Source organism: Aythya marila, assembly GCF_965140915.1.
Source record: "Aythya marila genome assembly, chromosome: 11".
NCBI lineage: Eukaryota > Metazoa > Chordata > Aves > Anseriformes > Anatidae > Aythya > Aythya marila.
The window spans coordinates 15163838-15235926 of NC_139052.1; the positions used below are offsets into that span (position 1 = coordinate 15163838).

Consider the following 72089-nt stretch of genomic DNA (forward strand, 5'->3'; position numbering starts at 1 on the left):
GGAGCAAATCTATTCATCACAGCCCTGTATTAATGAATTAGTTAATTAAGTAGCTCGTTATTTAATAACACAGATTGTAAGTGTGATGAAATAAAAGTCCCCTTTGTAGCTAGAGGCACATCTTTGCCAATGAGCTAAGCAGTTTGTAGTTAATCAGGCATGCTTGCTGTCTGACACGGTCAGAATTTGCTGAATCACAGGCAGTTTATTTCCAAGGTTATTGCTTACAGTCATTTCTTAGAGCTTGTCAGGGCCTCCAAGCCCAGGAAAGTTCGAAGCTGTCCAAGGGCATGTACACATGGAAATGCTCAAACTCATCGGAGGTCACCAGGACACGATTATTTCTGAATCAGCACTAAATTACCTGTTGGTTTATACTGCCAGGTACAATGCTGATGGAGGGGTTGGTTCATTAATAAGCAATAAAGCCCCAGAGACTCTAGCTCTAAGATACTGAAAAAGACAAGGACATAATGGAAACGTGGGTTCAATGTTTGACACTGGTGTGGCTTCCCTGAGTGACCCTAAGAAAGCTCCCTGATTTACATCTGCTTTGGGATATCTGGGAGTGTTGCTAGGTATCCAGGTCAGGGTTTGTGCTTCAGCTCCACATTAGGAAGAGATTTGTGGGGCAGCAATGCTCACCTTTATCTTGGTCGTGTCAAAGATGGCTGGGTGTGAAGGCTGAAGGAAGCCTCAGCTTGCTGGTCTATAGGGGCCCTGGGACTCAGGGACAGTGCAGAGCACTTTGGTGCTCAGGTGAAGCTTTAGTCTCTCTTTGCCTCAGGTTGTGATATGCTAAACAAGCCTGAGAACTTTCCCTTGCCTTACAGAGGATGTGCAAGCACTGTAAGATGCTTAGGTACTGCAATAATAGGAGAGGAGGAATAGGCATCTAGGAGAGGCTTATAGGGCATGAGTGTTTCTCCAGCAAAAAGAAGTTAATCTCAACAAGATGGCCAAATTCCAGTTCACGCATATGCATTTCTAAGATGTCTTTGCGTAAATTACCATCTCCACGAGTTCTGGCACTCGAAATCAGACACTTCTCCCACTAGTCCTCCTGCTGTGATCCTCTCCCATCATCCACAGTTTTGTTCTTTTCCCCTTCACCTCCTCCCTTCTGACTAAGCTCTCAGCTGCGATTTCTCCCTCCTTTTGCTCCTTGAAGCAAGTCTGTTCATTATTTATTAGCTGCCATACTCTTATACCATCTGTCTCAACTCATTATCCATATTCAGCTTGTCAAATTGACCTTTTAGGGCCTTTCTGTTGAATCCTAATGTGTAGTCTGGCCCTCCTTATATAGCTCTGTGCTGCTAAGCCATTGCTTTCCAACTCCTACTGTTAGACGTTCCTCTGTATCTCACGGACACCCAATTTACTAGTCTGTGTCCTTAACTTCAGAAAAGCTGTTTATTCTGCTTGACTGATGCTTGTTCCTTCTTTCATCTGCTACATACTCACTGTGCCAGCTTGCTGCAGCACATACTGTCTTAGATATGACCTTTAAAGCATCTGTACCAAAAGAATATCAGGCTTTAAAATATAATCTCCCTTAACAATCACGGGGACTTTCTGTCCCTCAGTTCATAATGTAACATGGCAGATTACAAGTTCAGCCCACTGTGAAAGTCACCACATCAGACAGTTGGATTTTAGTGCCTGATGTGCTGGAAACCAGAAACCTCCCTCAGCACACTCGGGATGGAATAGCACAAAAAAGTGTAACAGCATTAGAGCAGCAGAGCCAGGTTCTTACTTAATGTAAATCAGGATGGCTCAATGAAAAAGAACTGGACTCTTGGCATTCATACCACATCCAGCTGTGCCCCCAAATTCACAAGCTATTGTGAATGCATGATCTTCAAACATAACTTCACAGAAATTATGTTGCTGTAGCAAAGTAATGCAGGATGCTAGGGACATATAAAATAAGGTGTTTTGCCACGGTGAAATAAAATATACATGGTATGGACCTGCACAGGAATATGTATAAACCACCACAGATCAATAGAGATTATCCAGAAACCGTAAGACAACTTAAGTTCAATAAACTCTGTAGCAGATAATTTTGAACTGCTTTCTCTGTTAAATAATTAATCTGATCTGCTGGTAGCACACCACATTGCTTGAGCTCTCTTTTCCCTTCATTCTCAATACACTGGGGCTGCATCAACACTGATCATCCTCCCATTTACAGCATAAGCAAACTGAATAAATGAGTCCTGTCCCAGAGATCCCAGCAGCACGTTAGAGAAAGTCATTGATTTTTACACTAAACAGAGGACTTTTACCCTATGTGTCCTACCTGCGCTGCAGGGGAGCAATCATTAGGTGCCATCTGTACTGCTGAAAGCCAGTTCTTTGAACCAGGTGATTTCAAGTCAATGACTTTCAAAACTCTTGCTCTTCTTTTAACTCACAGCTACTCATGCAGGATCTGTGGCACAGATAGCTTGCTTAATAAGCTCCACAGAGAGTTTTTGAACCTGTGTTACATATCTATCAAATAACTTCTTAATAAAAAAATTAGGAGAAAATTGTTTTTGTTCTTAGCTTTTACTTAATGTAGAGCTCAGCTCTGAAGCCACAACAAAAGAAACCTCTTTATCCAGAGCTGACTCTTTAAGATAGGTACCCATTACAGACATGCACAAAGCAGCTTTGATTTTTTTTTTAAATCTCTGTTGTCCAGACCCAGTTAGCCTCTTGTGAGTATTTGCAGCCACAGCTGATTGTTATAGCAGTAAACACATAGCTTTGCACCTGAAAACCATTAATTAACATGCCTACACAGATATACAGTGTCTTTAGTGGCAAAGTAGCTCCCTTTTGCTCCCAGCTACCATGTGGCTGATAAAAAAAGTAAATAGAAGACTCACTCACCTGCCTTGATTTCTTGAAGTGAAACAGCTCTGTTTTCTGCTAGATTTTCTAAAAAATTCAGGCTGGAGTTGACATTCCTCCAAATCCAAGGGTCTCAGACCTGGGATTGCGATGTGGTCCTCTCTCAAGAAGGCCTGGTGGCCATGGTTTCTTTTGGATTTTATTTGCAAGGACAAACATTTCTTCCATTCTTGAGAGACTGGAGAGGAGATGGGAGGAATCAGGAGGATTTTTAAGTGGTATATACGCTGCCCGTTTATCTGACAACGATCATATATGAACTATATAACTCCTATGTGAAGAGCTGACCTGTATTTCTAAAGAGACCAGATCTTCAGTGAATTAAATCATTTTAATGTACTGACCGGTGCTCAGATCTGAGACCATCCTATTCAAAACTCCTCGGGGACTCTTTTCTCATTACCACCTTAGGATTACTATATTTGATGGAAAGAGAAAGCAAGGAAAGAGACTGATGAAAACATGCAATACATGGCCTATTTTGATACAGTCACCTCCTCAAGTGGTCAATAGGTCTTTAGCCTGAGTGATATTCCCCACAGCCAACTGTGTCCAAAAGTATTTCATAATCATATACTCCAAGACTTTTCTTCCTGTCTGGTTATTATTTTGGCAGTGAAATAGAGTTGCAAAAAGTCAAGCAAGAATTAGTGAGGATTACAGCTGAGCTCTGACAGAGATGGCCTGAGATGGGTTTATAATCCTTAGGTATGAAGCAAGAGCTGCTGTTATTACTATGGAATAGATTTTATTTTTCTTTTTTCCCTGTTAGTGGATCAATAACCTGTCAGAGCTTCCATCCTTCCCTGGCCATCTCCCACCCTCTTCTGAGCACAATTTGGACCATTATCCCCACTCCCTGACTTCTGATTTCACTTGCTTTCAACCTCTCTGCCACTGAAGCCCCCTCACTCCTTTTTTCTAACTGCACTCACAAATGTATTCTCTCCAGATCTTGCCACTTTTCCCTCTGCAGGATCCTTGCCAAGAGCCCAGCCTTGCCATCTGTCCAGGAAAATGATGATACTGCAAAGCTCTCTTCTGGATGTTGAATTGTGTAGCTGGAGCAGCAATGTTAATGTCAGCAAAGATAAAATAAAATATATACATATAAAACAAATCAAAACAAATAATCAAAGCCTTGTGATGAAAAAAAACCCCTTTTTCTGCCCTGCAACAGAGGTCAAATACTTTCAGTCACATGCATATAAAGAATAGGATTACTTTCCCTATATTTTATTTTTCTATATTCCCTTCTTAACAACATTCATTAGAGAATATTATATAAATGAAAGTAAATTGAAGAGCTTGATACAATTTTCATTGACAAAAAAGTGTCAGTTTTTCAAAACGTGAATTTTCCAGGTAAAAAACTGTTTCAACAAACATTTCTAATAAAAAACGGATCAAGTAGCTTACAATCTGGAACTTCTTAAATTAAATGTTTTTCCTCTTGAAACAATTCTCCATGCTTTATTTGGTGTTTATGAGAAGGGCAGGCTTCTGCCATAGGTAAGGTGAAACATTTTAATGGACCTGATCTGAAAGTGTTGTTTGTGTGGACTGTGGGGTTGCAGATTGATTTAAGGCTTTTTTCTTTCCAAAATGAAGGAAAAATTTTAGAACTCTTCTGGGGGAAAATAATTTTTCTTAGTTAAAAACTATGGAGCTGGACTGCAGAGGTCAGTGGACACCTGACAAAGACATTGAGCTTCATTTATAGAAAAGGGAACACAGGGAGCTCATAGCTCATCTCCCATCTTCAATTTATTTAGGCTTTTGGGGCACAAGTTGCCACCTAGTCATGCAGACACAGCTGCAAAGGGTTTGAGCAATCAAGTGACAATGCTGTGCCCTTCCCGTTTAGAGCTGGGGACCCAAAACCCCCAAGCAGCTAAGTGACAGTCCCCCAATACTGCTCAGGGGGTCTGCAGCACAGCGCTGCAACACCTCCATCTAGCAGCGTGGCGACCAGACCTTGCTACAGCCCTCGGTCTAGTAACACTCGTGTAAATGTTGGCTGTCTGAAATCCAGGCTAGTGCTCCCCTGGGAGCTGCGAGTTGTTAAGCATTGCAAAAACCTGCTCCTTCATGTGTACAAATGGAGCCATTAATTGCATCCTCATTAAGAGGATAAAATTGGAACTTTACAAAAGCCAATAACACCGATCTGCGCTATTCCCTTTCCGAAAGGAGGATTTCCTCTCCAACTCTTTCACAGCCAGCTTTGTGACTGCAGTGTCCTTATGGCTGCAGCAGGATCTTGGGCATCTTCCCACTGCTGCCAACAGAAAGCAGCTCTGGGGGCAGGGATGTTTGGCCAGGAGTTGTCCTTCAGGCAGAATATTAAACCTCTCTGCCGTCTGTTTTACAGGGATTCTTCTGATGAATGCTAAAAATCCCTTGAAAGCAATCCTGCAGTGTTCCTGCACTGCTCCCCACCTGTAATTCCTTTGCATTAGGATTTACAGAGCCTCCCCCTTCAGCTCTGTGAGACCTTCCCCTTTCTGAATGGGGAAAGGCAGAGAGGAGGACCCAGATTTCAGTTCCTAGCTTGACTCTGACCCCACCACAGCTGAGGTTAGTGGAGACAGAAGCACTCTGGGGAGACCCAGAATAAAGTTTCCTTACCTCTGTCCCTCTCCCCTGTAGAGTTTCATGTGTTGCATGTTTAAGCCTTGCCTGCATGCCTTGGTTTTGTAGCAATCATTTAAAAAGGGCCCAAGCTTGAAATAGGCTCGATGTTGTGTGTACATTTGTCTCAAGCTTTCGTGCATCACTGCAAAGTATAATTACAGCAATCCAAGCCTGCAATCTTTACAAGAAGTCATGATTTCTCATCTCAACGCTAAATGGGGCTGCTAATATGAGTAAGTGCAGCTTAGCTCAAGTGAAAGGGTGTTAAAGAATCAGGTCTAGAGTGAATCAGCCCCTGCATGCATGGCAATGGAAGGAAGCAAGTAGTGTGAAATATCTAAGTGAAATATTGAAGAGTACTAAATAACAGCCTGCCTCTAAGCACTGCCCCTTCTCCTGGGGGAATCCCCCAAAATATCCATCCTACAAGCTCAGTAGGAAGCCAGAGACTTATTTACTGAGTCTTGTCTTCTGAATTGCACATTATTCCTCACACGGGCGGCAGTCACTGGTCTATGGACTCAGCAGCTCGTGTCAATATTTCCTATGCTGCCCATGATGTGAGGGAACTCATAGAGTAAAAAACAATCTTTGTGTGTCATCAAAAGAGCACAGATGCTTAAACAGGGCTTTTCTGAGTTCGTGGTCTTTTGTGTTCCTGCAGTTGTAGGAGGCAGAGTGCCCAGCTTCCAGCCATGGCTTTTTAATAGAGAAGGAAAAGGTTTACGGTGCTTGGTCTTCAAGACCATCTTTCACTTTTTGAAAAAAGAGTTGTAAGGCTAGAGGTAAGGCCTGTGGAGATCTGGAATCTGATGAATCCTGTTCTTAATCATTAATAATATTAATACTTCACTTCCTAAGACCAGTTTTCAACCCACTTCTGTATCAACCAGAGGACAAGAACAGTGAGGTCACTGCAATTCCTGCTCTGATATTTGAGGTCACTTTGAAATATAACCTGCCAACAAATGATGCTTAAAGACTTCCAAAGCAAGGTCTAATGATCCTTAGCATATTTTTTTTTTTTTTTTAAGGCTCTTTCCTCTACTTTTCAAAAGGAAATATGTCTCTATGGAACTACGTTTTCACTGCCTTGGAGAACATGCTGTTCAGTCATGACACAAATCTGTGTAATCATGAAAGTTACTTCAAGACTGGGAGGTTCTGAGGCTCAAAAGTACCCTTGGATTTTTTTTTTTTTTAACCATTAGTGGTGACACTCCACATTGAAAAAAGAGCTGTAAAGCCAATTTAAGTGCTTCTAATGATTGTCAAATGTATTCATTCCCCTCCATATTAACATTTCCACTGTGGATGCAAGTGTTTCTCTTCACTGCTACATGCACTGTAGCCTCCTGATCTTTCTGACTTGAACAGAAAGCTTAACAGATTTATTTATTTTTTTACTTTATTGATTGCTTTTTCTGCCCTGGAATAATGCCCTACTGCCTTTTTAACTTCATACAAAATATATTGTGTGATTCAGCACAAAGAAAGGAGCAGGAAACACATTGAAAGCAGTGAAAAATGGCAGATGGTTCAGAGCAAAGGAGGATGCTCTGGAAGGGCCTGCAGAGACCGTGTTGTAATTATATGCCATGAATACAGAGATAGCTAGACAGAAATGAATAGGAAACTTTTAAAAAGTTTCTCAGAGCAACTCCCATGAACAGCATAGGTGAGACTCTTCCTTTTATCCTGAACATTTGGGCTGCAAAAAATACAAAGAACTTGCAGGAGTGATGCCCTTCTGAGCATTTTGTGAGAGTGTTTCTACTGAATTTCTCCTCTGGAGTCATTTTAGCTGCATTTACTTTAAACCCATACATGTCTGCTAAGTTACATCACAGCTCTATAGATTACCTGTGTGGGTAACAGCCACATACGTGGCACTAAGGGACACATGGTAGGACTTAGAAGGCCAGATTCATGGCTGAACTAGATGATGTTGAAGGTCATTTGCAACTGAAATGATTCCATGATATATACAGGCATGTACATATGCCCATGTCATTTCTTAGCTCACTTTATTTAGGCAAGTAGCTCAAAGCTTAAACAGAAGTCCACATTTCTGTGCATGCCTACACTGTGCTGGCTCCTCTAGCGTGACTCTGCTCAGTTTCCCATGTGAGACTCCTTTCAAAATCCTTGTCTACAGCTGTGTGCAGCAACAAACCCGAAATGCTGGAGAGCCAGCTGGCTAAAAACAGCTTGAAAAATAATGGAAATCAGGTGTCTAAAATGAGAATGTGTTTAGATGTGACTTGGCTTCCCTCGGTTTTCCCTGCAGAGAGCAGTGATTCCATACTAACTTTGTTTTTTGCTTTCTGTGAAAATCAGCCTCCATCAATGGTTAGGGATGGGAGAGCAGAACTTGGTGGGACTTTGGGTGACTGTATCTTGGCAGACACTGCCTGTTAGTTGTACATCTGTCACACAGATGGGTAGACACCAGGGGAAAAAAAAAGAAACCATCAAATAAAATTAATTTGGGGATCTGGATGAAAAGGAAAACCAAGCTCATATTTTGTGTCATTATAATGTTAGACACTGTAGATACTCAGGATAAGCATGCTCTGGGTAGGTGGCTAAGCACAGATTTAACAACCAGAGAGCACTTTTCAGGCAGCCCAGCTCGGTAATATTCTGCTCTCTGCAGAAACCAGCACCACCCGTGGGAGACAAGACTTCTGGGAACGGCAGAATTCGAGACCACACATTACCTTACAACCTCCTTTAGGTTCCTTTATGGTCTATACTAAGTTCTCACTTAGCTTGGTAATTTTTAATGCCTGTTTTTGTTGTTGTTTTCCCTGAGGCTCTGGGGTTTGCAGATGCAAAACCACTCCCCAAACATTCTGTTGCCGTTTTTTGCAATGGAAAAAAATGTGTGTTCAAAATGTTGGATGTTAAACTCAATGCATGCGTGCTTGCGAGCTTACCTTTGTCTCATTGCTATTGTTTCCTCAGGACGTGACCTTCACCCCCACGATGAATAGAGAAAAAGCTGTCAAATCCTCCTAGCTCCCTGGCTGTGCAGTTTGCTGCTCTCTTGCTGTTCACCAGCCAGCAGCCCCAGCTCTTCCCACCCAAAGCAAGGAAGAAGCCAGCAAGTCACAAATGACAGCTGAAAAGTGAAGCATTATCAACAACTGCATGAGACTGTCAGAGAGAAACTTTATATAGAAATTCTGCCTCTGAGCCTGGGCAGCCGTGTATCACATCACTTCCAAAGAACAGAGAGAAGATATGCTCAAGTAACTCGGGGCAAAAATCGCACAGATCAATACATATATTTGAGTATCTGCACACAGTGACCTGCAGCACTGAGAAATCTGCATTCACAATGGATGATGGCTACAGAAACACAAACCTCTATCAGGGGGGCAGGGACACAAACCAAGTCTCCGATGACTATAGGTACCAGGATGGCAACTACGAAGGTTACACACCCAACGATGGCTACTACCGTGGTGGGGACGAGCCCACTCATGAAGAAGATGCCCAGAGCGATGTTACAGAAGGGCACGATGAAGATGATGAGGTCTATGAGGGGGAGTACCAAGGGATCCCACACCCAGATGACATTAAAGCCAAGCAGAAGCAGCGAGCTCCTGCTGGGGATGATGACTACAGAGACCGTGCTGACCTTATGGCAGAGAGGATGGAGGATGAGGAGCAACTGGCCCACCAGTACGAAAACATCATTGAGGAGTGTGGCCATGGACGCTTCCAGTGGACGCTCTTCTTTGTTCTAGGGTTGGCACTGATGGCAGATGGAGTGGAGCTGTTTGTGGTTGGATTTGTTCTGCCCAGTGCTGAGAAGGATATGTGCTTATCCAGTTCAAACAAAGGCATGCTAGGTAAGTGCCACTTGCAAACTGCTCTTCTAATGCAACAGACAGTACTTAGGACATCCATTTCTAGTGAGATCAGCTTTAGGAACATTTGGTGGCCCCTTTCTTATGTTGTATGTCATGCATAGTCATGGCTGGGTGGGTCTGATTTGAGAGGGGATTGCAATCTGCTGAGAAGGCAGCTACTGTAAAACAGCAGCTGCAGCATCACGCCACATCTCAGCCCACCTGATGAATATGATATGGCCCTGGTACTGGCCACCACAGGCTGGATCTGAACCAGGCAGCTCACAGTCAGCAGATCCACGAGGAAAAACTTCCTGGGATGTTCAGGGTCAAATACAAAAAAAGGTTAAGGTCGACTTTTCCTAATTAAGCATCTAATGACTCAGCTTTCAATGCTTTTAGAAATTAAACGGTAATGAGAAGTCCACAAGGCAGTACCATCCAAGTATGATGGATATAACAGGCAGGGGTCAGCTCGATCTGGATTACTTTGCCATCACGTTGTGGCTCCTGGTGTTGCTCTGTTCTCCAAAGTTTTTCACTACACCCAGCTTCCCCTATTCTTTAGCTGGAAGTCTCAGCTGGCAGATCAGCTGTGCAGCCAGCTCCTTCTACATGCTAACTTTTCAGCCAGAGCAGATTGCTAATACGTACTGGGTCAGAATTAGCCTACGGAGGTTTCTCCTTAGGTCTGCAGAATGAGATTAATGTGCTGCATGGAGATTACAGGGCCAGGCTACTGACAACATCCCCTCTGCATCACCATTAACACCTCCCTGCGGTCAAAATACAAAGACTTAGTTATTGTGAGTAAGACTGGGTAGAAAGGCTTGGATGAACACTTTTTTTCCCCTTGCACATCATAAGCCAAAGAAGGCAAAGTCTCCCAGATCTCTAAGAACCAGGAAAGCATCCAGCATGTCCTGTAGTCAGAGCCAGCTGTGCAAGAGTACAGCACATCTGGAAGGAAAATAAAGTAGCTCTTGGAAGAGCTGCTTTAGGAGGGGATGGTGTGTCTGGGTGGAAGTGTACCAGGGTCACAGGGAAATCATCATGGCCTGCAGTGTATTTTTTTATCCCAGAAGACCTGTCTGATGCAAGGTGAATGCAGATTTGGGATTAGACCCCAGGCCTTGACTCCATTTTATTTGTATTTATGTGACAAAGATGTTATGTAATTACCCTTATATAGACCTCTCACCTTGGTGTATTAAGGTCCTAAATATACCCTGCCCCACCCCCTTTTTTTTTTTTTTTTTTTTTTTTTTTCTGTTTCTGTTTCTTCTTTTTTCATCTCTGAACTTGAGATTCAGGATGCTTATTCCCATAGTCAGCTAGCTTTGTTCCTGGTTTTGTGCCTGAAAAGGTATGGTAATATTTTTCTGCTTCACAAACCACTTAAAACTACTAGCTCAAAATAGCTCCAGTCAAATATCTAAAATCATCTAAAATCACATTGCTCACAATTGGATCTTGATTTCAAAGGAACTTCCGAATTGAGCAGCTCCCTATGGAACACCAGGCTGGGTGCCTTTTCAGTGGTAAGACCTTTTTTGAAAAGCAGGTCATTTATTCTGGTGACTATATGAGATCTGAGATCTTTTGAATCTCTGACCCCTTAAATATCCATCTCTGCAGTCCCTGGCAGGCACCAGAGTCAGAAAACTTCAAATGTCACAAGAAAAATCTATCTTTGAAGTATTTCTGGCCCAACTACAGGTAAAAAAGAACAAGAAACCTCCCAAGAGAGGTTTTTTTCTTCTGCTTTTTCCAGCTCACTATTTGCAAGGCTGAAAGTTCAGGGTGTTCTGATAAGCCCTGGACAAACAAGAAGACATTTGGATCCGTATCCAACTTGATCTCCAGCTCACTGCACATTAACTGAGCTAAACTGGAATTCCCAATTAGGGGAAGAGCACTCCTCCTGCTGTCTTCTCTCCCTGCTTAGAAAGGCAGCTTCTGAGAACCTGGTTCTGCAGAACAGTTTTCTCTGTCCTAAGCTTGTTCGTATTGAGGGATCTGCAGTCAGAGCTTGCATTCATACTATTTGTTGTTTAAGCATTAAGAAAAAGAAAGAATTTTCCTCACAACAAAGTTCATTCACCTTGACTTGAGACAGACTAAAGAGAGGGGGAAGTAGCTACTGAGGGTAACACCCGTTTGTTACTGACTGGTGCTGTACATGAGGAAGGCCTGTGATTAAGTGTTTTTCTTGTTAACCCACTTCCTCAGCAGCTGGGTGTTTCTCTGCTGCAGGTTCCCTCTTGGAGCTGAGGTTTGGCAGATGATCCTTTCTAAAAAAAAGGAATTAAGCGTGGCTTAAAAAGCAGAGCACTGCACTGGTACAAGCAATGAGTACTCAAGGGCAGCAAGGAGTGAGGATGTGAGGAGGCCAGAGCACATTTGGGGCTGCTGGTGGGCACGGGGCAGTGAGTTTTGGGGCAGAGCTGGCTCCAGCACAGCCTGGTGTCCCAGGCTTTCTCCCTGCTCCAAGCAGCTGTGGGTGCACACCAAGGACAGACAGACATAGACACCTAATAGGCAAGGCTGGGGGAGTGATATTGATGGAAATGAGAATATAATCTTCTTCAAAACCTTTCCTGGATTAGCTTCAGCACCCATCCACCGGTGACAAGAAGAAGCTAACTGCTAACGAAGCTCAGGGCCTCCAACAGATGCTCATTTCTCTCAGGGTTTCCATTCCCTCAAAGGTCTTTGGGTTGTGCTATTACAAATTGACCTTGCTAATTCCCAGGGTTTGGTGGCACTTACAGGCTGACTTGTCACAGAAATGGGTGCCAATCACAGAGATCTTTGCCTCCATTTCTGTCTAATGTGCAGTGATGAAAAGCAAGAGTGTATCTGCACTGAACAGAGAGACAGTTCAGCAGAGAGGCTGCAGATTTCCCCTATTTTATCATGAGGTTTTAGAGATATGGGGTCACTGCCCACACAAACATTGCTGTCCCTTACCTTATCACCAGGTAGCAATAGGTCCCTGCAGAGATTTTATGTTTATTCCTAGGTAACCATTCATCTCAACACATATTTGCAAAGGAAACACAATTATGCTATCCCATGTTTATATCAGTTTATCCAGGTGGAGTTAGGGTTGCTTCCAGGCAGCTGCAAATGGTTAAACACCTGAAAGGTCTCAGCCATAACAAATGAGGCCAAGAGGAGAAAAAAAAAAAAAAAAAAAAAAAAAAGAGAGAGAGAGAGAGAAAATAAATCAGGTAAGTAATTGAATTCACACAGAAATCGGAAGGGACAAATGAGAACTAAAGTAGCTGCCCCCTAAAGACCAATTTAGCGAAGTTCAGCTTTTGCTTAAAGGACATTTCACATTAAATTATCTGTGTATTGCTTATTTTTCCTCCCTCAGAAAGGAAGAGTGGAAAAATATCAAGCAAATTATGGCCAAATTATGCAAAAATTACAAATAAACAGATGCCCACAGTGTTTTATGAAATGTGTGAAATGAATTTAACACTTCTTAGATAACGTTTACATTTTGTTCTGAAAATAAACACATCTACATCAGATGCAAATTAACAGCTATTTTAGCCCTTACTATCCCTCGTGGGACAAAGCACACATTTAGAATTTTTCTGTGATGTGAATTGTTATCTCGAAGATGACTGCAGGGGTATATAAAAAGAAAAGAAAAGAAAAAAGCATCAACAACTGTAGGTATTTTAGCTCTTTGATTTCGTAATTTTTAAAACTAGTCATTAGTATAAGCTTGCTAACTTGTAACATTATTTTAATGTATTCATTTCATATCATTGCTTTTGCTGAGCTTTCCCCAACAATAGTCATAATAACAATGCATTTGTTAAATTTATTGCACCAGTATATTCTTTTTCAGAATATTCCTTTTCAACATAACATATTCTGACAGAAACAGACTGTATTTTCATTTGATAAGGGCAATCATACGGAGAGTTATAAATTTTCTATTTGCTGATGTGCTGAAAGGCACACACCATAATTCTTTGGAGAAATATCGTGTAAGTGTGCATCTTCAAGTGCTATTAATCACCTCCCAGAGGACTAAATCTTACATTGGCAAGGATGGAGTAGTAAGTACACAACAAGCAAAAGAGATGGTGTCATAGTAATGTTTTAAACTTTCTCACATCCTGTGTATAAAAAACTGAAGGCACAGTTAGAGCATCAGACTTCCCAGACACCAGGGCTGCAGTTGTTATCATCGTTTCACAGTTCAGTAAACTGAGACAAGAAAAATGTAAAGCCCTTTGCCCATGACTGCAAAACATCCACACCAAAGCTGAGAGCGAAATCTGTCTTTCAGGCACGTGGCTCCCTTTCCTTTTTATGGTATAGTAATAATATTTTAAGGATAATATCATTTTACAGACTCTCAGACTCGTAATGTTAGATCAAAAAACATAAAAAAGATCCCATTTGTAATTATGCAGTTATGCAGAAATTCAAGCTTGGCTGCGTGAGTCAGGTTAAACCAGATGTGTAACACCATCCTTTCTTTTAGTTGTGTGAAGAGGATGCTTTCACATCAACTGCGATAAAACCTGGCCTCATCATCTCATTGACCTGAATTCACCTGATACAACAGTAAATCCTAATCCCCTCAGCTCAGTGGTATTTCTCCACTTCTTCTTCTTCTTCTTCTTTTTTTTTTTTTTTTTTAATTAATTAATTAATTATATTTTTCTGGATAAATGCAGACCAGGAGCCCAGCCGTGGCTCCCCTGATGTTTCCCACCTCCATGCCAAACCCCACCTTGACCTCTGCACGGGCACCCCGAGCATCCCACATGAATTCCTGGTTTCACACTTGTTCTTGGGCAGGAAAACTTCCATAGCCCAACAAGCAGCATCATCCTGAGCAGGAGGGATGTGCTGGTCAGAAAAAAGGTGCTTTTGTGATTCAGGAACACCCTGCACCTTGTGTGGGGCTGGTATGGGATGGCTGAGCCCCCCTTTGTAAATGCTGTGGGAATTTCATCTGCAGAAAGCCAGCACAAACAAAACTTTGATTTAGCAGAGAAGCTAGACAGGGGGACCAGATGGTCCTGTGAATGTTGTAGTGATGGACAAGTCCTGTGGGGGGCTGTGAAGCTGGATAAGTGTAAGCAGCCACCCACGCCATGCTGGCAGCTCTTGCTGAGGCGTTTGGCGTGCGTTGCCTCTCCGGGGCCGTGCCAAAGCGCTCGTGGATTCACATATCCACCTTTGGCTTTCCTGTGCAGAATCCCCTCAAACTCCACAGCCAGATTCATTCTGTATCCACCCCCAGAGCCCTGAAAATGGAAAGCCGCCTTTCACAATCGCAACCCTTTCTCAGCAGTAGAGCCATTAGCGTAGACGAGGTCTCTCTGCTGATATTTAATCAACAAGGCGAGTTCAATGAGACTCCCCTTTCACTTGATTCCCATTTAAAAGATCAGCAAGATTCAAGGGCAAAGCACTAATAAGCCTGCAAGCAAGGCCAGATAAAAAATTTCCCTGAACTAACCCTCTGCTGAGACCGTTCTCTGTCTGGGAAATGCCGGCCACCGTTAGAGCACCAGCCAGGCAGCACTGCTGGGTTTTATTCCTCTTCAAATCACTCACACACAAATGGGTCCTGGGCTTTGCCTCATCCATCTCCCAAATAGGCCAGACCTGACTCACAGCATTTCGGTCGTGTCCATTAAATGCATCCTTATATAATAGATGCTAAGCTCATAAGAGTATTCATAAGAGAGTTTCAATTTTGTTTTTATTACAGTTTGAATCACAAGATGAATAAGGTCCTAATCCTTTTGGGTTATCAGAATGCTTTCCCCATTCAAAAACACTCTTATTACTGTGCTGCCAGCAGCCTCTGTATTAAATGCAGGTAAGAAATCCCATGTTCCTGTGGCTCCTGGCTCTGTGTGGACCTGTTGGCAGAGGTGAGCTGCTGCTGCACCCCTACCCATCAGCTTCCTCGCTGTTCTGACAGCCCGAAGGGATCTGGGACTAATGCTTCCCATTTGCTGCCTGAATTTGCCATTTATTCCCTAAGTCCTTTGCATGACTTGAAAAGGATTCTTTTAAGATGTGCCTAATTTTTAAGAACTTTAATCCCATTAATGGTCAGTGAAAGTAATTCAGGCTTGTGATGGAGATTTAGGTAAATATTGAATTTTTCCTTTTCTTTCTGAAGTCTTTATGAGTTTGTTTCTAATGATGCCAAAATAGGAAAAAGACAGTTTGCACATACATAGCCACGTCTGCCTTTCTTTACTCCTAGAACTTTAGCCTTTATGTCCATGATTCCTGTCTAACATGGAGCACGTAGCTTCAGTAAAGGCTAATAAATTTCTTAATGTGAAAATTCTGTATATGTTACCTCTTTTCCAGTGGGAATAAGCCCAGTCAGTGGTCACATATTTTCCTTATAACTTCAGCATTGGATGACTCATAACCCCAAATTTATTCTTAGAATTTCAGCTCTTCGGTTTTCCACAGATTTTATGGGAGGCTATAGCAGACTTTCCCGCAGGCATTCATTATACTCCATTACCCATGGAACAGTCTGCAAATAATGGCTTATTCAGAGTTGCCCTTAACATTTCACCCATCCACTGCGTGTGTTAACTTGGAAGCTGAGCTCTCCTAACACAGCCTAAGCTGCATGGTGTTGTTCTCTAGAACAATTGGTAGACAGAAGGAACACAGGAGAAGAAATACCATTTAGTGATCACTTTTCTTGGCCCAATTCTCCTTAAAATTTGTGTTTCCTTGTTATGACATGGATCTATTCCAAAGGAAACAACCATTGCCGCATTCTCCTAGCAGTACTCCAGAAGACTGTCGCTCTTACATGGACAAGTAACTAGTATGAGTAGCAACTAGTATGAGTAACTACTCCACTCAGTCCTGGGTCCCCACCACCTTATTGAACAATTTAGCATCTTACTGGCAACACTGCTGTGTGAGTCAGTGATTTGGGGATCCTGCTAGCATGGGCAGTGCTCAGGTCAGATCTGACCGAGCAATCTTTCCATCAGCTTGTGTTTTTTTTCCCCAAAAATTAATGAAGTGACATCATGCAGTCCGTAGTGTAGGGCAGCCAGACTTTCTGGCCCAGTGGTTGTACAGCTGTGGCCACACACTGGTCTCCTGAAACAGCTGAGAAGTGCAGGATAAAGGCAGCAGGGAGCCAACAGGAAGGGGAGCTCTGTAAGAAACTTGCTGTCTGCTGGAAACGCTGCTGGGAAGTGATGCACACAACTTTTCAGAACTGAATCGCTACAGAGGAATGACAGCCAAGGTGGGGTGCTAGTCCAGGAAACAGGAATCTGCAAGTCCTGAGGTTGTTCTGTACCTCGGGCCCCAAGATCTGTTAGCGAATGGAGCATTTTATTGCAGCTGCCCCAAAAGAAGGTTTAGTAATATCAGCTGGAACACGCAGTCTTCCCAGAAGGGACCTTTCCATCACAATAAAGTGTCCTGCTGATTTTGTTTCGGCCCTGGAGAAAACATTTATCTAACCAGCATCCTTCCCCTCAGAAACTGGCTGAGCTAACAGTCCCTGGTCATCCCTCAGGCTCCCTTTACTGAAGATTTTCATTGCTTTAAGTTTCTAAGGGACAATGCATCCGTTGGCTCATCACGAATGATAACCAATTAAGGCCACGTGCTCTTAGTGAGTTATTGATGTTAACAGCTCTGCTGTGTTTTATGCTGCTAGCTGTTTGATGGACGCTGTGTGGCAGAGGTTTAATCTTCCCTCCCATCACAAGTTTAGGCTCCTGGAGGAAGGGGAGTCTGAGCTAGCTGAGTGTTTGGGAATACTGAATACAACTTGAGAAAACCTGAGAAATCTCCACATGATCAGTCTCCTCTTTGTGCTCCTGATTAGGGGGAACTTTTTGCTGCATCTGCTCTGTTCTGGGCACTGTGAATTAAATGTGAAGCATTTTAACTGCCCTGTCTCCAAACTGTCTTTCCGCAGATTTTTACACTTCTCAGGGCTTGGTGGATGTGTTAAGCTCTGGGGAGCACAGGCTGTTGATCTGATGAGTGGATTTAACACAAGTTACTGCAAGATGGCAGACACAGGAAGGTTTATATTCACCACATCGTTGTGGTCACCATTAATGAGGCAAATTACACTAAAGATGAAGTCAAACCCAACTCCTGAACTCCAATCCCATCTCCATGGAGCATCCTCTCTTCCCTCCAAGCTGGGAGGCTGTTGAGCTCTGGACAGAGCTGGCTGCCTTGCACCAGCTAGAGCACTTGGCTGTAAAAAATCTCAGACTAGAAGACAGCAACAACATCCTCCACCTCCTCCTAATGCGGAACCTTTTCTGTTGTTAAGAGGCTTTGGATCAACATCTGCCATTCAGGGATTTTCTCAGAAAAAAGAAAAAAAAGAAGAGCAGCAACAACAGCAACGATAAAAACACCCTTATATGTGTAAATATAGGCAGATCTTTTTTCTTTTTCTTTTTTTTTTTAATTCTTTGGGGTCTGGTGATGTGGGCTGAACTGTGTGCTCCATGCTGGCAGGGCTCGCTGCCAGGTGGTGGCTGTGATGCACAGGGCGTATCTTCACTTCTGGCTGCTGGCTGCCCTCAGCACTGCTCCATCAGATGTAGCTCAGGAGCCAGGGCAAAGCATTAAGCCTCATGGCACTGCATTAAGGTTCTTCCTTCAGAAAGATTTTGGATTGAAAGCTTTTTTTTTTTTTTTTTTTTTTTTTTTTTTTTTTTTTTCCCTCAGCTCTCCCTTGTAATTTGCACTTGAGTGAACAAGCAGGAGCCCAAATCTAATAGAGAAAGAGATCCCAGGCCTCCAGCTGTGTGTGTGTTGTCTCTGAGGGCTGCAGGTGACTTTCTGGACTTGCACACCCTCAGCTCCCCTCAGAAGGGCAGCTGGGCTGAGCAGGGCAGGCACTGAGCAGGGTATGGACCACACAGAGCTGAGTGCTCACTGTGGAGGTACAACCACACTGGCAAAATCCCACACCCCTGCTCTGGTATAAAGTCTGTTAAGGGGCTAGAATATACCAGTCCTTTGCCTTTGACACACAAAATCCTGATTTCCCATAGACATTGTGTGGATAGAAAAGAAAGCAGAACTGTTCACTGAGAGGTGATCCCACCATCCTGCTACGTATTTCAAGGTGTTTCAGAGTCTGAACTTTCCCACCTGTGATCAGTGTGAGACAAGCAACCTTCAGAATGCCGCAGTGGCTCTCTGCTGCATAGCTTTTAATTTGGTAATGTATTTTACATCTAGTGCAGGCATTTGCAAGCAAAAGAAAGACAGAATCAGCTGCCAAGTACCTCTTTGCATTGGTCCTTAGCTAGCTTTGCTGGATGGTACAAAGCAGGCTTTGGCCATCAGACTGATTGCCTTGCTATAACATTAATGAATCACAAAAATATTCATCATCACGCTTATTTCCCAAGTGATGACTTTGACAAAACAGGTCCTGGGAGAGATGTTGGCTCTCAAGAGAAGTCAGCACTTGGATCAAGGTGTGGACTGACTCTCCAAAGAGCTTTGGAGACACATGCTCCTGCCTGACCCCTTCCATCCTTACACAGTGTTCAAACACCTGATCCATTTGCTGCTAACTGCTGGGCTAACCAATTCCCAGATGCTATCCCTATCAGCAGTATAAAACTTTTCACTGTAGCTGATCAGTTTTTCTAACCCCTGCAGCATTGATTGCTATTAGATTTTAAATATTTAATATCTGATCCTGCCGTCCTTTCACTTTGTAACTCCTGCAGGCTTCAACAGGAATGTTGCCAGCAAAAGAACCATAGCAATGTTCTTGCTCAGTGACATCTCTAAATCTTGAAATTAGATAAAATAAATGAAAATGAAAACAGTCCTGGACCTGTGCGCATTATTAATTAGTGTTAATTTGTGCTGGTACCCACATAAAGGAAAAGGTAAAATAATAAATGTCCATTCCAGTGTTGTTCTTGGTAGAAGAGCCATGGAAGCTGCCTGTTTCTTTAGGCCGGAGTTGCAGGAACATAGTGAGGTAGATACAAGGAGCCTATTTGGAGAAGAAAACCATTCTCTCCTATTCAGTCTGCACTCAATGTGTTCACGAAAACTATCTTTTGAAGACCCCATGGTAGAAGATCTAATGAAGTTGAGTCAAAAAGAAGAACCCGTTTTTCTTAGCAGTGTCGGAGTGGTTACTCCATAGGGCAAACTATCAAGACAAGCAATAGGTTCTTCCTTCTCCTGAAATGTTCAGATGAAGACTCTGCTCTCTTAGACATCAGATCTTGGCGCAGTAGTGAATGAAGTATCTGTGCTACTCAGGTCAGATCAGTAACAGACTGATCCTTTCATGTAGTGCTAGGAGAAGCAGCGAGTGAAAGAGATTTTTTTTTATTATTTTATTTTTCCAAAGGAAGCACGGGCAGGGTAGACAACCTGCAAAGGGATTTATCCCTGCTTTGGCAGTCTCTTCCCTCATGGCTTCTGTGTATAAACAGCAGCCAGAGAGCCTCCTCCTTGCACATCCTCAGTCCTGTTGCACTCAGGGGGGTTAGCAGAGATAAGACATCAGACTTCTGTTGTGCTGGTGGTGGCACACAGCTGGGACACGTGCATCCTAAGCTGCTTACGCCTGGCCATTGCTTACGTGCGGGGATATGTGAGCAGAGAGGCTGGGAAAGAAAGATGTGGGTCTGGTCAGATGGTCAGATGAGGGTATATCCGTATTGTAAGATGTGATGCTGTAGGGAGCAGTGAAAGGTCATGGGCAAATAGATGGGGAAATTAGGTTCTGCCAAAGGATAGAGGTTATTTCATCTGAGATGGCTAATTTGGGGAGAATGGGGATATCGTTCTTCACTGCAGTGTGCAGTGTAGGGGCAGCTTTTAAGCTTCATGTAGAAATTCCCAGCATCAGCCCTGGGTTCAGAACAGGTAATGCTGACTCCCCAGGTGCAAAGCCTAAAAGGGATGAACACAGTTACATGTGACAGTTACAGGAGAGTGTTAGCTTTTGGAACAGCCCTTATTTTATTCATTTGGAAATATTAATGATTATTACTTGGAGCAGTAACAGTGTCTCCTAATGACACCTGCAAAATGCAAAGGGCTTTTTTAATAAGCCTGAATGTATTTCTGTTTAAATTCATGCACTGCTTTTGAAAAGCCTTGTCTTTGTAATATATTTGGAAAACAAGAAGTCATAAGAGTATGCAGAGCCCGGCTGGGGCAGGTCTCACTCTGCATTATGTATGCTGGTTCCTGACAAGATTGGCCTGCCATTGAAATGGCCAGAATATCTGTGAGGCGCACAGACCCTCGGTGGTATTTCCATCCTCATTTCCCTCTCAGGTGGTAGCTGGCTGTGACTTGGGGGAACAGCAGCTGATGTTGGCCACGTATGGAGCAGCAAAGGATTTTCACATGGCAAATAGGCGAATGGATGTTACCAAACTCACTGTTTCTCTCCCTTTCTTCTAGGCTTGATAGTCTACCTAGGGATGATGGTGGGGGCCGTCATGCTGGGTGGCCTGGCCGACAAACTGGGAAGAAAGAAATGCCTCATCATATCACTTTCAATCAATGCTGCCTTCGCGTTCCTCTCCTCCTTTGTCCAGGGATACGGATTCTTCCTCTTCTGCCGCCTTATCTCAGGCCTCGGGTGGGTAGGAGGTAGATCTGTCCCACGTCCTGGAGGGGTCCTGTCACAGCTTGGCTGCTCCTGAGCAGCACCCAGGGGTGCAGGATGGGCGAGGAAGGTGGATGGGGTGATGTATCTCTGGTACCGAGCCGGGGGTACACTGTGGTTTAGCACATGAGCTTGTGTTTCCTCGTTCTTGACCCTGAAAGCTTTATCAGCAAGAAGGTTTGGTCATTAACATTTTTTCTGATACTGCCAAATTGTGCATAAAGGCCAGGGAGGCTGATCAATGCCCACCTCAGTTGGCAGTCACGGTTGCCAGGGCTTTATACAAACTGGGCATTAAATGCAGCTTTCAGAGATAACAAGGAGATTGTTTATTGTAGATATCTAAGACCAGTCCAGCCAAAAAGAGATTAGCATTTTTCCTGCACAGCATTTTGTGCAGCACATCTGTAGGTGTGACCTTCCCTTTTAACACAAACAATCCCAACTATGTGACATTGAAGACTCTTATTTGTCTCATGTGCTGTTTTTTCTCCTCAGTATCGGGGGATCCCTCCCCATTGTGTTTGCCTATTTCTCTGAATTCCTGTCTCGTGAGAAGAGGGGGGAGCACCTGAGCTGGCTTTGCATGTTCTGGATGATCGGTGGCATTTTTGCTTCAGCAATGGCTTGGAGCATCATCCCCCATTACGGTAACTGTTTTGTGCTTTTGACTTCTGGCAACAACACCTTCCTGCAACACTACGCTACTCCAAAATCCTGCACAGATGACATTAGTCAGTCCTTACACAGCCCAGGATGAACAAAACTGAAAATAATAGATACCTGAAATGCACACAAAGGGGCTGATAAATGTTTTGATTGATTGCTTGGCTGATGCTAAGGTTGTAAGAGAGATTGCTTCATGTGAAGGCTGTTTTGCCTCAAAAGCCTCAAATACACTGCAGAAATTATATCTCCAGAGCCTGAGCAGTAATCAAAAGGATGGTGTGGTAAGTGATAACTGGACTGAGATTATATTGCAAAAAAATCGATCCGGTTGTCAAAAGTAAGTAACTTTAATGGGGGAGTTACTGGGTGCTGTGAATGTTAGCGGTGAGGACAGCACATGTTCTTTTCCTCAGCCAAGTGTCAGCAGTCTCAGGGCTGTGTATCTGGTGACACATCTCTCCGGCGTGCCACGGGCTGAAGTCATGTCTGGCTTCACCTAGTGGAGCCCAGGGGTGGGTGGGTTCCCTGCATGGAGCTGCAAGTGGGAGAGAAAAAGTCGATGGGTGAGCTGTGAACTGCAACAGTGCTCTGAGGAGCAAAGCTTGCTTGTGATGGGGCAACTCCTCCCAACTCGTGTGCATGCCCCAGGAAAACATCAGAAGCAAATATCTCCTGGAAAAGATTAATTCCCTCGGTATTCAGTGACAGCAGCTGTCTGCAAAATCCTGCTTGAGGAAAGTAGGGCAGGCCACAAAGACCATGAAGAAAATAACTACCATTTATGCATCTATCAATCTGGTTTTATTATGCTTAAAACACAATCAGTATAAAGTTCATGTTTGTAATCAATATGACAGAGGCTGTTGGAACAAAAATGCAAAGTTACTGCATAGCAATGTCAGGCTGTAGTATGTATTTTTTATTATTTGTAAACACATTGCTTTTTTTTTAAAAAAAAAAAGTATGTATTTACAGTTATTTTTCAGATTTTCATTTGGTGCTGTGTTTTTGTATTTTCTGTTTTTGATTTCCCAAGGTTCCCTGCTATTTTGGAACCTGAGGAAAGGATTAGAGCACCATGACTGGTTCATGTGAGAACTCTGCAAAAGCTATTGCCTGATTATTTCATTACTACATGAATTAAAATGTCTATAGAAAAAAAAAAAAATAAAGTAAATGTTCTTTATGAAATTTGTATCTAGGGAAAGTAAACTAAGGAAAAAAAAAAAGCTTATATTCATTTTTTTTCCTTTTTTATTTTTTTTTTCTTTAATTGCCTTTTGTTTTATTTTAAGAAAGTATCTACATCAGTGCAGGTTGTTAATGCAGCAACATAAGAATGATCCTGTACTTTCTGCTCCTTGTCAGGGGAATACTGACCTGGTCAGACATCAGGAAAAAGGGGGGAGAGGAGGAATCCCAAATGCTGGATTAGGATCTTGATCTTCTGAGTATGAATCTCAGCCCAGTTTTTGTAGTTCTGGAAAAAAAATCACCTTGCTTTCCTAGCTTGCTTCCATAAAAAGTGAAGTACGTGTATGAGGTATGAGAAGGAAAGGAGATGCTTCTAACATGCCTGTCAGATCAGAGAAGATTTAGCCTTTGTAAATTTTCTGTAACAGTACTCAGAAGCAATAAATTATGGCCTGATTCCTCTACCCTTTCCCAGTCTTACTTGCTTACATCTGCATAGAGCTATTTGTATTGTTAGATGATTTCTAAACACAAAGATAAGATATTTTTAAATGGCAGAGCCTGAGCAAGGATGTTTCATTTTCTGTAATGAACATGAACTCTCTTGCTATTATCTGCTGAACATGCTATCGAGCCTCTAAAAGCCATCATTACTAAGAATAGCAAACTTTCAACCTGTCCCCATGTCACGCAGAGCTGTAGGGTTCAGAGCTGCTTTAGGAGAGAAAAATCAGGCTCCCCATTTAGTGTCTTCACCTGTTGGCTGTTGCTGTTTCCAGGCTGGGGGTTCAGTATGGGAACCAAGTACCACTTCCACAGCTGGAGAGTCTTTGTTCTTGTCTGCTCTCTGCCCTGCATCGCCTCCCTGGTGGCACTGAAATTCATGCCTGAAAGCCCGCGGTTTTTGCTGGAGGTAAGATGATTCATGTGAACATTGCAGCCTGGTATGAACAGAGGATAGCTGGTGATAGCGTGTCACCATCTCTCTCTCTTTGCCCCTTCAAACACACACAGCACAAGCACAGAGGCAAAAGTGGCCCTACACATCTAAACTAGCTCCACAAATTGCTTCAACCCCAAAGACTGCAGATTATGGGGTTAATCAATGATGGCCAGTGGTGAATGTGGCATAGGAAGAAGGTGCTGGGTGCCAGGAATTTTATAAGCCCAACCAAGGCATTTTGAAAACATCTCACAAAGTCTGGGCACGTAACTAGTGAATGCTGGTGGAAACGCAAAGGACAGCCCCTGCAAGTCAGAGGTGGGAGTAGAGCCCAGGTCTCCTCACACATCTCCTCTTTTCTGATACAGACACAATGCTCCATTCCTGACTCCTCTCCTGCCCCAGACAGTTTTGGGTAACTCCTTTTCCCAGCACAGAAATGCTGCACTGTGCATACAAACCACACTTCTAGCTCTTTGCCCTTAACTCAGCCAAGCCATACGGGTGTTCTCCAGTGTATTTGACCTTTTGATTTCTCTCTACACTCTGCTGAATTACACAGCTGGGAATTGCAACATTTATTTTCCTTTTCCTTGATGTTTCCAGATGGGCAAGCATGACGAAGCCTGGATGATCCTCAAGCATGTTCATGACACCAATATGCGGGCCAAGGGCGAGCCAGAGAGGGTGTTTACGGTGAGTGTTACAAAGCCACTGCCATTTAAAAAGAAAAGCAGGACATAATTTCCTTGGTGCAGCACAGCACCAGCTTATTCCTCCCTGGGAGCCTCCCTTTCAGTGTGACCACCCCCAGCCATCAGGGCTCTGAGACACACTTCATGCATTTAAGGTTAGGTGCCAGCCTGTTTTTTCAAGAATCAATCAGTCCTTTGAATTGCTGTGAATACTCTTCATTCCTGATGTTCCCCTACATTGTATAGAACAGTGATTTTCCAATTACATATGCACTTAATTGGTCTGCTCTAAGAGACTAAAACCGAGTAAGAGTGATATTAGTCATGTGGGAGATCTGAGTCACTCCTTTATCCATTCCGGCTTCTAATCAAACTCTGATTAAACCTCATGTACCTTCTAATGAGCTTCCCAAACTCCATCTGCCTCATTCCCCATCTTTAAAAGTCTCCAAGAGAAAGCAAAATGAGTGATTACTACTCATTAGTCTGCTGCCTGTTGCAAATAAGGTCACACCAGGGGTCTTGGTTTATAGCAAAATCAGGTAAAAGGTGTATGCTGGGGTTAGTTGCAAATTACTGTAATTCAGTTGTGAACTCCCAGTGAGACAGCTGGGGAATAGCTCCTGATTTATGCTTTTAAAGATAAGAAGATGCATGCTCTTGGAAGATAGAAAGAAGGAAGAAAAGGAGTTATATATGTATGTAAAACATATCTTTTTGAACAAAAATTTGAGCCAGGCTCCCTGTTCAGAAGGATTGTCATGAAGCAGTGCCCCTCAGGAATGATCCTTCGAGAACAAAAAAGATTAATTTCCCTACCTGACAACTGCATGCAGTTCAAATAGGACCTTAATGAGCATGTGCTATTTTTAGCCCATCAGACTGCTGTGAGTTAGCAGAGGTGAGAGAGAGCCCAGCGTCTCTAAATGCCTACCTGGCTTTCCTGTAATGCTGCATCGGGCTGGCCAGTCTGCTGCTTCTCCATGAGGAGAGAGGCTCAAAAATGTATATATCTGTAGGTAGGGCACTGTGAGAGTCTGAGCTGTGTGGGAGACCCAAGGAGCAGCTGTACAACACTGGGTTGTGCTCATTGCTCCATCCAACCACTACAGGCTGGGCAGAGCTGAGCGTTGCACCTCGAGGCACGGTGCCTTGGCTGAACCAAGATTGACTGGCAGCCATTGGCACAGGCAGAGGATCAGTTCGGCTGGTGTAGTACAAACTGTTGGATTTTGGGTTTATCTGATAGGTCAGAAGTTGCCAGTTTGTGGTGAGTCAGCTGTAACCAGGACAGCTCCCGGAGCTGACATTTAAGCAGTGCCAGCAAGAGGAACACAGAGACTCCGCAGCTGAGCCAAGCAGCTCATTCACACTCAGAAATTTATTCAGTAAATTTTCACCTCCTTCTTGTATTTACAAACCGATCATGGTTTTCTTGAGCATATATTTTATTTAAAGTTACTGGGCAAACATTTTCCAAGGCTTGTTTTTAAGGTTTCTTGAGCAGCTCAGTTAAGGTGTTCAGTGCTGAAAATTCAGGCTGTTTTGGTGGAGCAAACTGATTGCTCACCTCATGAGCGAAGGCATTTTCAGATGCAAAGGTTCCCGTCTACTTGTTCATTTGGCACAAAGGTTCTGCCAGGGGTATTGAAAAGGTGCTAAATGAGAAATGCTCCTGCCAGTTGTGATAGAAAAGGAGATCCTGGGGGCACAGTTTGATGTAGATATATGAAGATGTAGATCATGAAGATATATTTTACTGCAATTGTCTGATCCTAATTCCTAGAGGGAATCTAAGGGATGCAGAAATAACGTAGAGCACAGGCACATTAACCAATAAGTGAAAGACTGAAGTGGAAGTGGTGTACTTTAAATACTTCAGGGAAGCAGAGAAATAAAAGAGAAAGGATGGAGGGAAGGAGGACAGTAAGGAAGGAGTGTTAGCAGGAAGGCTTTTTCCTATAATAAAATCTCATGTTATAAATAAATCAATTATCTCTCTTTCTATCTCTCTTTCTTGATAACTTTCAAGAAAAAGATAGTAAGGGATATCACATGGAAACATTATCTAGAAGGCAGCAGAATTTAATATCCATCCAATATCAGTTCTGTAAACTTTGGTCCAAAATTATTTTTCTCTCTCTCTTAGGTTTCCTACATCAAAACCCCAAAGCAAGTAGATGAATTTATTGAAATCCAGAGCTCAACAGGGACCTGGTACCAGCGGTGGCTGGTCAGAATCACAACCACTTTCAAACAGGTAAAGAGAAAATAAAACATCCCACAGGGGCTTTTGAGCTTGGAGCTCCAGTGCCTCATTGCCTCAGGTCATTGTGTCTTGAAACCCTGACTCTCTCTCAAAAACCTGATGCTGCTTGCAAAGGGCTGTAGTCGGATTGTACTTTCTATACAGATGTGAGCACGTGAAAGATGCCACACTGGCAGCCAGGCCCCGAAATGCCCCTGTTCCCAGCAAGGCAACCACACTGTGCTAATGGCAGAGCTCCCAGCCACAGCCCCAAGCACTTGACTCTCCTTCAGATATTGATTCCTCTCCCCCAAGCCTAAGTGAATTTGCCTCCTGCAGTGGATTCATGAGTGCTTGTTCCTTGCTCCTGCTGAGACTAAGTTTCTAACAGCTTTACATTATCTCTTCAGCCAATTTAACCCTTCACACATGTAGAACTTTGTGGAAAATCTTGTTGGATGATTCCAGTCTAGGAGAATGAGCTTAAAGTAAAGGAGTGTCCTTCTTAATTAATAGCAATGCAGGTTTATGTTCATGTTTATGTGTCAAGTTAGGAGCATGAGGAATTATGTTCCTGTATGTTTCTGGCAGTAGTTCCTGCAGTAGGTCAAGAAAAGCAGATCCTGTTTTCTATCCTGCTCTGCTTGGCTTCATCCCCACCCAAGTTCATTGTGCCTCTCTTAAAGTGCCAACTTAATTTGGATTTTTGCTCTTCAATGAGCTTTGGAGCTTGGTTTGACAGTACTCCTGAGGTCATACTTATACATGAAATAACAAAATTGTCAGAGGGTCTGAGAACAGGTTCATAGCCACATTTACTGGTGTAGGCTGAGGGGCACAGTGTGTCATCTGAGCCAGCCCTCATCAGGCACTCCAGCTCATTACAGAGTGTTCAGATCAAGTACCCTGGCACACAGCTGAATGTGTGATCTTTCTGTAAACCATTTATCTCAATAAACATGAATTTGAACTAACACTGAATATAAGACAAGCATCTGACCTTCCCCTAGTAAGCCCTTTTTACTGACAACATTAAATTTATGATGCACTCAGAAATTAATCTTTTGAGTCTCTGTGAGGATTTCCTTGTAGATAATTCTTTCTTATGGATTTGTAGGTCTGGGACAACGTGCTATATTGCTTAACAGCCCAGTACAGGATGAACACACTGATTCTGGCTGTGGTTTGGTTTACTATGGCCTTAAGGTAAGGCACTTCAACATTTTCAGGAAATTAGAGGGCTCTCAGAGTCTGAATAATTATTGGTACGTTTAAATAAACTATTGCAATATTAATCCTGGTATTACTTTAAAGAGTGTTTTTCTACTAAGCTTTGTCTCTGATGAACTATTGATCAATTTGATTGCCTTTATGTGAACACAAGGTGCTTTGAACAAGTCAGGACTTGAGAAGTCAGTGGGGCAGTAGTACTTTCTGACTTTTAGTCCTTTCATTTAATTTTGTCCACAAAACAAAACCAAAACTAAACAAATAAAAAACTACCTGCTTCTAGCAGTATATCAGTCTAAACCAAAATTATTCAGGTTAGCTCGAATCTAATCTACAAGTAAATTTTAGCTAAATCCCTCTATACTCTCACACTTGCAGAAATCTCCCTTCCAGGGGAATTTTCCAGATTTCTTGCTGCTCTGCTGGTCTCTTGGGCAGCAAGGACAGAATATTGTTGTATTTTCTGGCTCAGATGTCAATGTCACTAAAATTTAAATGAATTGCCCTGCTTTAGGTGAACAAAAATGGACCAACATACTTGAGAGCAGCATTTTAGAGTAGGGAGATATTTTGCTTGGTCCTATGTCAGAGTTATGCAAGAATTTCAGTCAGAATTGCATTTGTATTATGAATTTAACAGGCTTACAAGTTATGAAGTAGATGTTTGGGAAAAGCACTGCAGTATTTTCAGTGCTAGGATCCTGTATCCCTAATGTATTTCTCCCATTTTCCTTTAGTTACTATGGCCTTATTGTCTGGTTCCCTGACATGATCCGGTATCTCCAAGAGGAGGCATACGAATCCCGAGTGAAGATCTTTGATGAGGAAGAAGTGTCACACTTTACCTTTAATTTCACCCTGGAAAACCAGATCCATAGAAACGGGGAATACAGAAACGATAAGTAAGTGAACAGAAATTGATTCGATTGATGCTGACAGGGAAGAGGGCATGAGCAGATGTGGGGATGACATTCACCAAAACACACATACAATTTTAGGAACTAACCCTGATTGCAAAGTAACTGAAATTAATTTTTGGAAAGTTCTTTTTTATTAGTTATCCACAGAGCAAATGTCCTTTTTATCCTACTTTTCACACACACTGCCTGAGCCACTCACATCTCCAGGCCCAGTGGGATCCATCCGAGGTGTCCTGCTTCCAGTAGCACCCTTACTGGGAGCTGGGCAGCTCAAGATGCAGCTGTGATTTTCTTTGCTTAGCACACACTGACATCTACTGGTCTTGGGCAGCAGAGCCCATCACTTAAAACTTTTTTGAAAATAAAAAGCTGTGTTGCGCTGAAGTCCTTGGTATGACTTACCTGAGTCTCCATCCTGCAGCCCAGTAGCATGAGCTGTGCCATGGCCAGTTGCACTGGTGCGCTGGCCAGCATCTCCCCACAACCTGTCACCTTTTCTTTTACTGCTCTAAAGTCAGAGAAGGTACTCTAGGAGAACATCATTGCTTCCTTCCCCTTCTTCTTTTTGGGCTGGGCCTGGGTTTTTATTCTGCATCCAGCCTGACCTCAATCACTGTGAGCTCCACAGCAATATAAACCCTAGTGATTTGTAGCAGGACATTTTTACTTTTCTAAATCCCAATCTAATGGGTAGGAAAATACCCCTATGTAAATTTTGTGGTGATCCCATTGCCCCAGAGGGCCTAGACAGGGTGTTGTTACTCCAGATCCTGGCACTATGGGGGAACATACAGGGCGTTCACTGTTACAAAATGATTTATTAATTTATTCTTCAACTGGAACTAAGGATGCTCAGCACCTTCCAGGATGAACATATAAAACTGTGATGTATATCACTATACTCCTGCCTTCGTCCTCTCTAGTTTAATAACTCAAACTTGATTAAGCTACATTCCTGCAACGTCCAGAGCATATCTCATGATTTATAGATCCGTTTTGCCTCTAGCCCTTGACTGTACATTAAAACTCCATTGAACACCAGGCCATTGCTGTGTGACTCTTTTAAAGACAGATGTTAAGAAAGCAAACTGCAGGCAAAGGACTTCTAACAGCCTTTGTGAGTAAATACATCACAGGCTATTACTGGGCAAATGCAGAACAGCTGAAGTGTTGCTGTAACCTGTGAGACCTTCTACATGATGCAAAAGACTTGAGTAGTCTTCTTGTTATATTTTGAACATTAATAATATCTGTTAGTAGTCTCGGTTAAGAAGTCCTGCAGTGTTCACTTAATGGTGTAAATAGCCATCAAGTTAGCCTGTCTTGTAAGTGCTCAATTCAATTATGTTTCTGGGCATATGTTATGAAGCCTTTTTATTTGGTGACAGTTGTGGCGTCCTCAGCTAGAGCTATAATGCTTGCACTTAATAGCTCTTACATCTTCCAAACATGTCTGTGCATTAACTAATACATCTTCCCAATGTCCCTGCAAAATCTCACAGGTAAATCAATATTGTGTCATCCTTCAGGCAGGCAGGTCAGACATGTCAAGCTTCCCATCAGAGGAGAAATCAATCATCTGACACTGTTGATTATTTTTAGAGTAATCTGTTTTCTTTACATGATATGCAACAGTCCTCAAACAGAGATGGTTACAAGCAGTACCCATAATCTTCCTGCTCCCTCTAGAAAGCTTACAGCAATTTTGCTTTAAAAATCACTTTGAGTTTAAACAGCTGTCAGAAACCTTTCACCAAATGGGCTCCTGATAATGTCTGTTTTTATTTCTGTTTGAGGAAGGGGCAGAATAAAGAAGGCAGGAAGGTCAACTGCCAGAGAAAATGCCATGCACTGGGTGAGACTGAGCATTGAAAATCAACTTGGGTTTTAAAAGCACTTTTTTTTTTTTTTTAAATTTTTTTTTGGTCACTACTTTGAGGAATAGGAAAACTGCCAGAAATTCCATAAGAGCCATCTCTTAAAAAATGTCTTCAAACCCCTCTTTCCTAATAAACTACAAAAGCATTTTGTTGGAAGGTCAGTTACACATTTAAGCAAAACCTTTCCTGTAAATGACTGTAGAAATTATCATCAGTGCTGTCTCTTGAAACATGTTATATAATGTAGGAAATACCTCAAAGTACAAACTTCTGCTTCCTGCCCCCCAGATTTATCGGCATGAAATTCAAAGAAGTGAGATTTGAGGACTCGTTGTTTGAGGAATGCTACTTTGAAGACGTGACGTCCAGTGAGACCTTCTTTGAAAACTGCACCATCATCTCTACTGTCTTTTATAACACTGGTAATGGGATTCCTGATATGGTTTCATCCCATAATTAGGAATGGTAATTAGGAACCATTTAATCAGATTCTGGGAGGAAGGATGATAGGGATCTGTGTGTGTGTATGCACTGGCTAATGAGAGTGGTGATGGAAAAAGGAGGGTGAAGGCAGGCTATAAGGGACTAGTGCTGTCTTAGCTTTATGGTTGGTTGGCCAGGGTGGTGCTGGCGGTGCTTTTGCCTTATGGTTTAGCTAGATATATTTCTTTTCTCACAGACTGAGTTTAGTTTCCCATGTAGGCATCAGCCTGCCAAAAAAAAAAAAAAAAGTGTGCCTCCACTAGCATTGCCCCGAGGGCTGAGGCTGCTCCCATCTGTGGTTCAGGTTCTGTTTCTTGCTTAATTCAATGTATCTGTTGCTACATTTGGAAGGATGCTTCAGGTTGCTCCCAGTGTTTTTAACTACATGGCTTCTGGTCTCATTTGCTACTGAAAAGGAAATGCAAAAGTCTGCGCTCAGGCCTCGGCACATTAAAGTAGTGGCAAAATGCCTAGCAGTTTAAAAGCTTGATCCAACAAATTTGGCTTAAAATATAATTTTTAGTTCCGTCTTTAATTCATATTCAACTTTTGGTTTGTTGATTACAGATAATAAAATATTCATTAATTTGTCCTGAAAAAGCTTTTAATTTCTATTCTAATAGAGAACAAACCATAATGCCATTAAAGTGAGTCTGCTTTGCCCCATCCATGTGGCATAGGGATACTGGTCCAGGTCATTCCAGAAATGAAATATGCCACCAGCTATCAGGCATGAAGGTAGAGTTTGTCACTAAAATAAAAACTCCCTGGCCATTTCCATTTATTAAGGAGCATCTCTGAGACCTTTAAGTTAGTTTTGATCCTGACTCCTTGCTGTATGAAGGGAGATCAGCTGAGCAGGATCAAGACTTTGCCTCTTTCTCTTGCAGATCTCTATGAACACAAATTCATCAACTGCAGGCTCATAAACAGCACGTTTCTGAAGGAGAAGGAAGGCTGCCACATGGACTTTGAGGAAGACAATGATTTCCTGATCTACCTGGTCAGCTTCCTGGGCAGCCTGTCCGTGCTGCCGGGTAACATCATCTCTGCATTGCTCATGGACAAAATAGGGAGGATAAAGATGATCGGTGAGTTGGCTGTCGGGGTCTGTGCTGAAGCAGGACCACCTGGTGCTGTGCAGTTGGTGCTGGTTTCTGCAACGTTCTATATAAATAAATAACACGTTTTGCTTGTAGTGATGAAAAATCACAACAATTATTTGCTGTGGCTGTTTGACCGCCTAGGAGATCCATCTTTGAGGTTTCTGATCTTCAAATGATTTTAAAAACAGCTTCAGGAAACATATGGTAGATTAATTGCCCATGTCACATCCAAGCAAGTTGCCACCCTTTAGACATGCGGGACTAAGTTATCACCTTATCAACTTCTGATTACTTTGGGAATTTCTAGTGTTGCTTGCTCCAGGGTTCAGACCTTGCTCTCTTGCCAGGTGCTGTGGAGTCATGCCTCAAGGGACAGACAAGTGAGCTTAGTAAAATCAGGGATGAGACACTCTCTTGAGTGTCTCACCTGTTTCTCTCTTCTGGGAACAGACAGAAGTTTAGTTAGCTGAGCTTCACTGTCAGACAGGTAAAGGTAAGGAAGATGATCTCATCAGTGTGTCAAGAATTTACACCAGGAGGGCACAATGAGCCTTCACATAGTGAATTTGGAAAAGACCCAAACAAACCAGTGGGTCTGTGGGAAATAAATTAAATAAAGCTGAATGAGAATCAGGTTGTCCACCCTGCAGACATGTCAGCATTTCAGCATTTTCATCTGGAATTGAGATGACAGCTGGAAACCTAAATGCTTATTTCTTCTGTAGAATGAAAAGTACAGGACAAAAATTGGTAACGACATGCTGAAACGTTTCACTATGGAATTTCCAATTGAAACAGCCTTCTGGCATCCCACCCGTATCACTCTGCTGAACACATTATTTCTGGTCATCTTAACGTGAAAACTGAATTTCTCTTTTGTGTTATGTGCCTCACTGGGACTTCAGTTTGGTTTTATCGTGTTCCACTAAACCCTCTCCTGTGCCGAATGTCAGATCTGGGGCACACACGGTGACCCTGATGCTGCACCGTACCTCTGCAGCAGAGGAAATATCTGCACTGCACAGAGGGAGATGTGGTTTGGCTGTGGAGAAGAAGTGGGCAGGGGTCCTGCATGGTAGCTTTCCATAAGCAGAACATCACAGTGGCAAAATACAACTAAATATACAAAATGAAGCATTTTAGTTCCAGTTCATCATCTGAATCATTTTGGTTGGTGTCAAACTGATTTTAAAAACCTCAAACAAATCAAAAAAAATCTTTGGTTTCCTGGTGGTAAATGGAGATATTTCAGCAGCAACAGAACTTTCCAGTGAAAGAGACTTCGATTTTGCAAAATTGCTTCTTTCAGGTGAAAATTCCCAACTGGGAAAGAAGGCTGTGATGTAGCCATTAATATTCCTGAATCTGAACTGTGGCTAACTGAGCATGAATGCTCTCACTTTCTCCCTCAGTGGCGTTCAAAAAATTATAGCTCCTGTGCAAATGTGCCATGAAATCTAATGATGTTCTTATAATTAAAAGAGACCTCAAGTGCTTCTTACAATCGGCTGTAAATTATCTTAATTGAGTCTAGAAATGTGTCAAGTGATTTCAATAAGATGTGAATTGCTCTAGCTCTTCACTCAAAACTCAAGTTGAAAAACCTTCATGATTCTTCCTCCTCGTTGGCTTTCATGTTTACTTGCCTCTACTCTTCCTGGGTCCATCTGGAAGTCTGAGATGCTGGAAATCTGCCTGGAAAAGCCTGTCTTCAGCCTCTCCGTAGAGCAGGAATATCAGCATGATCAGATGGTTATTGAGAACATTTTCAGGCTGGTTTCCAGCATCACACAGTGACAGATAGGCAGCATCACAGTATTTTTGGATTTTTGCAGATTTCATTCATTTTGGGGTGAAGCGCTGTCACTTAGAAGCCATCTTTATCAACACTGTGGCAGCTCGGCCACGGATGAGGGAAACCGGTGCCAACATTTTTCTCCTGGTTGCCCCCGCAGGTGGCTCGATGTTGATTTCTGCAGTGTGCTGCTTCTTCCTCTTTTTTGGCAACAGCGAGTCAGCGATGATCGGCTGGCAGTGCCTTTTCTGCGGGGCCAGCATTGCCGCCTGGAACGCCCTGGATGTGATCACCGTGGAGCTCTACCCCACAGATAAGAGGTGCTCAGAGTCTTTTTCCTTTCCACTCTTGGCCTTCTGACTCTGTCCTCTCTTTCCCTGATGGAAAAGACCAATGCTCACTCTAGATACATTGATGGGGGAATTGTATTTTATTTATTTTAATAAATAAAATAAAGCAGACCTTAACAGCCTGGTAGTCCTGAGGCTATACTGGATCAGCATAGCCATTTGCAAGCATAATTCTGCTTGCACCACGGCTTGTACTCAGGGAGTTGTGGGGGTGGTATGGAGATTATAGGCAGATAAATTATGGAGAGTACATCATTTCTGTGTATGTGCATGAGGTCTGGCCCTTCAGACTGTGTCCTCCAGTCTCTCATCTTAGCTTATCACCATGACAGCCTTTCCCTCCACAACAAAGAGGCAACCACGTGCACAGAATGATCTGGGAGATGACGTAGCATTGGAAACTTTGGGGGAATAAGCTACAGATGACATCTTTCCTGCCAGCATCATTATAAACTTTTTTTTTTTTTGCCTTTTCCAAGCTGTTGGGGAGAGTCAGAAGTGAAGGGGAAAGACTGTGCTATGAAGACAGCATGCTTTGAGCTTCTGGGTGAAGCAGGGTTAGGAGGAGAGACCTGGTCGTTGCTCTGGTGACAGCCCACCCCAGCCAGTGCTTGGAAGGGCTTTGAGAAGTTCTAGAGCAGGTTGGGTCCTGCTTTTCTTGGGAAGGGCAAAGGCTGTCAGAGTGGGCAGCCTGAGAGCTAGGGAAAAGTTAAAATGAAGAGAAACGAGTACACACAGACATTTTCCTCATACACACAGACATGCAAAACAGTGATATCTATTTATTTACTATCTATTCTGGCTGGCTTACTTGCTGGGAGCGTAGCCTAGGAAACATAAGAGCATTCACAAAATAATCCATCCAGATCTTCTGTAGTTATGCCAAGATCATCCCTCCTAACCATTGCTTTCTACTTCTCTTCCCCACAGGGCAACAGCCTTTGGCATCCTCAATGGGCTTTGCAAGTTTGGTGCCATCCTGGGGAACTCGATCTTTGCCTCCTTTGTAGGGATAACCAAGGTGGTTCCCATCCTTCTGGCTTCCTCTGCTCTGGTTGGAGGTGGCCTGCTCGCTTTGCGCCTGCCAGAGACTCGAGACCAGGTCCTGATGTGAGCAACTGAGGCCAGGGGGGTCAGGGGTGGACGTAGAAGAAGAAGAAAAAGGAGCCATGTTTGGAAAAATCAAAATGTCCTTTTCTATACCGTTTTGTTGATACCTCAAAGAGAGGGAGCAGAGGCGAACGAGCCCAAAGGGATAAAATGAAGCCCCTTAGTATCTGACCCTTTTACAGCCATGATTGGTGCATGCAGCTACTTCACACACCCTGCAGAGCTTTGCTGTTTGGGTTTAATCCTGCCTACACTGGGAGCCTATCCTTTCCCTCCCCATCCCCGTGTAGTGACACAAGACACGAACAGGGGCTTTGTGTATGTGTGTGCCTGCGGGGGTGTGAGCAGATCCTGAGCTGAGCTGTGAGAGCCTGTCTGCCTTGCTGAGCACTCCCTGGCAATTCAAACAAGCTGTGCTCAGACACAAAAGGCATCCAAATGGCAGGCAGGTAACAAACCTATCATAGGTCAGATCCAGCAACAGGACCAAGAGCTATAATTGGACCTTAGCTGTCTTGATTTGGGGGTTACAACTTGAAAAAAATGAGAATCCTCATTTCTGAAGGATTTGAGAGTGGGTGCTCAGCTCTCTTAGAAGACTCACTATCTCAAAGCCCCTTACTGTCTTCACTTGGGCATAAAGAATCGCTAGGCACCTTCTTGGTCTGGGAGAGAAATATATACATAATTTTATATCTATAGATGTATTTACACTTACTTGCAAATATATGTGCATATATTGAAGTGATCAGCTAGTGAAATTTATAATTTTTAATTTCTGCACTATTTAAAAGACTTTAAGAGAGGCACTAAAAACTATTCCCACTAATTCAAGTTTATCTGGAGCTATGGCCAACTTAATGACACACCATTCTTTATACCAGACACCAAATATATAAATGCATTGATGACTGGGAGTATATATTTCTATGATGCTAAAGATCTTTTTCCTACAAACTCAGATGGAGGAGAAATTAATATGATGTTGGAGCATTCCACAAACCAAATGTGTACATATTATCCAGTGTAAATAGAGGACTTTTTGTCTAATACCTAGAGTATGTTAACAGAGAATTTACCAGCATTTTAGCCATATTAGTTAAAGAATATGATGCTTCATTTTCTTACATATTTGGGTCTCATTGAAACACTGTAAGCACAGTTACTTATAGCCATTTAACTTGCTACATGGGGAATGCACACAGCAAGCTTTCACTGTACAGAACATTAAATTCTCCATTAAGTGGGACAGTTAAGTTTGATATCCTGTAAAGACTCTTTTTGAATTTCATATGCTCTTTATATTGTACAACTTAAGTTCTGTTGCACCTGAAAGCAAAGTGAGCTGTGTATTTTTGGATATATTTTCTTGGGATGCAGGAATGAAATGTAGACTGTTAAATAACACACAGAAATACCTAGATAGTGCTAATTAGACCCATCCAACAAGCTCAGCCATAGACCAGAATTGAGTAGAAATGGGAAATAGTCACATAATGCAGGGAATTTGTCTCACCGTGATATTTTCTGACATTAAAAGTTATGAGTTATTTTGTACTTTTGCTAGTGACCTTTTTCTTTTTACTTTTCATTGGTTCCTTTTTTTTTTTTTTTTTTTTTTTTTTTAAGAAAATCAAGCAGTGCTAGGCTGAAATCCAGCAGGACTGAAGTCTACCACCTCTGCCTTCAGCTGCACAGAGGCAGTCACATACACCCACAGCTCACACCAGGGCCAGCCCCGCGCAGCTGTGGCAGTCGGTGTCAGCACCGCTGCAGAGGACAGATGAAAGACACAAAGTGTGGTGAGATCACAAGAAGCAAATCCTTGCCGATGAGACAAAAGTGTCTAAACAGCATTACTTTCGTCACTGTGTCAGCTGGGGATAAGCACTTAAAGAGCAGCTAGGCTACAATGGGCTATTTGGGATTTTTATAGATTTATTCTGAGGTTTATGAAATTGATAAAATCACAAGCAGCTTTAATAGCCCGGCTTATTATGCCTCATTTCTCGTTTTATGGGTAGCTTAGGGCCTTTTTTCTGATTTGTCTTCAAAACAGCAAGGTTCCTTCACTGAGGTAGGAGTGAATGTAATTATGTCCTTTGGCAGTGGTTCACAGCTTCTGTTGAGAATCACAGCCCAAAATGTGTTTTTTCTCTAAGAATGTCTGATCCCTTTGCATGGTAAAAAGCAGCTAAATATGTGTTTCAACACAAAAGATCTCCATGGTCTCTATGTTTCATTCTTTCTGTTGGGTTGTGAATGCCCATTAAGTCATTGTATTTACAAGGAAAAAAAGGTTTGTTTCATGGCCTGGACTATTCTGTTGTGCTGCTCTGTGGAGCCAGAACTTATCTTTATTTATTCCATGAAGCACTCTCAGTTACATCCATATCCAGTGCTCTGACAGCAAACCTGATTGTTTGTGTTCTCCATTGACACTGCACAATTACAAAAATGGCATCACTTATTTTGCAAAACTTCACCATTGGTTTCCTTAGAAAGAAAAAATTGAGGTCTTAAGGTGATAGAAATGGTAAGGTAACATCAGGAAATGTTATCCAATCTTAGGAAACTTTCTTCTTTGCAGAATGGGTCCTACACAGGGTCTGCCTGGTAAACCTCATGACTGAGAGATTAGCTGGGGCAAGGTAAAGAGCAATAGGATCTGGCAGTCAGTGTCACCCTGGCTCCCATGCAACTGTGCCACTAAAATGAATGGGTTGGTCACTTTGGAGTTAGGGGACAGTGGGTATGGGGCTTGATGATGTTCCTATCCCCAATATTTGACCAGGGAGTTCATGAACAGATACAAAAGTGCAAACACACACTGCAGCTGGTACACCAGGGCCTGGGAAAGGAGGAGCAGTGAACAGAGAAGGAAGAAATGAAAAGCTGAGGGGAAACCACATTAGCTAGCCTTAGACACCTACAAGTCGGCTGTCTGAATTCAAACTAATCACCCAGGGTTCCCATTACTCCCGGTTAGATGAAATAGCGAACATCTGTGGCCACTCAGTTTTGGTTTGGCTCCGAGTTTCAGGCTGTGTGCTTGCTACCAGCTAGGCCGAGCCCAAGCCATGGGGCACCGAAGCACCGTGCATGGGGAGGTTTCTTGTCGGGCATCTCCTCTGATGGGTCAGCTTTGTTTCTGCTGTAAAATCAGCATTGTAGCTGCACTGCAAGGGCCAGCTTGCCTCCTCCAGCAGTTCTCCCTGCCTACACTTGCCACAGTGAACAGTCTCCATGTCTTGGAGTTCTGCTATTACTGGATCATCTGCAGAGCAAAAGTGCTGATCACAGCCCAATAACAATCCTCACTGAGCACCATTTCCTCGGATTTGTGAACTTTTCAGCAATGAGGGCACAGAGGACCAAGACAGGGGACTTGCCTTAAATCCCAAAAACCTCCTGTAGAGGACAGTTGGACCTCTTCATGCATATGTGGCATGCCAGTCCAGCCACTCAACCAGGGACTTTGTGGCTTGGAAGAGATGGGTGTAGGGAACCCAAACCAGCCTGCTGGGTCCTGGTGTCTTCATCCATACAGTGGAGTAACAGGGCCCCTGGAGCAGTTCATTGCTGGGTTCCTGAGCATGCAGAAACAGATATTTAGAGGAACAGAAAGCACTGTTGCTATTGTACAAGACCAGTGGCATTACAATAAGAGTTCTGCCTCCTTATATTCCTGTTGATTTAATGTACTGTTTTTCCTGAACGTCAGTTGTGCAGCACTGCTTCTGCTATCACATTTCATTCTGCCACATCCTGCTGGTAGTGGCTGCTGCTTGGGGCTGGGTGGGGTGACCCCCTGCTCGCCCGTACCATCCTCATCTCCCAGAAATGCTGTGCGATTTACGAATGGCAGTGTATGGATCTTCTGGACTAAGAAAAGGACCACACTATGAAAACCCACATCCAGAGACAGATGTTCTGCACTCTGGGGAGAGGTCCGTCAGCTAATGTCCTTTGGTGACAGGGGAAAGATGCAGTGAGGGACATTCCCTGAGCCTGGGAGCTGTCTGGCCCCTGGGCTGGGTTCACACGTCGGCACAGAGCAAAGCTGCACGGAGCTGAGCTTTCTGCACTTCTTAAGGTCTCTTCTAGGTCCTGCTTTGAGACTTCCAGCAACAGAGTATACTCTGACACTGGTAAGGACATCCTAGGTTAATTTCTGTCCTTGTTTATGTCCTTTGACTCTCCAAAGGACACATAAAACCTGAGAGTATATTTTTAGGTTTATGTAGATTTGAGCCCCATGCATTATATTTCCATCAAGTTTCTCCCTTGGTTTCTCACCCTCGTATTAGCCAATGCTGCTTTTAGGAAGAATCAAGCCTGGGAACTGTGAAGGAAACAAAATGAAGAAATTTTTTTGCTGTATGTAATGCTAGAGCTGTGTAAATGTTCACACACTGCAAGTTCCCCTGTAAATAACACCCGGTGTCGTGCATTTAATGAAATGTTTCATTTAGGTGTTCTGTCAGCTCTGTGTGTGAGATAGCCAATTCCAATCCCTTGGTTCCTTGGTTCCTTTTCTTCATTTAAAACTTTTTTTTTTTTTTTTTAATTTGATCTGTGTCTGGTTGTCACTGGAAATTGCAGCTGTTCCAACGGACTTTGTTTTTGTTCTCCCTGTCACATTAAAAAGCTGGAAGAAAAAGAATGGCTCCTGCAGTGTTTGTGTTTAATGTACACTTTGAGTCCTTTTACAAGAGTTGCTGTGGGTGACTTTGTACTCTGAAAATGTGGGGACTTCCTCTGATGTTTGCAATGTGTACATCCTTGCTATCTCACACCATCCCACCTCAATTAAGACTCCCTTCTACTACTGCATTATCACACTGTGCATTTCCTAATGCATTACATAAGAAACTCTATAGCCTGAAAAAATTTCTGATGAAGAAAGCATAACGTATTTTTAAGTGCCGTGTAAGAAAAGTTTAGCAACAGGAACACGTCTAATAAAAAAATGGTGTTTCTTGTAGCTACACACAGCATTTGACATAGCACACTCTTTTCAGGCTTGTTGGTAAGGCATTTAGGTACAGAAAGGTTAAGTCCATTAGTGTCCAGTCCTCTCCTTGAGTGCACTACATGTGCAACATGCTAATGCTAATATTCAAGCTGTTAGATATTGGAAACATAATAAAGGAATCATGTAGGTTCATCAGTCATCAGGAGACCAAACCAGGCATTTTTCCTCAGCTTGGGTTCAAGCAGATGCCAGAGGACCCATCTGGGCTGGGGTCTTACTGGGTGGGCCACAGACAGCAGCTGGTAGGGACTGGTCTCAGGAGCTGCCAGCTGGGAATTTTGCAATACCCCTGTCTGGCTACAAAGAGTTACAGTGACTACAGCTCATAAGCCCCTCGTGTGTATTCTGCTTTTATACAGAAGGCTGTGTATTAGCAACCACCGTCAAAAATAATTTTCTTAGAAGAAAAAGGCTTTTAGATAAAGGTCAGAGATTTGTAGTTAAAGCCTCAGAGATGCTTCAGAGTAGTCCTTACTCCGGGCTATCTGACATTCTGTGTGTAAGGCTGCAATCTCATTAAGCAGGAAAATCCCATATTTGAATGTGCAGACAAGGTTTCTGAGAGAAATTGTGTTAAAATAAATAATAATAATAATAATAATAATAATAATAATAATAATAATAATAATAATAATAATAATAATAATAATAATAAAGACTGGTTTTAAAGTAGGACCTGGGGAATTTAAGAACAGGATTACTTGGCACAGTTGCCTGAGATAGCATGGGATAGACTAGATGGTAAGAAAAGCTTTGTAAATCTGTGTTGCTGTTTTTCCATACTGATGATTTTACCTTGACCATCTTATGTTCACCAAGTGGAGTTTCAGGCATAGATTCCTGTAACCATGAATAAATGACCCAGATTCCCTGGATGCGCAGGTTCAGCCAAGCTGTCAGGGAAGGTTACCTAGTGGAGGAAGAAGGCTGGAAATGATGGCAATTACAGCAGCCACTAAATGCAGTAGGTTTGAGTGATGCTTGAATTGTGAATTGGGATATTGGAAATGTGATTTGAGTTGGTGTATGGTAAACGAGACCATTATTTTGTCAATTCTTCTGTATCTCAGAACTTTACTGTTTTTGAGGCTTTTCAAGAGGAGATACAATTTGGCGGTTTGACTTCACACTGACTCAAAATCAACCACTTGGCTGGGCAACTGGTGCTGGACACTGGAGCACTGAATTTCCAGCTTGGGGCAGAAACTGCTGCAGGCTGAGTGCCCTGCTGATTACAAACTATGACTTTGTGGCTGATATCAAATGAGCCTGTAGTTCTCAGACCTTTTTTTTTTTTTTTTTTTTTTTTTTTTTTTTTTGTAATCTGATGTATAAAACACACAGAAAGTTAAACAAAGAGATTGTGGCAGGTTTTCCTTGACCGTTTTCGGTGGGAACCAAGGAACTTGCAGCATCCTTAACCCATAATAAGGTTTGGGGCTTATATCTGACTTTTACATTTTGAGTGCACTATAGATAATTAATCCTTAAAAGTACTATTTGAAAAGTGAGAGCTTATTTGTTCCACCACTTGCTTCACCTATACAAACAGCCATATACCTATACCTACTATACGTGCACAAGTGCATGTATAGAGTGACCTCAATTATCTCTAGTGCATTTGCTGCCTCTGCCCCAGTCCGTGTGGATCAGAAACGAGCCCGGCTCAGGCCAGAAGATGGCAGCAGCTGCCCGCAGCACCGGCAGCCCCCACAGTGCTGCCGCTGGATGCGCCCAGCACCGGGGCCCCGGCAGGACCCGCACTGGGCACGGGTGCTGCCAGCGGGTGCAGAGCACAGGGGTCTGGTCCCCCCAGGAAAGTGAGGGAAAGGCGGCAAAATCGAGCAATGGTTAGAAAGTTTTGAAAGGACGGAGCCCTGCCTAGCGCCAAAGCTTTTGAAGAGGGAGTTGTGCAAACCTGGAGCAAAGCAAATGTAATTATGGAGGAGAAAATGAGAGTTTCTGCTTCAATAGTCTAGTGCAATGGGTTTCAAGCTTTCCTGGCCTGCAGCTCCTGTGTGTTTTCCAGCAAAGAGGCAAACACCTTGTCAAAATGTGGTGAAACTCCAGCTGGATGAGAAATACCCAGGCCTGGCTAGTGCTTTTCCCAGAGAGCTCCTGCGGCAGCCACAAAGGTAAGATGAAGGGCATCACACATATCTGTCAGTACATTGCTTACAACCTCAGAACAACCTGCAGCCACAAAACCTCAGTGCCTTTCCGATATGGGTGGTATATGATTCAATCAGAGGACTGAGCCTGCTGAAAAATAACCCAATAGCAAAAACAAATGGTGCGGCTGCCTTTCTTACAGCTTCTAGAAATCACGGAGCCCATCCTGAGGCCTGTGACATGGTTAAGTGGGTTTTTACACCCCAGATTTGTGAGCTAAGTCTGTTCAGTCTGCAACCACCACGGCTGGCTGCAGCTGCTGTCTAGTGTGAATTTTATATAGAGCGTTTCTATCTAGGAACCAAGAGGTTGGGTTCCCCTGGAAAACTTCTGCTTCAAAATAAAAAAAAAATAAACAATCAAAAGAAACAAAACCAAAACTATCCAGTAAAGAAACTATCCAGTAAAAGAAACAAAACCAAAACTATCCAGTAAATACAAGCAGACCTACTTACAAGGAGACCAAAACCAAATCTCAAGTGGCTTTGCTCCTCTCTTTTGTAGCCCTGTAGCACTGCCACCTCTTCCCAGGCTCTCCATGAAGAAATGCCTCTGGAGCAGGAGCAGGCTCTGTGCAGGCTGCGGGATTTCAGAAGGAGCTGGTAATATTTCTCCAGAGGGAGCCCTTTCTTAGCCTTGAAATCTGCTACAGACTGGGAAGAGGTTATTGTATGTGGCCTCCTGAAACACATCTTTGAATGATAAACTCAGTGCTTTCATCCCTTCCTATTCAGGATAAGGACAGAAGAGCTTTGAAAGCTTCCCAGCCGCCCTGCTCCTTCTCTTAGGCCCCTGAACAACAAACTGCTCTGCAGAAACTAGCCATGTACTGAGCCCTTAGGCCTTTAAATGTTTCAGAACAACTTTTTTTTGCAGCGCTTGTTTGACCTAACCAAAGAGAGTTTGTGTCCCTGGCTCAGCTCAGCTGCAGGGTGCTGCTGTGTCAATTTGTCCCTTCTGTGTCCCACCTGGATGGGGACAGGAATAGTGCCACTTTTGCACTGGTCTCTCGGGGCAGATGTCTTGCTCTCTGTGTGGTCACCGATGCATTAGGTGCCCGAGAGACCTTCTTCAGCAGGTTTTTAGAGGTTTTGTGGGGTCAGTTACTTTCAGTGTCCTGATATTGTGGCATTTCAGCACATCCCTCTTCTAGGTCATTTAAAACAGCTTCCTTTTAAAGTGGTGCAAATTTAACCCAAAGTAACCAGTTTCCTTGTCTCCTTAGTCAAGGCTTAGTAGAAAACTTAAGTGGAAGAAATGTTGATTAAGGAGGGAAAAGAGGTAACTTTGGGTGAATGCCATACATACCTCAGAGTTCAAGGCTGCAGCTTAGTGTATCCCTACATCATGACCAAGGTTATTGCAAATTTCCAATGTCCACTGGAGATGAAAAAAATGCCTTTAATGAGTTTAAGAGACAGGATTTCACAATGAAGAAATCCAAATAGGAAAATGATGCATGAAAATGTTAGAAAACATACAGGAAAAAAAAAAAAAGTTCAAATCCAGACCATTTTCTGACCACTATCTGCTTGATGTGAGGCATTATAATGGGCCTTTCCACCAGGTTCTGGTTTCTCCTAGTACAACACTGATGAAAATGCAAAACAAAAAGCCTCACCTTGAATTTCTATCATGTATGCAAGCCCCAACCAATGGAGCGTGGGTGGCAGGTTCTCTGAATGAGAATAAGGACAACGCTGTGGCTCACTGGAAGACTGGCAGTTTTTTCTCACTTCAAAAGAAAGACTTTCCAAACTAGATCTCTGAGATGATTCAACGCATAGCAAAAATCTGTGAAAATCAGCTCCTGTCACTTTCTTTCTGTTTTATTTGTTTATCTTCAGGTATGACTTCCCCAAAGATCCACCCCTGCAACTGAAATCTGGCAACACAATGCAAATTCCATGTTGATTTTTAAGCAAGATTATGTAAATCCAATATGTTCAGTCACTGTCATCCCAGGAATTCCCAGTATGTGAGACAGTGCCAGGGAAGGGATAAGGGCTGAGCTAATCAGCATGCATGTCTCAGCAAGATTTTCTGGTGTTTCTTTCAGCAGTAGGAACCTGTAGGTTCCTGTGCACCCGATCTCTGGGATTCTCCAAATATAGGAGAGTGCTCTGCTAGCAAAGAACCAGACAGTGGATATCTATGAGCCCACTCTGCTGAGGGAGGCTCATATACAAGGCATGGTATAGTGTGTAATGGCTACTTTTTACTGGAAGATGACTCCTAACAGATCTCCTCTGCTGTTGTTTGGTAGATACCTCCCCAGACCACTTTAAGGTATACTTCTGAATATAACGGCACAAAGCATTAAGAAAAACTGGGAGGAAAATCTCCATCTTTGTGTTTGCCGTATAGGGATCCTAATCTAGTTGAGTGTCTGCCCTTGAGCTAATTCAGGAACAAAGCAATACAATTTATTTATTTTTTTATTTGGTCTGAGCAGCTCCGTGGTCATAACCCTGAGCTATTAGTTCTTGTGTTCCCCTTTCCATCTGTAACGAGAAACTACTGCCTGACATTAAACCTTAGAGTAAAGTCCTTGAATTGGGGCCTGATTAATTGTGTTTCAAACTGAGACATGGGGATGGTGCTGACTGTATTGGCCTTACATCTTTCTTACTAACTATCTTTGCAATCACACCTCACAAGTGACTACCTTGTATCTCTTTGGACATAATTGTGCTTTATTTATTGTCATCATCGTTGTTATCATTCATAAAAGAGATCTTCAAGGTAACATGGCTGATGGACTTTCAAGCATTTGGCAATGACTTCTGCAAATCACAAAGAAAAATATACCTTCCAATCTGAGGCATAAACAAAAGCAGGGCAAGGTGATGATGAGCTTTAAAGAATAGACGTCCTTTCGAGTCAAAGATTCATTCCAGATCGATTATCACGCAGTAAATAATGCACCTGAGTCTTTGACAATAGAAAGCAAATTTACACTGTTGCAAAAATACTAATCACTAGCCTAGAGACTCACATTATTAGCTGAGAATAATTATTTTCTCCAAGGAAAGCACAGACCTTCAAAGCAGATAACATCTTAAATCACAGCAAATTTTAATTTAAATTCAAAGTGTAGAAATCTCCATAATACCCTATCTCTAAGTTATCTGGCTGGGATGGTGTCATTATAGTGTTTTAAAGACAGCCCCAATCGTTAAACTAAATACCTGCAGCCTAACACTTTGCAATTTCATTTTCTCCTTGTCAGAATGTGTAATGGATATTTGTACCGGAGGTAACAAAACAGAAAATGGGAAGGTGTTGATAACTTTGCTATTACTGCCTCTTAAACTGCCTGAGAGATGGAGAGGACTGGATGGCAGTGGAGAAGTGGTACCTCTATAATGGGATGTAAAACAAGGCACCCAGTCAGTGCCTGCTGGGGTAGGGATTTGTGGTGTCTGGGGACTGACGGCTCCCATCAGCAGTCATCAGCTTCTGGAGAAGCAACAGATTCTGGTACTCTGTTCCCTCCCCCAGGGATCTGTTTCACGGGCTTCTTGCTGAGAGTCCACCAGGTGAATTGGAGTGAATTTTTGGCCTCTCTTTGAGCTTGTTTTCTCCTCTGAATGCCTGAGGTCCAGTAAGAGCATTTCTTCTATGACAAATTTCTTAAAAGTGTCAAACTACAGCAAGGGCCAGGCAATGGCACATTTCTCTGACAATTTTCAGAAACACCTGAAACTACAAAAGCTACACATTGCACTCAAGATGCTCAATTACATTGACGTTTTATTCCACAAACTAAATACAAATATAAATAAGTTAGATGATCACATTCAAATGATTCCTGAACTTTCACTCATCTCGCTGAGTGCCCTACTTCAAGATCCAAAGTTTATTGCCTGTTAAAGGTATGTGTGCAATCGAAGGGAAAAAAAAGATGTCCCTAAGTCAGACTATTCACAGCCCAGGAAATTTCTGTCTTTTGCTTGTCTGTCCTGAGATATACAAATACATAAAGATATTAGAAAGGCAGGAGATAAAAGACACAATTTAGAAGTGATTACTGATAGATATGCAAGAGATACTTGGTTCCTTGAAGACATGGGTGCAGTGGGCTAGAAGGAGAAGAACAAGACTGTGGCTGTAAAATGTAGGTGGTCAAGATTATAAAGGTGACATTCTGGCACTACAGATTTCACTTTACTCACATTTTCCTACAGGGGAGCTGAATATATTTTCTTGATCTCACCACAGCTTGCAGTAGAAACCTTCAAGGGTCTGGTCTGCAAGACTTAGTATTGACACACCTTCAGAAAACTTGTCCTCAGCCACCGTAGCCCTGAAGCTATGTGAAATGCCCAAAGCCTTAATTGTCTCCATTACTTTCTGATCCTTGGCAGGTTTTTCTTTCAAGTTTGTGCAACACAAAGTGCAATAGGGAGGATGCAGCAGGGAGATGCAAATGGCACAAAGAGGTGACCCTAAGTCTGAAGCCTTTGAAAACCTGGACTTTAGTGTTGAAATTACTATTCAGGAAAACACAACAAAAGAAAACATGTCCCCTCAAATGTGAATCATTTGTTGAGAGAGTCTTCAGGGGTGATACATAATTGCTATCTGTTCTGCCTCCAAAGCAACTCAAATCAGCCTGGTGACATTTGTCACAAACGGAGGCAGATATTAATAGGCTGCATATTTATGAGGCTTCTTTACAGTGCAAATTGCTCCTTAGTGAACTGCCTTCATACTGGCTTTTGGGCCATTTTATCCTTTTATTTCTGAAATTTCACTCCACTATGGTGCCTGAATATCCTTAGAAGGCAGAGGGGTGAAAGCCCAGTTGACTTCATAGGTTGGGACAGCACCAGGAGCTCTGGAAGTGCTCTGTCAGGGATGTAGGATATCTGCTCCAGCAAGAATGTGAAGGCCTTGGTCCTCCTACTCCTGGTAGAACGAAGACCAGAATAAGTCCTACAATCTGGCTAATATACTTGTTATCCAATGCTCACTGCTGGAGAGCAAGATGCTTGTACCCATCTACTTGGCAGTGCTGATTGAATAAGAAGTTTAATTTATTTGGATTTCAGAGATGTTTTGGCAAATGTAGTCGGGGGAACACTTTGTCTTCTTTTCAGCATTATATGAAATGTGTATTTTTAGCACTTGCATTCAGAACTAATTTTTCAGGAATTTCCTGGCTCTCGGCCTCTCAGTTTGAAAAATAATCAGTAAAACATTAAGAAAGGCTGACGAAAGGCAACAGGGATAGGGACAGTTGTAAGCAGTAGCTGATGTCACATGTTGATTGTTGTTTGCATCCTCAGTGCCAGGAAGGAAAACAGACAGAAGGTGGTAAATACAATACGAAACAAAGTATATAAATGCAAATTAGCCAGTAATAATGGCAGTGACACAGGGGCAAGCACTTCCTGGAGACTAGAGGCTTTCAGACTTCCAGATGATATTTAAAGTCACTGCGCTGAGCTCTTCTTGTCAATAGCAGATTAATGAAAAGCGTACACACACACGGTGTAGTAAGATGTCAGAAAAGTGAGTGCTGAAATCCTGGCTGGATATTCGTGAGCAGCTCAGTGCACTGAGTGGCAACAAGAACCCAGGTTTTGCGTCTTTGAAAACATGCCCCTGCGCTGGAAAATGCCCATATATTTATACACAGGTGAAATTAGACTTACTGTAATATGTGTATTGTATAAACAGACTCTGGTAGCTTTTGTGGTCATATGTGATTTACAAATGCAAATTACTGTTATTATTAATAACTATGATCATGACCAGCTGGGGTTTATAACCCAGGACACGCTGATCCTGGCAGTCTATTACTAATGTATGTCTCCTGATCATTATCTTATAAAGCAGCCAAGCAAAGTGCTATACTGCATGTAGGAAATCATCCCCTTTGTGCTGCTAAGTGAACTAAACACATAGGTACCATTAGCCTTCCATTATGTGCTCTTCCAAGTACAATTAAGCACAGACAAGGTCTAAAACTGGGGCCTGTTGTTTCTCCCAAGTGCATGATGCAGGTGGAGTTGGCTTATTATGCCCATTTTATTTTTTTTTTGTCTGTTTGTTTGTTTGTTGTTTTTTTCTTTTTTAATGCTAAATGGTCTCATTAAAACCTCATAGAGGAAATCTATTCATCTTAACTGAAATATTTTTGGGTCCTTCCAAAACCAGTAATCAGAGATTGAAGACAATCATCTGCCTTGCTAATGGACCACAGTTACATGTGTAATTGATTAATTAAGGAAATAAAATCACTGCTGAGACCAAGGGAGGAGTCCACAGCTTCAGCAGGCATTGAAGTGAAATAGCAATGAATTTGCCTTCTGGGCAAAGGGGCTGAGCTTGCTTCAGTTATTTTGTCCTCCTTATAATGCTGCATCCTTTCTATACAGATTCTTCTTAGGTATCCAGTGTCACAGTCTCTCATGGTTCACTGTGAGGGTGAAAAATAGGAAAACGATAAACACCCCAACCTTCCTTTTCCAGCTGTCAGGAGGAGCAGGATTTGATTTAGTTTTACCCTGTGTGTTTTTATTTCCATGCAGTCGTCCACTGGCTTTGCGTGTGAGCAGTTGTGCTGTGTGCATGCAAAGGTGATGGGGGGAACTCAAATGGGAGAGCTCTTTGGCTGGCTTTGCATGAGCGTGGTGATGTCTGATGTTATTTGCAAGCTGTGTTGTCATGATTTACTTCCTACAGGGGCCATGCCTTCTGCCTCACCATTTCCTTTACTAGCTGAGAGCTTCACTGGTGCCTCATAGCAAAATGGCTTTACTGGGGAGAGATTTCAGGGGTAGGGAGAGCCAGACACAAATATCTCAGCAGATTGAACAGGGGAAGTGGTGCAAAGCAGTCATCTCTGGCAAGCCCGTGGTGAACGTATTGCTAGGAGGATGAACTGTGCTCTGTAAGAGCTTTCTCAAGGCAAAAGACTTATCTGAGCACCAAAAGAAGTGCAGCACTGAGGCACTGGTGAGCGCTGGGACCTTGGTGCCTCCACAGCACACCCAGCCATAAGCCTCCCAGCCCTTGGGAAGGACTTTCTGGGGCTCTCAGTGATATGGTTCTTGTGGCTACATCAGAGAGAACAGAAAAATAAAAATGTAAATGTTTGCCTTTGCAAAATCTACTCCTTTTCTATGGCTTTCACACACCTTCCACCCTGGGTGCATTAGTTTTATCGTGCACAAAGCTCCAGGCGGATCCAAAGACCAGATGGAGTTTATAGAGGGTTAGAAAAGAACAGAGAGATGAAAATTGATGAAGAGCCCTAAACCTGTCTGCAGATAAATGTCCTGAGCCCTCTAATGGCTGAGCCGTTGGCAGTTCAGCCAGGCAGCTCAACCAGCACCAGTTTTTAGCAGTTAGAGGCTGAGCTGTTCAGCTTGCTCTCTGTGCCTGCCTGCTAGCCACCTCCCATTAGGCACTGCCACTCCATTTGTGCAGTGGTCAGTGATCTCCTGGAGAACAGATGGCTCTTACAAACACCACAGACAATTTTTCTTTAGGCTAGAAACAGTTTTATTTATTTTATATTCTTGAGGATAAATAGACCACAGGTACAGTTTTGGAGTCCTCACTCCACCTACTCTGGCACAGTCTTTTATGAGTCCACTCCATACATTTTCTAGGTTATTTCTGTCATTGATGGAAAATAAGTGTACTGATTGTAACAGAGATAAATTATTGCTTTAGTCATGATGAGTCAGGATAGCATCTGAGATATTGAAAGGTTTTCACTGGGGTGGTCTCATTATTTGATCATAATTTTCAGGTTTTGAAAATTGTAGGTAAGCAGCTACGAAACAACACCCCACGTTACCTTCGTATTTTGCAACATGTAAAATAAGCTTTTAGGCAGATAAAATGAAACATACAGAAGCCTTATGAGTTTTATGGCAGCTAAGAGCAATTTTTATCCCAAGAACTTTAAAAATAGCATCTTTGTGCATTTATTTCTCAGGGCTTTTGTGATTTTTTGAGTCGATTGAGCCTTCTCATCCCAGCTTCCTTGAACTTTTGCTTGTGAGCGGCAAAGATCTAAAGTCAGGTACATTTCCTTAACTGTCCCCTAAAGCATTGGTCCTTAACTCCTGTGAACAACTGTAATAAGCTGCTTTTTGAAGGTCATTTACACCTGCATTGCTAAGGTATTCAGTGCCATAAAAAGATTTGACAAAGCACTACTCATCTGGGCAGAATTTTAAGCATGACATTAACTGTGTTTAACTCTGCTTGGTATCAGTGGGGCTCACAATGAGTTCTGAATGTTTCACTGAATAAGGATGGATTCAAGCAGGTGCATATTGTTAAGCAGGCACATAAGTACCTAAGAGAGATAAATGGAGAGAGTTACAGAGCAGCTGGTATCTCTGCCTTCCTATCAGCGCGATTCCATTTGGTGAGCAGGTAAAAAAGGAAAGAAACCAGAAAAGAGAAAAACTAGATTAAATTAAAGGATGAGAGACAAATAGGTGTTTCCTGGGCATGTTCAGAGTGATGCATTGACACCTTTTGACAGATCCTCGTGTGGATGTGTCCTCTCTTTGGCGCAGGCTATGTTACTATCATGAAATGTGGTCTAATAGAAGGATCATCAAGGTAAGTGCAATCTCATTCATGGTCCATAAACAAGCAGAGGAGAAGCTCTTGGTTTTCTAAGTAATGCCAGCTTTGAGACTGATCCAGAAAACCCAATATCATGCAGCAACATTGAATGCAAGTGCACGCACGTGTGTGTCTGTGTATGCAAAACCAGTCAGACAGAGTAATGGAATTTTATTGGACAGGAAAAAAACTTTCCTTGTCTTTTTGCTTTCTGATTCATCTCAGAAATGCAAAACTAAGGTACCTCCTGCCAGCATAAATTGCAGTGACTTATGATCCATGGTTATTTTATTGTATATTTTATTTTCTTACAAATTCAGATGTCAGCATAGCTGGGAACAGAAAGTGTGGGGGTAACATCCAGAATTCCTGGGTTTTCTTCATCATTTTAAGGTTTGTTTTTTGATCTCTCTCAAATTATTTGACTTCCATCCTAAAATTCCATTTTAACTATAAAATGGGAAAAGTCATACTTTCCTTCTTATCTAGGAGGCCCCATTTTACTCGTATGTGCGCTGTGTGGTTTTCCTGGCACTCCCGGACTTGTAATGGTAGCTTTGTATTGATCTGTCACTTCCTCCTTCTTTGGATGAGAATTTATTTCACACACATACACCACTCAGTTCATGCTCTGGTCTGTTGGGAATATTTAGCCCTCTCGTGATACCCAGCCCAATTTGAAGAAATTAATTCATTCAGACTTGTGAAGACAATGATCCTGCAGCAGGAAAATAAATGAGCAGCGGATGTTTACTGTAATGGATGATGAAAAGCTAAAGTGTTTTAAACACTAATTTATTGCCATTGAGACTAGCAGTTGGATTTAGGCACAGGAAGGGCTGAAGCTCCTGAATTGGTTCATTTTCTTGCTGACATCTCCATTTTTCTAGTTTAAAACCCAAAGTTTGTATTAATTAGTTAAAGTGGACAGTGTCTGTAAGGCACAGCAGATAGGCTGTAGGATGACTGCTTAAGAACTGGAACCTCAGACAAAATTCATGCCTATGTTAATGTTAGTTATAGAAGAGACTTAACCCTGTTGCTCTTCTGACTATTTCCAGTGTACGTCTATTTGGGAGGTAATGAAATCAGAGCTCTTCTTGCTGACTGGCAGTTTATCAGTTGGGGTAATTCTGGACACAATTGTATACAAAAGCAAACCGAACTACTCAGCATAAAGAGATTAAAACTTTGATGAGGCCTAAAAGTGTTTGGAGCTATTATTAATTAGTATTGTGACCATCATCTGATCTCTGAAGCCTGGGTAAAGTCCTATTTGCCACTGTGGTAAGTGCCAAGAAAATCCCAAGAAAAAATAAAGAAAGTGCTTGCACCAACGTGCTTAGGACAAAAGACTAACTCTACAGAAAACAGAATGGAGGATAAGAAAACAATAAGGAGGCTGCAGAAAACATGGTAAGCAGATATTTGCAGAGCTATCTCTGCAGTCCTGATTTGCAGAGAGTAATCGTGGCAATCCTTTTTTTGTGCAAGTAGGACCTGCTACAACTGAAATAGTTTATAGTTTCTTTGGAGCAGTTTCAGCATTCAGAGACCAGCATGGTAGCATCTCATATGCGTTTGATATGGAATGGGAATGCTGAGTCTCAGGGAGAAGAGAGGGTGGGTGCTAGGCTAAATTTGAAAGAATAGTGTACAGGTGCAGCAGCTGTAGCTTCCCCAGGTAAAATGCCCTTTTGGGAGCATGTCTCCTTTTAGATCCTCTGCAAAGGTAAATCACAGTCTTTCCAGCATTACACTATCTCCTGTAGGAGAAAAATAAAAGGTTTTAAAAGTGCAGACAAGCACTGAACCATTTTACAGCCCTGACTATCCCAGCAGGATTGACAAAGGCCAAATGCTCAGCTTCACTAAATGTATTTCATTGAATGGTATTGACATTTTCCATCTTCCCTTTCATTATGCCCCTTCCAAAATCATTATGTATAGGAATGAATTATTATCTTCCAAGTGGAAATGAAAGAATATATACTCTTTTTTCAAAGGCTTTGAGTTTTACTTTTGTACAGAGGGAGTCGGGCTAGGAACTATCAGTGGGCATGCACATAGGAATATTTTTGTGTTCCTCCCTTCCATGAAACTTGCAGGAGTTGGTGCTGAGAGGTGTATGGGGAAAGCTGCTCCCACTGAGCCGTACCATAGGCAGTGGGCTGCTTCATGCTGGGCTTGCCATTGCTCCTTCAAGGTGTGTGGCTTTGTTCCTGTGCAAAAAACCAACAACAACAACAAGAAAAAAAAAACTCAGAGATGGCTTGGAAGTAAAATGTTCACAAGTCAAGAAATGCGCTATTCAATTTCACATGTCAGCTTAAAGTCTGATGCTGATAATCACTGCCTTAGAGTACACTCCTCCTTCATGCCCTTGCTTTAATCATTTCACAGCCCTAAAACAGCACTCAGACCATCATGGTAGTTATCACTGCTGCTCCCTTCCAAATAGTGAAGCTTTGCTGGTCCCACTGGAGGCTTTAGATCATCTCAGCTGTTTGCCACAAACTAACCGTATCTTTGAGTTTCTATATCCACCCCAAACCTACATTATGCCACGGGTGTATGATTTCTACAGCATGGTGCATCCAGAGCTTTGCAAGCTGAGCCCTGAAGAGGCAGGTTCATCTGACAATGTTGTGTATCTGTTAACACACAGATTCACTGCAACAGACTGGCCACTTAGGCCGAGAAAATACAAGAGATTGCATTCAATGTAATGCATACAGGAGTCCTTTTTTCATCATATATCCTATTAAATTAACTGGAAATGAGTGTTCATCAGTCTCTAAGGGAAAGAGCCTGAAGCCTTTTCTTTTCACTTCACATCAGACATTCATTAGGCCTTTGATCTTACTGCTCGTGACTACATCGGCTTACAGAAAAGGTCAGTAAACAGCTCTGCAAGTACAAGTTGGATTTCCGAGGGCCAAGTCTTTTAGTCCTTAGATGGGAATTTTTCATTAAAATAATGGTCAAATTCAGCAGGTCAATCTCAATCTTTTTATTCATTTAGAACTGTTGGAGTTGTGTGGAGATTACAAATTCCCTGTTGCTTCTCAGTGAAAATGGGATGAATTCAGAATCAGGGTAAGGTTACCCTGTTTTTCCATGCTCAAAATCTTCAGCTTTTTCTTCATACTCCAGGCTTCCTTTTCAAGAAAATTCTCTTTGACTGTCAGATACCATTCCTGTTTTGGAGCAAAGCTGAGGTTTTGCTTTAGGGAAAAGGGCTGGACTTAGAAACATGAAAATACTTCTAAATGCTTCTTGTTACCTCTTCTGGTAGAGATTGCATCTCTCTCTGCTTTGGTGGCAAGGTTATAGATGCATCTAGAACCACTTTTTTTTTTTTTTTTAACAGACACAGAGATAAAGTCCACGTTTGGTAAAGTTAAAGTCTCTCTTTTTAGTGCCTCTTGTTATATGATGTTGTACCATACAGAACAGTACTTGAGGGAAAAAAATCTCAAAATTCTGCTAGACTTGTGACTCTCATATGTACTTTTTGTGGTTGAACTGCATGCCAGAGTCCTTCTGCAAGATAGCAGCACAGCTTTTCATCTCAGTTTTATAATTCTAAAATAGATTAAAAGTAAACTCCTAGATCCAGGCTCTTGGGAGAAGCTTAATACCTCATTTGCAGCCCTTACATCCCCCCAGTTCCGGGGGGGATAGCCATCAGAGAGGCTTCATGGTGGATGACACCTCCTGCAGTTATGCTACTGTAAAGGGGCCGTTCTTGTGCTGTGTGAAGCCTTTCCGAGTGATAAATGGTGCTTTCCTCTCTCTCCATATCCATCAAAACCTCTTCATGAATTTGATTGCACCCTTGCCATAGAAGTGAATTAATATCAAGAGGAAAAGTCAGTTTTTCATTAATTCACATCGTTTTTTCATTTGTCACATTATCTTCTCAGCTTTTAAATCCCTAATGCTCTGGGTATAAGCCACTGATTAATGACATAAACTTTCACCATTCATCCATGCACTTGTATAAAGCATGAAAAATGCAAGGCAAAATCAGATCATCTACAGAGTATCTCTGCCCTACCTTTTAGTCTCTGTGGTGACCTGCACCAGCAGATGTACTTTGTGGGATGTCACGGTTAGGTTAACAATTCTGGGACGATTTCAAGTGAAAGTTTGTCACAAAGCTGAGGAAATACTGTGCTGTCATCTCCTCCTCCAAAGTGAGGATGATCTAGCCCAGTTTCCTTTAGCAAGTGCAGTCCTGGTGATACAGCACGAGGTTGGCACTTGAGCGGACGATTTACCCTGAAGACCTACAGAGACTTCAGGACAACCTTCAGATGCTTCCAGAGCAAATCCTCTGGCAAATGCATATTTCCATTAGCCCTTGCAATAGTTTTTCCTTCTCAATAACTTCTTGCACGCAGAATTTTTTTGATTGGAGGCACCAAAGTGAACACTTCCTAAAGGGAGGGGAGCAGTTTTCCAGACTGCTGCCAGCAACACTGTGTAAAAGAGTAAATCTCAGCCTGGATTCTCACCTTCCTCTTCTGTAAGACAGAGGAGATGGACCAACAACCAGACTTTGAGCCACTGCAGGCCATTGTATTGCTGGGCTATACTGGTTTTATGGGAAAAGAAATCTGTGATTAGGCTGTGGTCAGGTCCCCTTATCAAGCGTTTTATTGTTGAACAGCTCTATCTTGTTTAACTGCTCAAAATTATACTTCTGCTCTGTCACACTGACTAATGGGCACTGTGGACATTATTTTCATTTTAGACTAGATGCAAACTCTTGTCTCCATGGATGCATAAATGAATTAATTTATCTGATTGAGGTTCTTGGCCCTCAGTAGAATGTCAGAAGTAAAGTGGATTTTTTAAAATATTTTTATTGTTACTGGTTTCTTTGCTCTTAAACAGGAATATTTTGGGCATGTTCTGTACACATGCTTCCTGGGGAAATTAATTATTGTTATTTTATTATTATTACCGTTTAACACTTGTATGGTGCTTTACATCTTCAAAGCACTTTGCAAGCATTTAGCTAATTAATTAAAGTGCATTTCATGCAAACTGTTCCATTTCCATCTGGATTTACAATCAGCCCTCCTTTATGGGGAAATTATGTCACACATAAACCGAATGGAAATAAAAAAGCCCATCGTAGCTAGGAGCAGCAGCTCACACGGAGCAGCGGGAGGCAGGACGTAATGATGCCTCTACAGCTGCCACCCTCGGCTGGGGTCCTGGCGGCTGCTGCACCACTCGCTGTTTCGGACAGACCCCAAACACCGTGGCTCACAGTGAGACACGCACCCGGAGCAAGATTTAGAGACAACCCGGTGGCCTTATTTCAGAGGAGAGTTTTGGAAGTGTTGACGGCCGCCTGTTGTTAACAGCGTTCCTCCATCCTGTTGTCATCACGGCGCTGACAGCAGTTGTTTCAGCGTTATCCCAGGCTGGAGTGATGGCACTGACATCCTCTAAACGTCTCGGTCCTGGGGATGAAGAGAACATTCGTTGCAAAGACTTCTTTACCCCTGTTGGAGTTCAATGAGGCTTGAAAGACACTGAGTGCAAGTGGCTAAATGGGAACATTGCTTTTGACAGTGTGGTGTCAGGGACCTGTGCCTTGTTGGTCAGCCTTTTCCAGCGCCACTTGTTGGGGCTGGCTCTGCCTTCCAGCCTGTCTGCCTCCTGCACCAAGCTATTAAAGGCAGAAAAGTGCTTACCTGTTGGGATGAGGGGAGGAGAGACCTTCAACACCCTGCCTTTTATTGCTCTTGAAAAAACAATCCTGGTTACCTCCAGAAGAGGGTTTGCCAATGACTTTGAGATATTCTACAGCATTTGCTAAATAACCAGAATAAACTCCAGAAAAATATTCAGTAGATGCAAATAAGATGGCAGCTCCTAAAACTGAGTGTTATATTTACATGTTTTGGAGTGGGCAGGGAGGAGATTGTATTAAGTGCTTACCTAGAAGAGGAGAAAAGGAACATAGCTGGTACCAGTGAACTTGTAAAAACAACCTAGAGAAAGAAGAGAGAAGAAAACCCTTGATTTCTATAAGAATCTGTACAGTCACAGTAATCTAAGAAGCATGGTAAATCACGTCTGTAATACTTTAAAGCTATACTGCTTCTCCCATGTGTCGCTGTTATTGGACTATGCAGTCATAACCAGTACAACTGTGGCTTGTGGTAATTTAACTATTGGCCCAAGTCCATGAAAATCCTGATCTTTCACTGAGTTGAGAGCAGAAAATATTTTTGAGCCCCACTGCAGTCGAGATATCTGTATTCCTTTACTACCTGTTAAGTTTGTATAATATCTGTGAAGAGAGAGCTAGGGTGAATGAGATCTCAGAGCAACTAGAAGCTCATGGCTGTGTTTGCTCTTTGAAATCTAGTGCATATAATTTGTAAAGTTAAGTTCTAATGCACATTTTTCTTGAAGGGAATAGGAAGCAGGTGAAAGTTGGCTATGAATAGACATTTTATGCATTCTGGCTGCATTCTGAAGACTTCCCCGCCTTCTAATGATGCCCTTTGGCTTTTTAGTTTTTATCTATGTTGGTTTTCCACTTTAATGATCATTTCTAAATTGTTATTTATTATTGCCATATTGGTTCTTTGCAGAGTGCTTCAAGCAAAATGTGTTAAATCACAATACACAGTTACTATTATAACTCCAACTGATAATCTGCTGTGCCTGCAAGAACTTTGCCAAGCTGGGAGGTGAGGTAATCTGAATGCTCCTGCAAGAGGAGGAATTCATTTTCTCTCATTTGAATATTTTTGGGTGCAGAAAATTCTGACTGAACTTTCATGTCTGGATAGCACAAAGCAGAACTCCTCATGCCAAGACCTGAACTGTCCCCAAAGAACCATACAGAGCTATGGCCTTGGCTCCTGGAGAACCACAGCAGCTCCAAGGTAGGTGGCAACCACAAAAATTACAGGGCCCTCTGTAGATCTCTACAACTTCACCAGGCTTTCTGTGGGAGTGGGAGAGACACTTATCTGAGTAAGGACACTTATCTGTTCCTTCTTCAGTCCTACTGATGATGGAGCATCTAATTCTGGTAGATGGACTTCTCAGTGGCACCAGATGACTGTGCACTATTGCCTCGAGGTCATTTTTATGTGCAAACCACGTCCCAGACTGACTTTCCTTTCCCCCAGGGAGGGAAGGGTTCCCTCTCCTCTCTGAAAAGCCAGCAGGACTAGTTATGAAAAACAGTGCTCAGTAACATAGCTCAAAATTGGCTGCTGGGTGCTGGGCTTTCAAATTCCAGCCCCCAGTGGATTACTTCCCGAAGCGCAGGAGGGAAAGCCATGGATGGATTATTTCTTGGCAAACACTGACTTTAGCTAGGGAAAGCAAAGGGGAAAATATTTAAGAAATTATTTTCTTTTCCCTCTGTGCCTGACCGCTTTCTTGCCTTCCTGAGATTCAATTTCTATAGCTGAGTTCCAATTTTCAGCTCTGTGCCTCCTCTCTGAACTAAAGATTGAATTTAGTGTGATAGAATCGCTGAAGAAAGATTGACCTACCTAATTCAGATCTTGGTCTACGTTCATGCTTCATCCTGCTCGTGTGTTTGGAGGTAGCTTTGTAGCTGAAATGCCTGGGCAATTTTGATTGTCAGAGTGCAGTTCAAGAGACTTCTTGCTCCTCCCCAGTCCTTTTCCCACTTCCTAAACCTGACTGCAGTTAGGATATTTATTGTGTATGCTATTCCATTAGGCAACTGCTCCTAACTAACAAGCCTTTTTTCTCAACAACATCATACCTTCCTAAACAGGGAAGACTTTTGAGGTTGCTGCAGGTCCAGAGAGATGGCTCTAGGCAGAGATGGAAACACTAATACGGTCTTCCATTTTATCCCTATTCCCTTGCTTCACCTGCTTTTAATTTTTTGAATGCCAGATTGAATCATGCACCCATCTTGTCCATGTTCCATCCCTCTCCAAACTAACAGGGAAAGCAGTAAATGAAGCTATGGCCCACACTCTGCTTTTATATAATGAAGAGTTTTCAGTGACTGATGCCATGGCTGTCTAGGATCAGCTTTACCTATCAAGGCATCCTTTGAAAAGGGGGTTTCATAAATCACTCAGCCATCACCATCCTGATAGTGCTCCCACATCCTGACCACAGGGCAGCAGCACAGCAGCTCGGGCTGCACAGAATGTCTTTATTCAGGGGGTTGTTTTCATTTCTTTGGGCTGCCAATATCCTGTAACATTTCAACATCCAAAGAACTATTTGTTCTTGGGCATTACTTTCTGCACTGGGAATCAGTCAAGTACATTTGCATGGTTAAATTTCAGTGACTTTGTTTGTTTGTTTAGGCTCTGATCCCCTCTAGGTTTTGAAAATTCACTTATTCCCTGCATTTAGTAGAGCCTGATTCCTTCCATCCCTCAAAAATCCTGATGAAGTTTAAAATAAACCTCCCCTTTCAATCCAAAGCAAACAAACAGTTTGTGTCCTTCTGTCCCAGTTGCCTACCATGTTTTTGAAAGCAGGTTTCTTGGTTAACTTGCACTCTTGGACTGGCTGCCTTGCCTCCTCCAGCACGCAGTGAGTGCAGGCACCGTATTTGTCAGGGCTGGCTTGAGCAGGCTTCCTGGCAGGACTTTATGGTGATGGATTAAGAGGAAAAGAAAAGAGGAAAGAAAAAAAAAGTTGATCTATGAGTAGCTGAATTTATGAAACTTCTTTCCTGCCATTTTGTGTCTGGTGTTTGGATTATCCTGGATTCAATGGTTTGGGATGCAGCTTTTCCCATGGTTAGAACACTAATAATAGCTCTGACTTAGCTTGCTTCTCTGGTGTCTAATAAGGAACAGGGGTTTAGCCCCAGTATCAACCTGAACATAAATGCAGACTCTTTTCTACTTGCTGGACTATTTCCTTCTGTGAACTTCATATTTCTCAGAGTATTCACATATCTGGTTCAAATCAGTTGTTGGACTTAATGATTTTTAGAGAGCCATAGGCAAAGAGAAAACAGTTGCATATGTAGAGTTGATCACATAAACCTCACTTTCTCAGGTAAACTGGCCAAAAATCATCATCATCTGATTGGCTGCAGATTCACCCAGGAGTGCAAGAGTTTCTTTAGTTGAGGCTTTGTCACCCCCATTGCATTTGGTGACATCTTCCACTCCCTTACCGGTAAACTACAACAAACTCCCAGTCTCTCTCTGCCTGCTTCCACAGAGCTGTGGTGGGAAAGGGCTGTGGTTGAATGGCCATGCTTCTGCTGCTCTGCATCCAGAGCTTTCAACTCATTGTCTTTTTAGAAAAGAAAAGAGGAAGAATCCTTGGTTCCCCTTTCATTTGGGCTGTGTTTCCAATTCATTCTCAAAACAGCAGCAAATCTCACCTTCCTCACCCCCAGGCCCCAGAGGAGCAGAACACTGTTAATTATTTCTAATGAACATCAGATGGCCAGCTCCTCTCTTTCTGCATTGGGACAGGGGTTACTTTTATCTCCATCATTTTCCTTCCTTGATCAGATTTCCCCCCAGCTAAATTAAATCTGTCCTCTGTTTCAATTGATTTTTCCTTTCTTGCTCTCTTTTTAACAGAAATAAGTTTACATAAATGTAAAAGCAACAAGACAAGGTCTCGGAACAGACACATTGGCTGTCTAATGTGACCCAGGATGCTCTAAATCAATTGTAGTGCGGTTTAATTTATATTTTCATAACTCATTCAGTTCTTCATCCCTTCTCCCCTAACCCTGAAAGCTAAGTTTTATTTAAATGTCACCAGATCCTGGGAGACTTGGATGGAGCTGCCTGGCCCATTGGACCATTCATTTGATGCAAGAGGTGGAAAGTCTCAGATTTATGTCACAGGAGCAATATTTCTTACATTAGCTATTTATGGATTTACACATCTTTGCATTTTCTCAACAGTAAATAAAATAAATAGCAAGCACCGAAGGCCTGGCAGCATGACAAGAACCTTTGTAGGATGCAGAACAAGGACAAAATTAAAAGCAGGGAGAGTAAATAAATCTTTGGGCAGGACTTCTGCCACGTGGGTAATTGCTGCACTCTGTGCATTGCAGTCATCGTATCTGTGTAGGGTGAGGGGGAACAGACATTCCCTGGAGAGGGGGTTCTTGCCATGCGGCGGTAACATGAATCCAGCATCACTGGGAATGTGGTATGGGAGAAACCTGGAGATAAACTGGAAAATAGATGGAGAGCTGGTAACACCTTTGGTTATGAAAGCTATTTTTTATGTTCATCTCATGTACTTGGAAAGTCTTAGGCTTGTGTAGGTAAATGTGATTTCTACCAATAGCAAGCTGGCTTAATTATTTGAAAAAAAGCATTGGGGTTATAGATGATGAAAAACAGTATTTGTACTTATTTAGATTAAAACATAATTCAACAAGATTTTTTTTTTGATTGTGAGCAAACCTCAGAAGTATTTACACTGTCTATTTTATACAGCTCAGGCCAAGGAAAATCCCATTGACTTATGAGACTCCTTAAAGAAGTGCATATAACAAGACTACTCAGCTCCATGCTTGCAGGATTTGGCCCTATTTGCGTACAGCATCAGGGGTGCATGAAAAGCTGTGATGGAGCAAATATGTATGCGTGAATGTATGCATATATACCCACATATAAAAAGTATAAAATATTTGCTGTCACCATAGTGACAGAGAATATGTGTGTGTTGCTGATGCCTTGGTAACAGCCCATCTGTGTATGTCTGTGTGTGTGTACACTGAGTTACCATGGGATTGGGTGTGGCATATACTTAAATAGAATAAGTAAAAAAAAAATAATAAACCACATAGGCATAAGAAAGCCCAACAGGACATCTGTCTGCCAAATCATTATTCCTTTTACACATCTCCCCACAACCCCAGCACGCAGAGCAGCTCTTTCCCATAACTAAGGAAGACTGAAAAGTCTTCGGAGCATCGTTTTCTACTGTGCTCATCTCCATAACTTCATTTGCGCTAGGCAAATGACAGATACAATTTAAAGAAAAATAACAACATTACAACACAATGGTATGTGGGCAGGAATTAACACTGTTTTATTCAGTGAATCCTTTTGCCCTAAAGAATGAGTACAACAGAGCACCAGTAATAGTGCACCAGGGAGAAGAAAGGCAGAGTGAAGTCAATTATATCTACTTAGGTAAAATCATGCTCTAGTCCAAGTGATAAAAAATTCCTGTTAGTACACAGCAACTATCAACAATTAGGGATAGTTCTATACCCCTTATTTTCTAATACAATAATTAGTAACACCATCAATACCTAAACTATTTCAGCAAGATTAATAAGTTTGTTGGGTGCCTTCTGAAATGAGAGGCTACTCACATTCATACCCAGAATTTAAGGGTGTCATTGCTACCTTGGCTGTTTTCTGAAAGCCATCTTGAATCATTAAATTTAGATATAGGTATGAGCAGTCTTGAAATTAAGTAGTTCCCCAGGTTCCAGGATAAAATCCCAAGCCCTAGGCAGCAAACATCAATCATCTGAGTACTGGAGCAAATTTTATTTGTCTCTTACAAGAAGTTACTAAAAGTCTTAAAGTTTTATGAAACAAAAACAGGGAAGAGATGGGTTTAATATTTACTGTGCCTTTTTGTCAGCACTGCTGATCCTGAATTTATAGCTTGTATGTGATCATTATAAATTGTACTGTACACAGTTGCCCATTGACCCAAGTATCTGTAAAACCCTTTTTGGAATCAACCCCAAATTTTAGAAGAAAGCACATTTGCAAAGGAAAAGGTAGTGAAATGCTCTGGGTAGAGAAGAAAGAACAGTCTTGTTAAGCTGTGGTTCTACCATTAGTGAAAGTCACTGGTTTTAGATTAGGCATTATTAAGCAGCACTACAGGACAACTGTTGTTGCGTGAGAATCATGAGAAAACTCTTCACATCAAAGCAAATCAAAGTTATTACTTCCATCCTATGCAATCATGGCCATGAACCCAGGGTTCCTTGAAATTCCCTTCCTGCATTGATTTAAAAATCATTCTCACTGGTTTTATTAAACTGGAAGTGTAAATCCTGGCCTGACTGTCATTCCATCTCAGTTGGTAGGAAATTATATTTAGCAGTGATGAAATTAATGCCTGAAAGGATACAATAAATAGAGGAAGACTGAGGGAGAGAAAATGTCATATGGAGGAAAAAATAAATAAATAAATAAATAAAACTAACAGAACAAGGAGCAGTGTTGCATTAGGCTGTGTTTGATTGCAAATGGCAAATGCGACCCTGATGGCAGCGCTCCGCATATTGCTCTTCCAAGTACTCGTGCAATCAAAACGTGGGAAGTCTCCCTTTGGAGCACGGAGGCATGTTCCTGCTCAGAGCAGTCTTCAACACTCGCTGCATACTAAATTGATTCTTTTCATGTTTCAGAAAGTTTGATTAACAGTGCTTGTCTCCTTGCCCCTGCCTATACCAGTGACAGTTTTACAGGCGGGTTTTTCTGCTGGTAACCGTGGCTGCAAAGTACTTGCTCCATGTAGGCCAGTGAATGTCCAGTCTATTATACACAATTTTATTTGATGTTCCAGTCTTGTTAAACGTCAGCTTTCTGATGAGTACTGTGTGTGATACCAGCTCTGGGAAGCCTTTTTTTCCTGGAAGCTTGTACTGGAAACACACAGGGCTGGAGTTTTACCAGAGCCTGGTAATGAACAGCTCTGCAAGATAATCCTTGAAGCTTCAAAAGATCTCCTCTCTAACTTGATTATATATTTAAAAAGAATCAATTTTTAAAAACAATGAACAGTTTTATAAGCATTAGGAAATACTGACATGAACGACTTATTTCTGCAAACTTCTTCAGCTCTTATGGAGGAATTCTGTAGAAATTCGTAGGAAAAAAAGTCCCTGAAGAAGTTTGGGGTTAGAGGGTTAATAGAAAAATCATATCTCTGGTGTGGAATTTATTTTTTCTCAGTGCACCTCAGTATAGCATTCTGTTGGACATCTAAAGGGGGAAAAAAAAAATCTATCAGAAAGTAACATTTTCTAATCTAGTTGACTACAGTTCTGCCCTGCAAAGAAATAAAGACTTTCTCATCCCATGAATCTAGCAACTGTGAACGGCAGATAGGAAATAATTTGTCAATAGATTTCCAGATACCACAGAGACATGGGAGGTTAGGGCAGGCACACACCTCTGCACAGAACCATAATTTGTCTAATACTTTCTTTAGAAGCTCAAGGAAAGCAAATAGTGTTTCATGAAACTTTTCAGGGGAGGGCAATGAAGAAGCAGGCCCTCAACAGCTGCTGCCTTTAAAATTGCTTTTCAGGTGTTCTCAACACTATCTCTTGCCTGCTATATGGATCAGAAGGCAAAGGAAGGCTTCAGGTAAGAGACCAAAGAAAAATAACTCCATTCATTCTGAAGACTGCTCAGTAGGCTACATGTTGAAATCAGAGAGTACTTTTCCACAGTTTATATTTTTAAGGTAAATCTAGGCAGCCAAATGGACAAAATAAGTCAGGCTGGGCCCTCAGTTCCTTCAGCCTCTTGCAAAATCCACCCTAGGGTCATTGACTGAACCAGTAAAGGAATGGCAGAATGCAGTACTAGTTACAGCCAACATCCCAGTGATTTTATCTGGCATGAAAAGAAAGTCCTAAACACCATTAAATGCAAGAGGCATTTAGCCTTCCCTGGCAATAAGTTTTTGTGGGTTTATTTATAGCCTGTTAGTGCTTATAGAAAGTAAAGGGAAAATAATCTGAAACAGAGTCAGCAATTGCATGGCCAGAGTTAGGAAATCAGCTGCTCTCATAACATAGTTTGCTCCTGGTCCAGGATACCTTGTCCTGCTCTCCTGCCTGTCCATCCTCACAAAAGTTACTCTACACATGCAGATGGGCTAAGGGGTAAAGGGCCTCAGGAAACCTGCATTATCCCACCAGAAATTTTAGCTAAAATATGGAGAACACAGATCTATTCAGGGAGAGTCCAGAAGGCAGTTGTTCTCTCCCAGAAATATTCTGGTAGAATATAACGTTTTTCCTCCCTTTTGGATCCAAATCACCTTACTAAAACTTCAGGATTTTAGGCAAAAACTATTTTGTTTCCATTAAAAAAAAGTCTATTGTGTAAAAAAAATATATAGAGAGAGAAAAAAAGCAGCCTCCATACATAGTCTCAGAAATGCTATGAATTGTGACATAACATTGGCAAAACCCCATGTCTCCTACCCAAATATTTACCCTTCCCCATGCAGGAGACCCCAGCTTTCAATCTCTTGCATGCCTATGAGAGAGGGGAAGGGGAGTAAGGGAGCTATAAATAGAGCTGCCACAGGAGGCACCAGACTTCCTTGTGATAAGATGGAAGAAGCGTGCAGTCTTTCTTGATTACTAATTGAATAACTGGATTACAGGCTCATCTGAAACCCCAGGCCTGGATTAAATGATGCCAAGGTGTCTGCTGTGGAGAAGGTCTCCTCTCTGTCCTCACTTCCAGGAGAACAGAAAGGAGCCTGATTTCCAGCAGCTGATGCCCATCAGCATAAGGGGAAGGAATTCATTTTTGCAGTCAAGGCTCAGGAAGAGGTGCCAAAGTGTATTTAGGGAGCCAGGTTATGTGGTGAGCTGTTTTCCTCCTGTAGTATGGGTCAGAGCTGCTGTCCCTACACCAAACAGCTTTCCTTGTGTGAAGGTGCCTACAGGCTTAGCTGAAACCTGCTGGGGAGCCTAAACAGGTAGAGGAGCAGCAGAGGAGAGGTGGGCAGCTTGTTTAATGTTCAGTTAAGTGCTGCCCTACTCTTACCTTTACCCCTGTTTGCCTCAGAATACTTAAAGCTGTAAATAATACTTAAAACTTTCCTATTTCTAATATCAGCCTATCTTGTACTGGACCAGAAGTGCTACCAACAGCTAGCCCAGACCTGCGGGAGATCATTTAGAGCAGCAGCAGGTAAAAGAGCAAGGAGATTTTTCCCCTCTCATGTGGATTGGAGTCGAGGTGAATGCCTGGAGTCTGCTTGCTTTCAGCTGAGAGGGAGGACAGAGCAGCTGTACAAAGCAGCTTGCAGAGGGCTCCCTGTTGCTGTTTTGAGAAGCTGTCAGATGAAAGGAGTGTCAAGGACCACAAAGTAAAGAGTGGAGGCCGCTGATGGAAGAAGGGCTGTAAGATCTCATCTACAAGTGTGGCAGAAAAGCATTGACAGGGAAGGGCTGACCTGAGCAGCTGCTGCAGCTTAAACGAGAAATTAAAGTGATTCTTGAAACCAGCCATTAGCAAGCTGCAAGTGGAAAATTCCCTCCCAAATCCTGGCTTTTCAGAAAGGGAGAGGTTAAAAAATTATCTTAAATCCTGCAATGCAAACGTGCTTGGAGCATGTGTGTACCTGAGACAAGGAGCAGCACACATCCCCTGCTGTGCGGTGAAGGAAGAAGGTGTGCTGTGTTGTCAAGAATATTGCAGAACCAGCTCCCCAGAAAAGAGTGGAAAACTTGTACATCAGTCCATCAACTGGGTAGGCACTGTACACATTCAGACCCATCACAGCATGTGGTTCGTGGGAAGGGATAAAGGTGTTGGGATGTATGTTGGGAGGAGAGCTGTGGGAAAGCACGTCACTGGACATTAAAGAAGGGACAGCAAGCCTTGAGGTAGAAAGCATCAGTGGGAACAACCCTGGCTTGTTTCTCTTATGTACACCTGATTCTTCCTTGCTAAAAATCTCAGCTGTGGGTTGTTCTGGAGCTCAGAGTTATCTGGCAGGTTTAGTCACAAGGTATGTCATGTAGGAGATGCTGAGCTCATGTTTGACTAATGCTGAAAAGGGCAGCTGGGCCCCTGATTTTGGTGATCAGAGTATCAGCTGTGTGGCCTGCAGAACAAAATGGCTTGGCTGCTTCCATTTAAGCAGCAGTGAGCTGCAGAGCACAAGGAGAGGAAATACAAGGTCTTAAATGAATCCAATTACTCATGCCATTAATTTAGATTTACTTGAGTAGTTAGAGCATGTTAAATAAACAACAATTGATTAGTTAGATCATATTCATTTGAAATTTAACCATGAGTGGATGGATATTTATCTTATAGTGTTTCCCAATAGCTTTCTGTCATGTTTAAAAGGAGGTCATTCAGACTTTTTGGTCCTAGATTTGCAGTTATTCCAGGATTTTTTTTTTCATGCAAGCCTTTTTCCAAGGTTAAGTGATAGGGCTGCAATGATGGCAGGGGTAGGCAACGCTTTTTTGCTTACTATGATTGAATTAGTAGCACAAAAGAGAAGGAATGAACCTTAAGATTTGCCTCTGGTTCATGTAAAGAATCAGTACAGCTTGAAACCCACAGTGGTTGCAGTGGTGTAGCAGCAGGGAGAGAAAACACAATCCTCATGGGCTTTGCAAAGAAGTCAAACTAAGAAAGCTGGTGGAGTGGACTTGCATGCTGAAGCAGCTGAAGAACTCATTTCACATTGATTACTTCATGTATATGGGGTGGTATGGGAGGGGGAAAAAAAACTGTTTTGTTTTTTTTTTTTCTTCCAGAAGCAAGGAAAATTATCCTTTCTCCCTTTTCCTTTAGATAAATCACCCTCTTCCCTGTAGCTCACATCTCCTCTCTCTTCACAGATAATACAAAGTCGGATGCATCTTTATGCAATGTTTTCCCATGACGTGTTCTACCTTAACCTTTTCCCTGTGTAAAATAAAGCTGGGATTATCTCCAATCTGAATTGGCCTAAGTACACAATCTCTGACTGAAGAAAAAAGTGAGAAATCATCTCTTCTGGGACTTAAAGTCTTAATCTGAACCCAAGTAAAATGATTATAAAGTAACGTGCTTCTTAACCGCATTACTATCAGACAACATTTCCTGCTCATTAATGTTTCTGAGATTGCTCCACAGATAAAAATGGAATTTTAAAAATAATTTATTTCCTCCAGTGGAAACAGAGTTAGGAAGTAGGTACATTTAAAAGCAGAATACCCTCTTACATTTGGGGGTCTACATAATATTCTCTCTTGCAGATACATCTTGATTTTTATCATACATCTGTGGATCTGCATTTCTCCTTCCATGAACTCTGCATTTATTTCCAGTCAGTCTGATTTCTGTGAGCTGTTTTTCTGATGCAAACACTTTGAGAATACAAAGGTAAAGCTCAGTCCTCCCATTCGTGGAATATATGTGTAGAGAGAGCAGAATATTAAAATAAGCTCTGTGTTGTGAATCACAGAAGCATTCTGCCCATGTTTTATAGAGAAGTAACAAAGGTTTAGATGGCAAAACTGGTTTGTTTACTTGCAGATTTTATGCTTCTTTTTATTTGGTGGTCCTCACTGTATATCAACTCAATAGCTTTTACCTGTGTTATTTTCCAAGTCTCTGAGTGCCTGAGTCAGTCTTCTTCAAGTATGCCCTTGTAGATGAAATATTATCTTCTCCAATGCATTTTTAAATAAATTAAAGTACTTTCAAGTTCCTGCTTGGAGAAAAAAAAATCAAATCTGGCAATTTTGTAATATTTCAGTTGTGTTCGGGTTGTAATTCAAGCAAACAGCTCTATGTGCAGTCTTCTAATTAAAATGAACAGATATTATCAGCTTATTAAATTAGCTTCCCATCTGGTAATTTCACTTTAAAAATAAAATCTATTCTGCTTAGGGGAAAAAAAATGAAACCAGCATAGCAAGTATTGAACTCATCTTGATACTGACAATGCAACAGTCTTTCAAGAGATGAGGATGACTTTGCAGTAGGGAAGAAGTCTCCTGCTAGAAGGTGAGGACAACTTGGTGGAGAAGAGGGTGAGAGATTGGTCCTGAATGTTTTACTTCTCCGGATCAGTTTAAATTGTAGGAGTTTTTCCTCAAGCTTCCAGTATTGTCTTGTCATCAGTCTGTGAGTCCTACGTGAATGATTCCTGCTCATATTCTAAATAGCATGGGTAAGTTCAGAAATAGGTGTATCTTACTGATGTATTATTGCATATGAACATTTGATATACCAAAAAAGAGAGTTCAGTTGAATAGTAATTTTATTGATGTGAAACCATTCTCACGTCACCCTTGGTTCACTCTTCTAGCATTAGCAATGGTGCCCATTTGGTATATGAGGTGTAGCTTCAGGTTTTCAAATCTGATCTCAGCTCCATCATCACCCACCATGTCAGGGATGTACCCTCCTTGCAAACTGTGACACCAGTTCCCAGCACTGAGCTCAGCATGTGCTTGTACTTTCTCCTGCCAGGGGCAGCAGCAATAACATGTGCTCCAGATTAATCCATGTAATTCTCGTCTGTCTCTTGTCAGTACTAAGGGATGTGCTGAGAGCCGTTGTGGATACCCAGGGACAAACATCTGCCCTGGAGCACTGCTCCACAGGGAACACAGCAGGAGGAATTTCTTGATCTCTGCAGCTCAGAGTTTCCTGACCTTTTCAACTGAAGGATTGCCTAATCCAGAAAAAGAAATATAAAGAAAAAAATTCCAAATACACTGTGATGCAGTGTAGCTACATGAGTTTTCATTTGTAAAAACCTAAAAGAAGACTGAACTTTGAATGCTCTTGAATTCATTCTTCTCAATTTTGTTTTGTTTTGCATCCATGGGTGTTCATGTATATAGTTTTAAATCTTTTTTTTTTTTTTTTTTTTTCCTCTTTCTTCTTCTCATGTGGAAAATCACTTCCCAATGCCTTAAAGACTCCCCAGGATCAGAGGCCCACAGGTAGGAAATACTGCTCTGGCCAACCAAAGTATTAGAGAAGAAGACCTGCTCCATAATCATTCATACCCTTTTCCACTGCCAAAGCCTACACAGTGGGGGAGCAGGAGTGGACCAAATAGAGGCCCACAGTCCTGAATGTTTTATGAATCAGAGGAATTTCTGGGAAAGTAAAATCTAATGGATAGCATCTGTTGTACCTGGCAGCAGTAGCCTAGGATAGATTCAAGTTCTTACGAGCTTATTTCTTATGACTCACAGCCACCTTCCTGAAGAAGCAGAGTCTGTAGGATCCTTGGGAAAAAGGTCTGGAACCCAGCACTCCGGTTCTGGGCAAGTAGGGTGAGAGAATCCAGGCCAGGTGACAAGGATAGATACATCATGTCAACGTTTCCAGTTTTCTTGGCTCCCCGCTGACTGGAGTCAATACACAAAGAGCAAAATTACAAAGGAACAGCTATAGAGAACCATCTGCTGGAAGAGAAAGTCATATAACTGGAACAATTACTCAGCTGGCTCTATGCACTGCTTTTGGCCAAGGGGCCTCCCAAATGGCCATGTTCACTTCTGAGAAAGGGGACGCCTCAGCTGAGACTGGGAAGAGCAATGGAGCATGGGGAGCAGGAGCAGCTCAGCCAGGACCACTGCAGCCACAATATTTTATACATACAATGTAAGAAATAATGAAACTTCCTTTTTTTTTTTTTTTTTTTTTTTGCTTTCATCGAGCTCCTCTATCCTAAGTGGAGACAAATAATGACTCTTCCAGGTCTGAGAAGAAGACCTCCTCAGTCTGATATCCACGGGGACCCTGGCTCAGCAGTGACAATGCAGTAGCGTTTCTGCTGGATACCAAAGCAAGAAAGAGAATCTCAGCCCTTAATTTATTGGGTTCAGCTCCTTTCCCAACAACACTGCCTCCACAGAAATGGGGAAAAAAAAAAAAAAACAAACAACAGAGGAGCATTTCATTAGCATATGAGGAAAGAAATTCAATACAGATGACATTTGCTTTGCAAAGCAATAAACTAGGTTCAATCTGTTTAACTGTTAGGTACTCTTAGGATTTAGCACAGAACATTTTCAAAACCCCATTGCAATGTTAAAAAAGGAGAGATGTGAGGTGGAGATGAGGAAACTGAAGCACAGAGGCTGTGAGAGACACCTCCGAGATGGGCAGTGGCAGAATTGCAAGCTGGGACTATCAGGCTTTGGGATTTTAGCCTGGGAGTAGGATATGTCTAATCCTTTTTTTGTTGGGTGAGGAGTTAATATGTGTGGTGGACAGCATGGTGGTTCTTCCAAGACTCAGAACACTACAAATCTGCTTTAAAAAGGCAGCTCTTTTCTTATTTCAAGGGAGTGTGATGGTGTTGAACATGTCAAGTAAGGCATCCTCGCAACAGTGCACATCTGCTGAGATGTGAGATCCCCAACTCCAGCCTGTGTCAGGAAATAATTTGATTTCTTGTAATTAGATTCAAAGGGCAGCAGCTCCCATTGCTCTGCGTAGGTCAGTGATCTCCAATAAAAGGCAACTGAGAAACCAGCCAGACCAATTAGCACGTGAGCACCCAATCAATTACTGTAAAATGACACAATGTGAAGCAGAATAAAGCCCTGGCCCGTGTTATTTCCGACACAAACAAAGCCTTCCAATAAATATTGGAAGGATATGCAAAATACCTGCCTCAAAGATGTTCAAAAACCACAGCTGGCCTTTTCATGAAGGCTTGCAGTTGTGATCTAGCACCAGTTGGTTAAAAGTTCATAGTTGCCATTATGCTATATGCATGTGTATATGCCAATAGCTATGTGTGCAGGTATGGTAGGGCTGGGTGCCTCTG

The 72089-nt window shown here is 42.3% G+C and overlaps 1 protein-coding gene across 1 annotated transcript; it reads left to right on the top strand.

Moving 5' to 3' along the window:
• Positions 1-8893: 8893 nt before the first annotated feature.
• Positions 8894-35717, top strand: SV2B (synaptic vesicle glycoprotein 2B; the record flags this gene model as incomplete). The annotated part of the gene is made up of 12 exons (XM_082768784.1): positions 8894-9410; positions 20883-21063; positions 21589-21740; positions 23733-23866; positions 24503-24592; positions 26741-26851; positions 27957-28045; positions 28807-28971; positions 31158-31291; positions 32243-32443; positions 34414-34573; positions 35534-35717. 12 exons carry the CDS (start codon positions 8894-8896, stop codon positions 35715-35717), a joined length of 2118 nt encoding a protein of 705 aa, XP_082624910.1.
• Between the last annotated feature and the right edge of the window lie 36372 nt (positions 35718-72089).